The sequence below is a fragment of the Bombina bombina genome, chromosome 4 (genome assembly GCF_027579735.1).
Source record: "Bombina bombina isolate aBomBom1 chromosome 4, aBomBom1.pri, whole genome shotgun sequence".
NCBI classification, from domain to species: Eukaryota; Metazoa; Chordata; class Amphibia; order Anura; family Bombinatoridae; genus Bombina; species Bombina bombina.
Window position 1 is genome coordinate 525465861 of NC_069502.1, and position 72089 is coordinate 525537949.

Below are 72089 nucleotides of genomic sequence, written 5' to 3' on the forward strand. Positions count from 1 at the left end.
GATAAAATGGACAGGCAGTTGCAAATAAACACAAATAATATACTTATTATTTTTAAGTAAAGAAAACGCCCTATAAATGCTTATATTGTCATTTTATTATGGCATAGATGGTAACGTAGGGGCCAAACAGCTTACTACAACTGCTAATGAAAATTACACTGAATAGCAACAACCCTGTTACCATCACACATGGTTTGCATGAGACCATACTCCTCTCGCAATAAGGTCCTTACACCAGCCGTAAAGGGCCAGCAAACCTACGGCTAGATTTAGAGTTTTGTCGGTAACGACCCGCGTAGCTAACGCTGGCTTTTTTCTGGCCGCACCTTTTAAATAACTCTGGTATTGAGAGTCCACAGAATGGCTGCGTTAGGCTCCAAAAAAGGAGCGTAGAGCATATTTAATGCAACTTCAACTCTCGATACCAGAGTTGCTTACGGACGCGGCCAGCTTCAAAAACGTGCTCGTGCACGATTCCCCCATAGGAAACAATGGGGCTGTTTGAGCTGAAAAAAAACCTAACACCTGCAAAAAAGCCGCGTTCAGCTCCTAACGCAGCCCCATTGTTTGCTATGGGGAAACACTTCCTACGTCTGCACCTAACACTCTAACATGTACCCGAGTCTAAACACCCCTAACCTTACACTTAATAACCCCTATTCTGCTGCCCCCGCTATCGCTGACCCCTGCATATTATTTTTAACCCCTAATCTGCCGCTCCGTAAACCGCCGCTACTTACATTATCCCTATGTACCCCTAATCTGCTGTCCCTAACACCGGCGACCCCTATATTATATTTATTAACCCCTAATCTGCCCCCCACAACGTCGCCTCCACCTGCCTACACTTATTAACCCCTAATCTGCCGACCGGACAGCACCGCACCGCTATTATAATAAAGTTATTAACCCCTAATCCGCCTCACTAACCCTATAATAAATAGTATTAACCCCTAATCTGCCCTCCCTAACATCGCCGACACCTAACTTCAAACATTAACCCCTAATCTGCCGATTGGAGCTCACCGCTGTTCTAATAAATGTATTAACCCCTAAAGCTAAGTCTAACCCTAACACTAACACCCCCCTAACTTAAATATAATTTAAATCTAACGAAATTAATTAACTCTTATTAAATAAATTATTCCTATTTAAAGCTAAATACTTACCTGTAAAATAAATCCTAATATAGCTACAATATAAATTATAATTATATTATAGCTATTTTAGGATTAATATTTATTGTACAGGTAACTTTGTATTTATTTTAACCAGGTACAATAGCTATTAAATAGTTAAGAACTATTTAATAGCTAAAATAGTTAAAATAATTACAAAATTACCTGTAAAATAAATCCTAACCTAAGTTACAATTAAACCTAACACTACACTATCAATAAATTAATTAAATAAAATACCTACAATTACCTACAATTAAACCTAACACTACACTATCAATAAATTAATTAAATACAATATCTACAAATAAATACAATGAAATAAACTAACTAAAGTACAAAAAATAAAAAAGAACTAAGTTACAAAAAATAAAAAAATATTTACAAACATCAGAAAAATATTACAACAATTTTAAACTAATTACACCTACTCTAAGCCCCCTAATAAAATAACAAAGACCGCCAAAATAAAAAAATGCCCTACACTATTCTAAATTACTAAAGTTCAAAGCTCTTTTACCTTACCAGCCCTGAACAGGGCCCTTTGCGGGGCATGTCCCAAAGAATTCAGCTCTTTTGCCTGTGAAAAAAACATACAATACCCCCCCCCCCCAACATTACAACCCACATACCCCTAATCCCTAATCTAACCCAAACCCCCCTTAAATAAACCTAACACTAAGCCCCTGAAGATCTTCCTACCCTGTCTTCACCATGCCAGGTATCACCGATCGTTCCAGGCTCCGAAATCTTCATCTAAGCCCAAGCGGGGGATAGACATCCAACATCCGACGGCTGAAGAAGTCCAAAAGAGGCTCCAAAGTCTTCATCCTATCTGGGAAGAAGAGTAGATCCGGACCGGCAACCATCTTCTTCCAAGCGGCATCTTCTATCTTCATCCGATGAGGACCGGCTCCATCTTGAAGACCTCCACCGTGGACCCATCTTCTTCTTCTGACGACTTCCCGACGAATGACGGTTCCTTTAAGGGACGTCATCCAAGATGGCGTCCATCGAATTCCGATTGGCTGATAGGATTCTATCAGCCAATCGGAATTAAGGTAGGAAAATTCTGATTGGCTGATGGAATCAGCCAATCAGAATCAAGTTCAATCCGATTTGGTGATTCAATCAGCCAATCAGATTGAGCTCACATTCTATTGGCAGCAGATTAGGGGTACATAGCTATAATGTAGGTGGCGGCTCTTTGTGGTCGGCAGATTAGGGGCTAATTATTGTAGGTAGCTGGCGGCGACGTTGTGGGGGGCAGGTTAGGGGTTAATAAATATAATATAGGGGTCGGCTGTGTTAGGGGCAGCAGATTAGGGGTACATAAGTATAACGTAGGTGGCGGTCGGCAGATTAGGGGTTAAAAAAATGTAGTCGAGTGGCGGCGATGTGGGGGGACCTCGGTTTAGGGGTACATAGGTAGTTTATGGGTGTTAGTGTACTTTAGAGCACAGTAGTTAAGAGCTTTATAAACCGGCGTTAGCCCAGAAAGCTCTTAACTACTGACTTTTTTCTGCGGCTGGAGTTTTGTCGTTAGAATTCTAACGCTCACTTCAGCCACAACTCTAGATACCGGAGTTAGAAAGATCCCATTGAAAAGATAGGATACGAAATTGATGTAAGGGGATCTGCGGTATGGAAAAGTCGCGGCTGAAAAGTGAGCGTTAGACCCTTTCCTGACTGACTCCAAATACCGGCTGTAGCCTAAAACCAGCGTTAGGAGCCTCTAACGCTGGTTTTCACGGCTACCGCAAAGCTCTAAATCTAGGCCCTAGAAAATAATGTTATATACATAGTGCAGAATTATATAACATTATATTAGTGCTAGCTTTATGTAACATAATATTGCCGCTGAAATTTTTATTAAAAAAAGAGGGTTTTTCAGACCTGCCCTCTGTGCTCTACTGAGCGGGTCTGGTTTTCCCTCTGAGTGCATCTGGGCAGCTGTCTAGTCACAGCCCGGTCCGATCACACCATTACACTCAATGTAGCTTGCTCCCACTGTCAGAGAGAGCAGGAGCGAGCTACACTGAGTGTAATGGTGCAATCGGGCCGGGCTGTGACTAGAAGCGCTCACAGGGAAAACCAGTCCCGCTCAGTAGAGCACAGAGGGCAGGTCTGAAAAACCCTCTTTTTTAATAAAAATTCCAGCAGCAATATTATGTTACATAAAGCTAGCACTAATATAATGTTATATCATTCTGCACTATGTGCAGAATTATATAACATTATTTTCTAGGTTTACTGGCCCTTTAAAAAGGCATAATACTCATATGCTAAATCACTTGAAAGTGATGCAGCATAGCTGTAAAAAGCTGACATGAAAATATCACTTGACCCTCTCTATGTAAAAAGGGAAGATATTTTACCTTAAAATTACTTCAGTTTACAAGAGTAAGTTCTCTATGAACAGTTTTTCTTCAGCTGCTGTCTAGCTGCAAGTTGGAAAAATAAATAACCAATCAGCATCAGCAGTGCTGAGGTCATGTTTTGCTTTACTGTGATCCCATGATATTTCACTGAAATCTTGCAAGATTTCATAGTAAACTTATTTAAACTGAATAAGAAAATAGCATGCCTGTGCCTGCATGTGCCAGATGCACACTCATGCAAGTCATGGGACTAGCATCCTGATTAGCTGCTTAACCCCTTAACAACCAAGGACGTGCAAGGCATATCTTACAAAAAGTGTCAGTTAATGACCAAGGACGTGCCTGGCATGTCCCCTGGGGTTTCAAGCGCTGGAAGTGATCGTGATCGCTTCCAGACATGTTCAGGGTATTGCAGTGATGCCTTGATATTGAAGCATCCTGCAATACCCTTTTTTTAGCCTCCAATGCAGAGAGAGACACTCTGTGGCACATCGTTGGAGGGACTTCCGGATCCTGTCCCTGCAAATGCGCCAGTCAGCGGGAGTGCATGGGGGGCGGGAGGTTGTGCACGTGTGTGTGCGCGCACGCTACATTAAGTTGGTTGAGGGAGAGGGAAAGCGAGGGAAATAAATGTTTGTAAAGGGATCTGGGAGGTGGTAGGGTATTGAGAGGGGGAGCTACACTACAGAAAATTGGGTTTTGTTTTTTTTTATTACAAAAAAAGTTATTGTTTTTGAGCAAACTGGGTACTGGCAGACAGATGCCAGTAGCCAAGATGGTAGAAGGGGAGGGTTAGAGAGCTATATGTGGGGGATCAGCGAGGTTGGTGACTAAGGGTGTATCCATCACTGCAGAATAACTATATATGTAAAACAAAAAAGCCTTTTATTTTAGTACTGGCAGACTTTCTCCCAGTACTTAAGATAGCTGTGACAAATGTAAGGTGGGGGAGGGAAGAGAGCTGTTTAAGGGGGGTCAGGGAGGGACCAGGGCGGGAACGCCGGGGGCACGCACGGGGGACGGGGGTGGGCGCGTGCACGGGTAGGGAGCGGGTGGGAACCGCTACACTACAGAAAAATTATGGGAAAAAAGTGGCAGTGAGGGCCAAAAATATCTAAACTATATCGATCTAAGAGATCTGGAAGGGGGTGGGGGGTTGGTCTTTTGGGGGGGCAAGCTACACTACAGAAAAATATTTAAAAAAAATAATAAAAACAAATGTTTTACTATAAACTGGGTACTGGCAGACAGCTGCCAGTACCAAAGATGGCTACTAATAAGTTAGAGGGGGATGGTTAAAGAGCTGTTTGGGGGGGGGGGTATCAGGGAGGTTGGGGGCTAAGGGGGGATCCTCCAGAGCAGCATATGTAAATATGCCTTTTTTTAAACAAAAAATATCAAGGATAGCTTTTTTTTTTAGTACTGGCAGACTTTCTGCCAGTACTTAACATGGCGGGGACAATTGTGGGGTGGGGGAGGGAAGAGAGCTGTTTGGGAGGGATCAGGGGGTGTAATGTGTCAGGTGGGAGGCTGATCTCTACACTAAAGCTAAAATGAATCCTGCAAGCTCCCTACATGCTACCTAATTAACCCCTTCACTGCTAGCCATAATACACGTGTGATGCGCAGCGGCATTTAGCGGCCTTCTAATTACAAAAAAGCAATGCCAAAGCCATGTATGTCTGCTATTTCTCAACAAAGGGGATCCCAGAGAAGCATTTACAACCATTTGTGCCATAATTGCACAAGCTGTTTGTAAATTATTTCAGTGAGAAACCTAAAATTGTGAAAAATTTTACTTTTAAATGGTGAAATGGTGGCATGAAATATACCAAAATGGGCCTAGATCAATACTTAGGGTTGTCTACTACACTACAATAAAGCTAAAATTAACCCTACAAGCTCCCTACATGCTCCATAATTAACCCCTTCATTGCTGGGCATAATATACGTGTGGTGCGCAGTGGCATTTAGCGGCCTTCTAATTACCAAAAAGCAACACCAAAGCCATATATGTCGGCTATTTATGAAAAAAGGGGATCCCACAGAAGCATTTACAACCATTTGTGCCATAATTGCACAAGCTGTTTGTAAATAATTTCAATGAGAAACCTAAAGTTTGTGAAAAAGTTTGTGAAAAAGTTAACAATTTTTTTTTATTTTGTCAAATTTGGCGGCAAAATGGTGGCATAAAATATACCAAAATGGGCCTAGATTAAAACTTTGGGTTGTCTACTAAAAAATTATTTATATATATATATATATATATATATATATATATATATATATATATATATATATATATATATATAAAAAGAGTTATTCAGTGATTCCTGACAGATATCAGTGTTACAATGTAACTAGCACTAATTTTGAAAAAAAAAAATGGTTTAGAAATAGCAAAGTGCTACTTCTACTTATTGCCCTATAACGTGCAAAAAAAAAGCAAAGAACATGTAAACATTGGGTATTTCTAAACTCAGGACAAAATTTAGAAACTATTTAGCATGGTTGTCTTTTGGTGGTTGTAGATGTGTAACAGATTTTGGGGGTCAAAGTTAGAAAAAGTGTGTTTATTTCCATTTTTTCATCATATTTTATAATTTTTTTATAGTAAAAAATAATTGTATCTGTAGAAAGTCCATTTAATGGCGAGAAAAACAGTATATAATATGTGTGGGTACAGTAAATGAGTAAGAGGAAAATTACAGCTAAATACAAAAAAGCAGAAATTTAAAAATAGCCCTGGTCCCTAACGGTAAGAAAATAGAAAATTGGTCTGTTCACTAAGGGGTTAAAGTCTCTTTACAGTGGGGTGTGAATAATAAGGAAATGTTGAGGTAAATTATCCCTTTTTTTACAAACAGATTTTCAGGTGATATTTTCTAGTCAGCTTTTTACAGCTATGCTGAATAACTTTTAAGGGCTTTAACATTTGGGTATCATGTCTCTTTAAGGCATGATTAATTTGGTTTAACAAAAAATAAATGAAATGTTGCACAGAGTTAACATTATTATCTAAGTTACACCTAGCTCATCCAAAAGTAAAGTTTATTTTGGACTCCCCTCTGCAATTTAGCATAATTGACAGTGCAGACACCACAATCAATCTAATGTGTTCTAGTATTCCATCAATATTATCCTTATAATCCACCACATTAACCCCCAAAATCATAGAGAACCCCTTACACAAAGCCCATACTTCCCAAAACCTCCACCTAACCCCCATGAAACCAAAAAATCTTATGGGCACCTCTGACTGCTTACTGTAAATGAAAATCCAAAACATCAGACTAAGACCAGAGAATTAAGAGGCTTTGCAGGCTGGATAATGCTAAATCAGAAGACTGATGAAGAGTGGTTCTACATCTGAGTATTGAGACGTAGAATATAAATATAAATAAGCAATAGGGAGAGGCAATTTGAAAATCATGTTTCATTTTCTTTCATAAGAAGCTAACCATAGCAGATGTTAAACTCATTTCCAATCTAATAACCATACTTCCTATCCAGCTATGTGTATTATCATGGTATTTTAATTTAACACAAGAAAACAGAGAATTTTCAAGTTTTTTTTTATTTAAATTATTGTTGCTGACAGAACAAAAAAACACACATTTTTTTGGTAACCCACAGTTCACTTTTTTATGGCTCCCATTACAATTCATCAGAATTGTCAGAGCATGCACTAATATGCTAAGCTGTTTTCCTATTTTTAAGGAGTTCAAAGCCAATACAAGAGTTGCCATCATTAAACAGTGAACATCTCTATAGTTAGTCATCCACGTGTGTGAAAATAGGTCTAAAAAGACCAATTCCATAAAGCTATTTGAAGACAAAAAGGGGGATAGGATACGCTTTTGAATAGGAAGTGAATATGATTAGATAATTGATAGCAGAATTTCTTTACTCTTTTTTCTGAGGTTAATTGTAAGTGAAATGATTCATAAATGATTTGGAGTTGAATTTCTTTAAAGACCTGTAATAGGCCCAGAACAGTTAGCTTTCCAGTTTTTAACTATTAGATGCCTAACAGACAGTATAATGGTGTTCAGAGTATTTGCATGTAAGGATCTGTGGTTCTGGGGGTATTACCAAAAAATCTTTTCTGGCGACAGAGATAAGCATACATTATAATATATAATAAACCAATACTCAACTTTCCGCCATAATTGATTAATTTTGGGGCAATACCAGAACATATGGAGTATGTCAGCTTAAGGATTAGTACAATAAGGGCAAGCACCAACGTTTGCGGGATATATCTTTGAAAATTTAAGCAGAGATAAATAATAATTATTGATGAGTTTCAAGTGCAATTCCCTGCAGCTCATTGAGATTTCACATTTCTTCAATACGGCAAAGCTTTGTTTAATTTTGTCGGGTCTATTGATGGAAAAGCAGGTGCCCAGATATTACACAATTTATCAAGATACATTAAGCTTTGTTTAGTAAGCATAATGTCATACATAAGGGAAATAGAAGCATTACCAGCTATACATTTTTGGATGCATATCCGACCACAGGACCAACGAAGCAGAATCCCAATTTTGGGCGTTAATATAGTGCCGTACTTGTAGATAGGCAAAAAAGTTTGTTCTAGTTAGGCCGAAATGTTGGAAGAGTAACTCAAAAGATAGAATCTGTCCATTTTAAGCCATAATTTGATGGACATATTTAAGACCTCTTTCAGCCCACTCTTTAAAGACTAATTGATTATTACCTGGAGAAAACTGTGGGTTGCCAACTATAGGCAAAAAATCTGAGAAAGTATAATCCACCTCTAATATTGCACAAAACATATGCCATGCTAAAACAATATTTTTAATTGAGGTAAGATAAGTAACATTAGAAGGTAATTTTTGGTGTGGACAATGCAGTATGGCTTTTAGAGAACAGGGAGAAATAATATAAGTCTCCATATTCACAGAAGAAACTAACTCAGTTTCTGCGATCCAATCTGTGGCAATTTTAACCATGGCAGCCCAGTTGTATAACTTAAGATTTGTAAGGGCAAGACCAGTTGCTCCATGTTTTTGCATTAATCTATTTAAAGATATACATAATTTCTTATCTTTCCAAATACATTTTGAAAACCATGAAAGAAGTTTTAGTGAATCATCATTAAAGGGACAGTCTACACCAAATTTTTTCTTATCTAAAAAGATAGATAATCCCTTTATTACCCATTCCCCGGTTTTGCATAACCAACACTGTTATATTAATATGTTTTACCTCTGTGATTGCCTTCTATCTAAGCCTCTGCAGACAGCCTCCATATCTAAGTACTTTTGACAGCCATGCAGTGTAGTCAATCAGTGAAGACTTCTAAATAACTCCACGGGAGTGAGCACAATGTTATCTATATGACACACATGAACTAACACTGTCTAACTGTGAAAAACTTTCAAAATGCTCTGAGCTAAGAGGCGGTTTTTAACGGTTTAGAAATCAGTTTGAGCCTAGCTAGGTTTAGCTTTTCAAAAATACCACCAACTGATCAAAGCAAATTTGATGATAAAAGTAAATTGGAAAGTTGTTTAAAAATGCATGCCTTATTTGAATCATGAAAGTTTAGTTTTGACTTTACTGTCCCTTTAAAGATAAAAAAAGGAAGGTTCTGAAGTGGATATTGTAGACGTGGGAAAATAATTGTTTTAATTAAATTAATACAAGCGGAGATGGATAGCGGAAGAGAGGCTCACAATTCCAGATCAGCTTTAATCTTCTGAAAAAGAGGTGAACAATTTAGTCTATACCAATTTTTAGGGTTCATGTGTGGTACTATACCTAAGTATTTGATAGCGTCAACAACTCTGAACGGGTGTTCTTGAAAACTTTTCCCGGATTTATTAATCCACATAAATTCACTTTTATCAAGATTAATTTTATATCCTGAAAAGGAGCTAAACTCATCAAGACATTGAAGGGAAGAAGGTATTGATTGACAAGTATTATTTAAGAAAAGTAATAGGTTGTCCGCATAGAGGGGAATCTTCAAATTATGTGAACCCATAATAATAAGAGATATCTCTTAAACGAATAGATAATGGATCAGGAGCAATATTAAACAGAAGAGGTGGTAATGGGCAACCCTGTCTTGTGCCTCTCCTAAGTGGGATTTTTGGTGAAATAAGCCCATTAACCAGGAGATAATAAATTGTATTATAATAGATCTTATGGATAAACTGAAGAAATTGGTTCTTGAAGCCAAAATTTTCTAACATCTTAAAGAGATGACCCCATGAAATCGATTCAAATGCCTTTTCGGCATCTATGGTGAGAATTCCCAGATCTTGGAAGAGATTCTTCTTCTTCCATTGTTCAGTATTCCAGAAAAAGTCCAAAAAAGTGACCACTTTACGTATAATTTTTGTGGAATTTTTGGACTTCATAAATCCAGTCTGGTCAGGAGGATGGCTAAGTTTATCCAATGAGGAGGAAAGTCTAGAGGCAATAATAGCGGCTAAGAGTTTATAGTTTTTCTTAGGGACTTTTGTTTTCAGGTTTTTTTAATAAAAATGTTTTTTATTATAACACAAGTATAGTGGTTTCTACCTTACCTCTCATTGCCCAATATTGGGCTGTTTGTGCATTTTTCCTGTTTTTAGACCATATCGTTGGCAACACCTGGAGTGGGTGAGCTGATACGCCCAAAACTAAAATTATCAGTCTGCATCTACCAGCACATAGGTGTGCTATTGGACATTGTGAGTACCCATTTGGCATAATTATCTCCATTGTTCCATTTATTTGGTTGATCTGCACATGTGGTTTCCTTTGTTGTCTTGATTCTCCATTACAGACACACCTGGCGGGAATATCCTGGAGTGGGTGTACTGACACACCATATTATGTCAGTCTGCTTCTATTAGCACATTGGGGTGCTTATTTCAAATGTGAGTACCATTTGGCTCGAGTGCATAAGCTTTGGCTTTTTTGATTTGGTGATTCTACAAATGAGGCGCCCCTCTCTTTCTTCTATTTTACAGTTTATCCAGTATCTTCTGTGAAGAGGAGTGCAGCCATCATTCACACTGAGGACATACATAATGTTTTGCATTTTTGCACTATCACAGTGACTTTCAACATGGGACTTTGATATAATTGTATGTTAATAGGTACAAGTGCCATATATTGAATGAGCTGTGTATGTTGTTTTTTTGAAGTTGTACAGTGTATATATAGTGTATGCACCCTCTCTTATCTTTGATATTACTATAGACCTCTCCCAACAGTATCTTCTGTAAGAGTTTCTAACCTGATTGGCCAATTGGATTTCAAGAGTCCTATTCTTCTTATTTCTACTAATCATATAAGCCTTGATTTCCCCTCGTAATACTGCTTTAGAGGCTTCTCAAAATTATTTATTGTACATATGAAAACAGAAAGCTGTACATGGAGCAATACACTCATATAAGTAAACAAATTAACACATAAACAATATCCGCTCTTAGTGTGTTTATGTGTTAAAGGGAACATAGAATTAAAAAAATCTCCTTTCTTAAATAGTGCACAATCCTTCGAAAAATGATTTTCTGACAGCAGCCCAGGAGCAGTTCATGTGTCTTCTGATGTCTTTTCCACTCCAGAATCAATTACTAGTGTCTCTGCGAAACATACCTCAACAGTCAGTCTGATATTGGATATTGGGTACAGCTAACTGTAGTTCACAGCCACCAAACTATTGCCAAAATAGAGGGAATCCATCTAATGCAGGATTTGTATTGATTTAAGAATTCCCAAAGAAACTGCAGTTAATACTGAAGCAGGAGTAAATACAAGAAGAATTTTGAAAAAAGTAATGAAGACCTCATGATTTTAGGATGACAGGGGTTATTTTAATTTTATTTTTGTGTCCTGTATTTCTGTGCCTGCTATTTACAACTATTTGTACATTGAACACATTAACAGAATATTGCACTGAAACATGCAAACATTCAAGAACTGCAATTTGCACAGAATACAAAACAGTACTGGCAGCTCCAACAGCCTAAGCAGCAATCCAACGAATAGATTTAGAGTTTTGTCGGTAACGACCCGCGTAGCTAACGCTGGCTTTTTTCCCCCCGCACCTTTTAAATACCGCTGGTATTGAGAGTTCACAGAATGGCTGCGTTAGGCTCCAAAAAAGGAGCGTAGAGCATAATTTACCGCCACTGCAACTCTCAATACCAGCGGTGCTTACGGACGCGGCCAGCTTCAAAAACATGCTCGTGCACGATTTCCCCATAGGAAACAATGGGGCCGTTTGAGCTGAAAAAAAACCTAACACCTGCAAAAAAGCAGCGTTCAGCTCCTAACGCAGCCCCATTGTTTCCTATGGGGAAACACTTCCTATGTCTGCACCTAACACCCTAACATGAACCCCGAGTCTAAACACACCTAACCTTACACTTATTAAACCCTAATCTGCCGCCCCCGCTATCGCTGACCCCTGCATATTTTTTTAACCCCTAATCTGCCGCTCTGTACACCGCCGCAACCTACGTTATCCCTATGTACCCCCTAACACCGCAGAGCCCTATATTATATTTATTACCCCCTAATCTGCCGCCCCCAACGTCGCCTCCACCTACCTACAATTATTAACCCCTAATCTGCCGACCGGACCTCACCGCTACTATAATAAAGTTATTAACCCCTAATCCGCCTCACTCTCACCTCACAAACCCTATAATAAACAGTATTAACCCCTAATCTGCCCTCCCTAACATCACCGACACCTAACTTCAAGTATTAACTCCTAATCTGCCGACCGGACCTCGCCAACACTATAATAAATGTATTAAACCCTAAATCTAAGTCTAACCCTAACACTAACACCCCCCTAAATTAAATATAATTTAAATCTAACGAAATAAATTAACTCTTATTAAATAAATTATTCCTATTTAAAGCTAAATACTTACCTGTAAAATAAATCCTAATATAGCTAAAATATAAATTATAATTATATTGTAGCTATTTTAGGATTAATATTTATTTTACAGGTAACTTTGTATTTATTTTAACCGGGTACAATAGCTATTAAATAGTTAAGAACTATTTAATAGTTACCTAGTTAAAATAATTACAAAATTACCTGTAAAATAAATCCTAACCTAAGTTACGATTAAACCTAACACTACACTATCAATAAATTAATAAAATAAAATACCTACAATTATCTACAATTAAACCTAACACTACAGTATCAATAAATTAATTACATACAAATACCTACAAATAAATACAATTACATAAACTAACTAAAGTACAAAAAATAAAAAAAGAACTAAGCTACAATACATAAAAAAATATTTATAAACATTATAAAAATATTACAACAATTTTAAGCTAATTACACCTACTCTAAGCCCCCTAATAAAATAACAAAGCCCCCCAAAATAAAAAAATGCCCTACCCTATTCTAAAATAAAAATAAACATACAATACCCCCCCAACATTACAACCCACCACCCACATACCCCTAATCTAACCCAAACCCCCCTTAAATAAACCTAACACTAAGCCCCTGAAGATCTTCCTACCTTATCTTCACCACGCCGGGTATCACCGATAGGTCCAGAAGAGCCTCCGAAGTCTTCATCCAAGCCCAAGCGGGGGCTGAAGAGGTCCATCATCGGGCAGAAGTCTTCATTCTATCCAGGCAGAAGAGGAGATCCGGACCGGTAGACATCTTCATCCAAGCGGCATCTTCTATCTTCTTCCATCCGATGACGAGCCGCTCCATCTTCAAGACCTCCGGCGCGGATCCATCCTAACACAGAATGTCCTAACACAGAATGAAGGTTCCTTTAAGGGACGTCATCCAAGATGCCGTCCCTCGATTTCCAATTGGCTGATAGGATTCTATCAGCCAATCGGAATTAAGGTAGGAAAATTCTGATTAGCTGATGGAATCAGCCAATCAGATTCAAGTTCAATCCGATTGGCTTAAACAAATCAGCCAATCAGAATGAGCTCGCATTCTATTGGCTGTTCCGATCAGCCAATAGAATGCAAGCTCAATCTGATTGGCTGATTGGATCAGCCAATCGGATTGAACTTGAATCTGATTGGCTGATTCCATCAGCCAATCAGAATTTTCCTACCTTAATACCGATTGGCTGATAGAATCCTATCAGCCAATCGGAGTTCGAGGGACGCCATCTTGGATGACGTCCCTTAAAGGAACCTTCATTCTGTGTTAGGACGTCGGAAGAAGAGGATGGATCCGCGCCGGAGGTCTTGAAGATGGAGCCGCTCGTCGTCGGATGGAAGAAGATAGAAGATGCCGCTTGGATGAAGATGTCTACCGGTCCGGATCTCCTCTTCTGCCCGGATAGGATGAAGACTTCTGCCTGATGATGGACCTCTTCTGCCCCCGCTTGGGCTTGGATGAAGACTTCGGAGGCTCTTCTGGACCGATCGGTGATACCCGGCGTGGTGAAGATAAGGTAGGAAGATCTTAAGGGGCTTAGTGTTAGGTTTATTTAAGGGGGGGTTGGGTTAAATTAAGGGTATGTGGGTGGTGGGTTGTAATGTTGGGGGGGGTATTGTATGTTTTTTTTTAATGAGCACAGAGAGACAAGCCGCTGCAAATGCGGAAGTTCCGGCTGGGTCCGTGAGCTGAGGCAGAGGCGGAGTGTTACAGGTACTACACAGGTCACAAGGGGTGCATGCTGTTGGTTAACGGCCGGTGTAGCCGAAAAAGATTGAAAGTACAAAAAGGAAACACAGCAGCACTGGTGCAAGGAAAATCCAGGGCCAAAAAAGTAAAACAAAATTTACCTTTATTAGAACGATTTACATAAGTACACAAATGAGCTTCCCTGACTAGTTTCGTGCTCACCAGAGCACTTAATCATAGGGTAAGTTGCTAGGTGTGAACCCTCCCTTTTTAAAGGGAAAGAAACACCTGTTAGTGATTAGTTAAATTTACATGCATATTAAAATTCAATGTATGTATGGGAACCTATGAGTGCACATACACATTGAAAAATCAATCAATCACAAAACAAACAAAATCTGTTACAAATCACATGCACAATGTATAAGGAGAAAACGTTGTTAAAAATAACATATTGCAAAAAGGATCGATATGTACAAACACTGCAAAAGATAATAATGTCAGAGACCAAAAACAATATTTGTAATTGTAGGTGACAAATTACAATAAATATCCATGTATGTAAGTAAGTATCTATGTATACAGATATATTTTAAAAATAAATTCTAAAATTATTGAAAATGTCCCCCTAAAGAAAAGGAGGGGAACAAGTACATACAAATCATGGATATTAAATTGTTACAAAAAAGCCTTACATGTCTAACCATATGAAACATAATATGCGAACAGGCATATTTAAAGTGTAGTCCAAAAAAGAGCGAAAGAAAGAAAGAAAACACTCCATTAAATAACACAAAAAATATATACATGTATAATTTTATATATGAGATAAAGATATATGCATAATGTGAAAAACATTTAAAGCAATACATTTCTCAATGTTATTAAATGGAGCATTACAAGGACCACTTTACTTATTGATTCAAAAAGGAAGGACAAGTAAAGAACATCAGTCTAACAATATTAATCTAACAATGTCAATGTAACCAATATTAGGCTGACCTGTAACCAGTGATGTTTGTACCATATAGTACAGTGGGTGGCATATAAAGAGAATACTACTCAACAAAGTAGCTCATATCCCACTCCTTGTTCAAACCCAGGGGTGTGATAGTTCTGAGCTTATAGATCCAGTATAGTTCATGTTTCTGTAAAAGTTTACATCTATCACCACCCCTGGGTGGGAACATGACGCGGTCAATTACCTGTACCTTCATATTAAAGAGAGAAAATTATCAAAGCGCCAATAGGACAAAGGCCGGGTCTAGGTTTAAAAATATGTCGTTTAATATTACAATAAATGTTTAAAATACAATAAAATATACCTAGAGTACAATAAAATATAATCAAATATAATCAAGGATCCAAGATTTTACAATATGTGGCCACAATAAAAACAAATGTAACAAACCTTGACAAGATCAGTGCTTTGGACTGTCTAAAACATAATCTGTGTATTGGCAATATGTCTGCTAAAGGGTATACCCGTAGTAGGGGTGGCTGTCTGAGATGATTCACAGTGCTAAAAAGTGTCTCAAATTGACAGTGCTAATAGGTGTCTCCAAATAAATGTGAAAAAATAGTGCAAACAATGTCGCGAACAATGTTAATAAAAGAACATGTTGATAAAACGTAGTGGATAAAAAACAGTTGTGGATAAAAAACAGTATGATAATCAGTTGAAATTCAACAATATACAAATTGTGTGGTGTAATCAAACAATAGGTGATTCTTGTGTACTCCAAAAGAAAATTATAACATGATGGCAAACTCCAAAAATGATTAAAATAATGACAAATAAAAAAAGAAAGAAAAATTCCTGAAGACAGTGAACAGTTCAACAACAATAAGGAATGTCAGAATTGAAAAAATGTACTTGTGTGTCCCAAACAAATGCAGTAGTTTTCCCAGTGTTATTTCCTAGTGTAGTCTCTCCCAAGTGTGCGGTGCAGATAGGACTCCTAAGTGTAGACCCAATCGGTTAGTTCAGTGTTCTGCCATATTGATCCTGTCTGTAAAAACAAGAGCAATAATAGTGCAGACGTTTTCAAAAATATCTACCTATCAGAGTATTACTTACCAGTCGACGCGTTTCGGTCATGCATTGACCTTTATCAAGACTGGTTTTTGCTAATTCCTTGTGTCTTTTTATACCTTTGTCTAATTACTGATTTTCGTACTACCGGAAGTGCAGTTTCCCACTTCCGGTTTCGGGTGGCAATAGTTAGTTGGTATCGTTATAAGAAAGAGCTTATCTATTAATCTATTTGCCGTTAGTTTATTTAGAATGGGGATAAAGTTTTGTGTCCTAAATACATGCAATTAAGTGTATTTCTTACTTTCCTCTGATTCCCGATTTTCTAGTGCTCTGATTGGTCGGATTTATTGTGATTTCCGACTTTCTAGGTATCTGATTGGTCAGAATTGGGGCGTTTTCCCTATACTTCTTGCTATTGGTGGTTTGTGTAAAACTTGTGAATAGACTCTCACAGCCTATTATATGTGAAGGTGTGTATTATATCCGTCTTCCTATTGGTCCCTGTATATTAGTGTATTAATAGTATGGTAACGATTTCTATACTATTTTAAATAGATATTGGTTGAAAATGTCCCAATCAGATACCTAGAAAGTCGGAAATCACAATAAATCCGACCAATCAGAGCACTAGAAAATCGGGAATCAGAGGAAAGTAAGAAATACACTTAATTGCATGTATTTAGGACACAAAACTTTATCCCCATTCTAAATAAACTAACGGCAAATAGATTAATAGATAAGCTCTTTCTTATAACGATACCAACTAACTATTGCCACCCGAAACCGGAAGTGGGAAACTGCACTTCCGGTAGTACGAAAATCAATAATTAGACAAAGGTATAAAAAGACACAAGGAATTAGCAAAAACCAGTCTTGATAAAGGTCAATGCATGACCGAAACGCGTCGACTGGTAAGTAATACTCTGATAGGTAGATATTTTTGAAAACGTCTGCACTATTATTGCTCTTGTTTTTACAGACAGGATCAATATGGCAGAACACTGAACTAACAGATTGGGTCTACACTTAGGAGTCCTATCTGCACCGCACACTTGGGAGAGACTACACTAGGAAATAACACTGGGAAAACTACTGCATTTGTTTGGGACACACAAGTACATTTTTTCAATTCTGACATTCCTTATTATTGTTGAACTGTTCACTGTCTTCAGGAATTTTTCTTTCTTTTTTCATTTGTCATTATTTTAATCATTTTTGGAGTTTGCCATCATGTTATAATTTTCTTTTGGAGTACACAAGAATCACCTATTGTTTGATTACACCACACAATTTGTATATTGTTGAATTTCAACTGATTATCATACTGTTTTTTATCCACAACTGTTTTTTATCCACTACGTTTTATCAACATGTTCTTTTATTAACATTGTTCGCGACATTGTTTGCACTATTTTTTCACATTTATTTGGAGACACCTATTAGCACTGTCAATTTGAGACACTTTTTAGCACTGTGAATCATCTCAGACAGCCACCCCTACTACGGGTATACCCTTTAGCAGACATATTGCCAATACACAGATTATGTTTTAGACAGTCCAAAGCACTGATCTTGTCAAGGTTTGTTACATTTGTTTTTATTGTGGCCACATATTGTAAAATCTTGGATCCTTGATTATATTTGATTATATTTTATTGTACTCTAGGTATATTTTATTGTATTTTAAACATTTATTGTAATATTAAACGACATATTTTTAAACCTAGACCCGGCCTTTGTCCTATTGGCGCTTTGATAATTTTCTCTCTGATTATCCACCTTTCTGACCGCTAGGGGTCAATTTATTAAAGCTAGGGTCCCTCTAGCACTAGGCGCTCAGTGTCAACCCCAAATCACCTTCATATTAAAGACACTAGTCATGTGTACAAGATTGAAATGTCTTGCAACCGCTGATTCTTTGACATACTCTCTAGTGTCCCTCACATGTTCCCTAATTCGAGATCTTAATTCTCTGGTCGTTTGGCCAGTATATTGCAGAAAACATTGCTTACACTCAAGCAAGTACACAACATAGGTACTTCTGCAATTTGCATAAAATTTATGAGAGAATTCCTCACCAGTTTGGGTGCTTTTAAAGCCGTTACCTATACCAATAAAGCGGCAAGTGACACAAGGGCCATGTCCACATCTATAGGTCCCCTTCCTTCTAATCCAATCACTTTTGTCCTTACCTCCTGAATGTATTAAACTGGGAGATAGTTTAGAAGACAAGGTTGGGGGCTTTTTTGACACAAATTTACAGTTTCCAATAAGGGGTCTCAATACCTCATCCTCATTAAGTAGATGGAGATTTTTCTTCAGAATAGAGCAAATTTCATTGTATTGGCTCGAATACTCTGTTGAAAAAACTACTGTCTCTTGTGTTATATTACTGTGTCTCACAGATCCCTGAACCAACTCTCCCTGTGATTTTTCCCTTACCTCCACATAATTCTGGTGAAGTAAAGAATCATTGTAACCTCTTAACTTGAGTCGCTCAATTAAGGCCGTGGCTTGTTCATCGAACAAAGCATCTGAATTAGTATTTCTGCGCAACCGCAATAATTGGCCCCTTGGAATTGAGCGCACCAAATGAGGAGGATGACATGATTTAGCATGAAGTATAGTGTTTCCGGCTACACCGGCCGTTAACCAACAGCATGCACCCCTTGTGACCTGTGTAGTACCTGTAACACTCCGCCTCTGCCTCAGCTCACGGACCCAGCCGGAACTTCCGCATTTGCAGCGGCTTGTCTCTCTGTGCTCATTTGGATCCTCGGTGTTTCCTGCCTGCTCGATCCGGATTCGGGTGTGGATCCAGTGACTGCCTGACGAACGGACTTATCCAAGTAAGACTGTTTCATTTATTAAATCGCATTTCAAGTGGGATTGATGTGAAACTTATAATTGTTATCTATCATTGCTGTAAATCTACAGACTGAAAACGTTTATTGCCGACACTGAGATTGGTGAAGTGAATCATTCTGTTGTAACGGTTACTAGCTATGGATGATACAATGTTTTAATAAGCTTTACATGGATGGGAACTGTTCTGATATTTCTCCAAAATATTCTTGGGAAAACTTTTCACGTTCGTTTTGGAAATTAGGGGAGCTGTGTTTGTATATGTTTTACAGGTTCATTAAGGGAGCAAGGTGTCTTAATTAAATTTGGAGCGCTGTATTACTTGCGCTTAAAGGGCCAGTGACCAGTATACGATTTTGGTTTACAAGTACACAATTTGTTGTTTTTTACATGCACAATGGAGGAGGAGAATATAAGCTTCAATAAGTCCATTTTTAATGTGGAGCGCAGGAAGAGCTTTTTTGAAAAGGTATTCATGAAAGGTGAGATTTCAGGTGGGACTAGAAGTAGTTTAAAGAACACTGTTTTAAAGTTGGAGAAACTACTATTAAATGATCTAAGGTTAATGTGGGATACAGTATCTTTTGACCATTACATTGATGCTAAAAAAATCCCTCGAGGGTTACGTATAAAAAAGTACCCATCATTTGATCTAGAACCACCTGAACTCATGGAAGATTGGAATGAGGCTCTTACAGTGTGCTCTTTAACTTTGATGGACATTATTAATAGAAGCAAGAACTTTAAGAGAGATAAATTAAAGGAGGAGATTTCCGTTGCCAGGAGTGACCTTAAAGTTTGGAAGTCTGATGACAAATATAAAGAATTTAAAACTGCCTTAAAAAACAAAATAAAAAAATCTGATGAAGAATTGGCCAAGAGAAAGGGTACAAAATTTAGCCGCGATTTGGATGACTATGCAAATAATAAAGTATATAATTGGTCACTATTCCAACGCAGACCCAGAGCAAGGAATTTCAAGAAAGGCTCTGGCAAGAATAAGAAGAATAATTTTTCCCAACAAAGTAAAGCCAATGATAACCAGGAAGGAGCTTGCAATGTTGCACCTAAGTCTATTTTAAAGAAGAAGGGTGAAAGAAGGGTTGCCTTTTCATCTACTGAAAATTCAGAACAGGATTCGAATATGTCAGATGATAGTGGAGCATCTGCTCCACTCTCTGTTTCTTCCTCTTCTTCCTCTTCTTCTTCCTTGCTTTCCTCTTCTTCCCTTTCTTCTTCTTGTTCTTCAATCCCCTTACAGGTATCTGATGGTACGGGTCAGAGTAACTCTGAAGATGGTGAAGAAGCTGTCCGTCCGAAAGTGAAAGATAACACTATTGTCCCTTTAGGAAAAAGATCAGGAGAGCCGGGAGAAGAGCAAAGAAAATCGGGAAGAAAAGCAAAATCCAACAAGAAGGACTAACTGTACTTAATCTGTCTAGCACTACTCTAACTGTGGAACAAACAGCCTTGTTATCAAAAGGGCTTGGTTTTGCACCGACTAATACCTTTTCGGCATTTAAAACGCTGTTAGATGTAAATAAATTCGTCAGGAAGCTGACTTTAAAAAGGTTTTTTTCGGTGCATGAACATAGCACTAATCAGACGCATGATAGTGAACAGGCTGTGGGAATTAATGTTGGTCAATTTGTGAATTTTGAAGACAATATTTTATTACAGGATTTATGTGAATTGGAAACAGAGTATGGTCCACAAGATGTAGACATTCCGATTCCTGTTAAACATTCATCACATTTTTATCCTACACAATTCAGAGGACCAGCACTTAATATGTTTCAGAAAAGGGTTGAGAGAGAGATTTTAGCACTGGAGGATAGTGTTGGACAGATGAGGAAAACAAAATTCAATTTAACATTAAAAGAAAGGGCTGCATTAACAACCCTAGAAAATAACTAATCAATTGTAATTCGTAATTCAGATAAGGGTGGGAATGTTGTCATCCTGGACAAAAGTGATTATATTTTGGAAAGCAATAGACAGCTATGTGATACAACAACATATAGGAAGATTAGCTCAGACCCCACATCTTTATTCAAACTAAAAATGATTAACATTTTGGAGCAAACGGTGGCTATTGGACTCCTCACCAGGGAGCAGGTTGAGAATTTGGTTCCTGGGAATCCAAGGATTCTGATTTTTCACTATTTACCTAAGACACATAAAAGATTGACCCAACCCCCGGGATGCCCTATTGTCTCGGGGATTGGGTCTCTATTTGAACCAGTCTCAGAATGGATTGATTCAGTTTTGCAGCCCCTGGTGAGGAGTCTAAAAAGCTATCTGAGAGATTCCACACACCTCTTACAGCTATTAAAAATGCTTAAATGGGAGAAAGGATATAAATGGGTAGTGGTGGACGCCACTGCCCTTTATTCAAGTATCCCGCATGACATGGGCATACAAGCTATGAAGTATTTCTTTGATGGACACACCAGATTTTCTGAAGAGACCAAAATGGTCCTTTGTGACATAATTGACTTTTTACTTAAGCATAATTATTTTATGTTTAATAAGGAGTTCTACGTGCAGGTTTGTGGGATGGCTATGGGGGCGAAATTCGCCCCCTCGTTCGCAAACCTGTACGTGGGACTCTGGGAGGACAAGTACCTATATAGCCATGATAACCCGTTTAGGGATCAGATCATCTTTTTTATGCGTTTCATAGATGATCTGATATTTGTCATCAAGGAACCTTTCGATTATGATGGCTTTCTAGCCTATTTAAGCCAAAATGAGTTTAATCTTAATTTTGTTGGTGACACTTTTGGAGAAGTGGCTAATTTTCTTGACTTGACCTTAAAAGGAGATGAGGTACATGGAATGATCATCAGTGACACATATCGTAAAAAAACAGCAGGAAACACTATACTTCATGCTAAATCATGTCATCCTCCTCATTTGGTGCGCTCAATTCCAAGGGGCCAATTATTGCGGTTGCGCAGAAATACTAATTCAGATGCTTTGTTCGATGAACAAGCCACGGCCTTAATTGAGCGACTCAAGTTAAGAGGTTACAATGATTCTTTACTTCACCAGAATTATGTGGAGGTAAGGGAAAAATCACAGGGAGAGTTGGTTCAGGGATCTGTGAGACACAGTAATATAACACAAGAGACAGTAGTTTTTTTCAACAGAGTATTCGAGCCAATACAATGAAATTTGCTCTATTCTGAAGAAAAATCTCCATCTACTTAATGAGGATGAGGTATTGAGACCCCTTATTGGAAACTGTAAATTTGTGTCAAAAAAGCCCCCAACCTTGTCTTCTAAACTATCTCCCAGTTTAATACATTCAGGAGGTAAGGACAAAAGTGATTGGATTAGAAGGAAGGGGACCTATAGATGTGGACATGGCCCTTGTGTCACTTGCAGCTTTATTGGTATAGGTAACGGCTTTAAAAGCACCCAAACTGGTGAGGAATTCTCTCATAAATTTTATGCAAATTGCAGAAGTACCTATGTTGTGTACTTGCTTGAGTGTAAGCAATGTTTTCTGCAATATACTGGCCAAACGACCAGAGAATTAAGATCTCGAATTAGGGAACATGTGAGGGACACTAGAGAGTATGTCAAAGAATCAGCGGTTGCAAGACATTTCAATCTTGTACACATGACTAGTGTCTTTAATATGAAGGTACAGGTAATTGACCGCGTCATGTTCCCACCCAGGGGTGGTGATAGATGTAAACTTTTACAGAAACAAGAACTATACTGGATCTATAAGCTCAGAACTATCACACCCCTGGGTTTGAACAAGGAGTGGGATATGAGCTACTTTGTTGAGTAGTATTCTCTTTATATGCCACCCACTGTACTATATGGTACAAACATCACTGGTTACAGGTCAGCCTAATATTGGTTACATTGACATTGTTAGATTAATATTGTTAGACTGATGTTCTTTACTTGTCCTTCCTTTTTGAATAAGTAAAGTGGTCCTTGTAATGCTCCATTTAATAACATTGAGAAATGTATTGCTTTAAATGTTTTTCACATTATGCATATATCTTTATCTCATATATAAAATTATACATGTATATATTTTTTGTGTTATTTAATGGAGTGTTTTCTTTCTTTCTTTCGCTCTTTTTTGGACTACACTTTAAATATGCCTGTTCGCATATTATGTTTCATATGGTTAGACATGTAAGGCTTTTTTGTAACAATTTAATATCCATGATTTGTATGCACTTGTTCCCCTCCTTTTCTTTAGGGGGACATTTTCAATAATTTTAGAATTTATTTTTAAAATATATCTGTATACATAGATACTTACTTACATACATGGATATTTATTGTAATTTGTCACCTACAATTACAAATATTGTTTTTGGTCTCTGACATTATTATCTTTTGCAGCGTTTGTACATATCGATCCTTTTTGCAATATGTTATTTTTAACAACGTTTTCTCCTTATACATTGTGCATGTGATTTGTAACAGATTTTGTTTGTTTTGTGATTGATTTTTCAATGTGTATGTGCACTCATAGGTTCCCATACATACATTGAATTTTAATATGCATGTAAATTTAACTAATCACTAACAGGTGTTTCTTTCCCTTTAAAAAGGGAGGGTTCACACCTAGCAACTTACCCTATGATTAAGTGCTCTGGTGAGCACGAAACTAGTCAGGGAAGCTCATTTGTGTACTTATGTAAATCGTTCTAATAAAGGTAAATTTTGTTTTACTTTTTTGGCCCTGGATTTTCCTTGCACCAGTGCTGCTGTGTTTCCTTTTTGTACTTTCTATGTTTTTTTTTAGGCAAAAGAGCTGAATTCTTTGGGGCATGCCCCGCAAAAGGCCCTTTTAAGGGCTGGTAAGGTAAAAAAGCTTTTCTATTTTTATTTTAGAATAGGGTAGGGCATTTTTTTTATTTTGAGGGGCTTTGTTATTTTATTAGGGGGCTTAGAGTAGGTGTAATTAGCTTAAAATATTTGTAATTTTTTTATAATGTTTTAAATATTTTTTTATTTTTTGTAACAGTTCTTTTTTTTTTGTACTTTAGTTAGTTTATGTAATTGTATTTATTTGTAGGTATTTGTATGTAATTAATTTATTGATAGTGTAGTGTTAGGTTTAATTGTAGATAATTGTAGGTATTTTATTTTATTAATTTATTGATAGTGTAGTGTTAGGTTTAATTGTAACTTAGGTTAGGATTTATTTTACAGGTAATTTTGTAATTCTTTTAACTAGGTAACTATTAAATAGTTCTTAACTATTTAATAGCTATTGTACCTGGTTAAAATAAATACAAAGTTACCTGTAAAATAAATATTAATCCTAAAATAGCTACAATATAATTATAATTTATATTGTAGCTATATTAGGATTTATTTTACAGGTAAGTATTTAGCTTTAAATAGGAATAATTTATTTAATAAGAGTTAATTTATTTCGTTAGATTTAAATTATATTTAACTTAGGGGGGTGTTAGTGTTAGGGTTAGACTTAGCTTTAGGGGTTAATACATTTATTATAGTGTTGGCGAGGTCCGGTCAGCAGATTAGGGGTTAATACTTGAAGTTAGGTGTCGGTGATGTTAGGGAGGGCAGATTAGGGGTTAATACTATTTATTATAGGGTTAGTGAGGCGGATTAGGGGTTAATAACTTTATTATAGTAGCGGTGAGATCTGGTCGGCAGATTAGGGGTTAATAAGTGTAGGTAGGTGGCGGCGACATTTGGGGTGGCAGATTAGGGGTTAATAAATATAATATAGGAGTCGGCGGTGTTAGGGGCAGCAGATTAGGGGTACATAGGGATAACGTAGGTGGCGGCGGTATGTGGTCGGCAGAATAGGGGTTAAATTTTTTTATTAGAGTGGCAGCGATGTGGGGGGACCTTGGTTTAGGGGTACATAGGTAGTTTATGGGTGTTAGTGTACTTTAGAGCACAGTAGTTAAGAGCTTTATGAACCGGCGTTAGCCCAGAAAGCTCTTAACTCCTGGCTTTTTGCTGCGGCTGGAGTTTTGTCGTTAGATTTCTAACACTCACTTTAGCCAAGACTATAAATACCAGCGTTAGAAAGATCCCATTGAAAAGATAGGTTATGCAATTGGCGTTGGGGGATCTGCAGTATGGAAAAGTCGCGGCTGGAAAGTGAGCGTTAGACCCTTACCTACACGACTCTAAATACCAGCGGTAGCCCAAAACCAGCATTAGGAGCCTCTAACGCTGGTTTTGACGGCTAACGCCAAACTCTAAATCTAGGCGTAAGAAATCTAAAGATGATTGCACAATGCATGATATGTAGGGAGGGGAAGCAGTTAAAGCAAATCAGCCCATGACATCATAGATTTGGGTTGATGCACTGCTCATTTAAAAACTATGGGCAAGATTACAAGTCGCGCAGTATGGGTTTTCCGAGCGCAATATGGTCTATTCGCAATCAATTTCCATTGCACAGATAATACAAATCTTGAAAAATCGTGATTGGGTGCCTTTTATGCAACAAGCCTTTTCGTGCTCGAAGAGCTGCAATTAACAGTTTTACGCAACATAAAAGTTTCACAAAACACTTCAAAAATACATTACAAAGTACACTTATTGCACATAAAAGTTATAAAGGATCAAAGATATGAGATCTCCGGAATTAGAAGAAAAAAAAAAAAGCTGATGCAAGGATGTTACATTGACATACATACACATACAAAGAGAAACATGGATTTATATGTATAGAGATATGTTTAACTATGGAGAAAATGAAAATATTTCACATTAAAATCTTATGCACATTAAACAATATCTCAGAGGAATTTTCAAAGAGATAATCACATATAGATCTTGAGATATCTAGACATATATATAATCATATACATATCTTGCTTTAAATAGATATATTAGTCCAAAAATCATCACATATATAGTGAAATATTTATTTATAAATAAATAAAACATATTCCATTAAGAAAACATTCTCGCAATATGAAATATTCGCATTTTCATGTACACTTTTCAAGGAGAAAACATAATGGGCTTTGCGCAACAGATTAGGGTTTTAGTGGGGGTTTTTCTATTTGTCTTCTCCATTGACTTCTTTGGGGTAATACGTGAATGCGCATGCAATTTGTCTGTTTGGATTACGCAGCTTAACACGCGCACAACATAAGTTATTTTGCAACTTGTAATAGCTGCGCAACCCAAATGTGAAAAAGCCATAATATGAGCGGTGTTTCGGCAACTGAATTGCCACGTGACGTAATCTTGCCCTAAATGTTCTTGCACATGTGCAAACTGTCTAGCACATAGTAGAGGAAAATCATACGGCTAGATTTAGAGTTCTGCGTTAGCCGTCAAAAGCAGCGTTAAGAGGTCCTATTGCTGCTTTTGGCCGCCCGCTGGTATTTAGAGTCAGCCAGGAAAGGGTCTAACACTCACTTCCTCACCGCGACTCCAAGCTACCGCAGATCCCCTTACGCCAATTGCGTATCCTATCTTTTCAATGGGATCTGCCTAACGTCGGTATTTGGAGTCTTGGAAGAAGTGAGCGGTAGACCCTCTACCGACAAGACTCCTACCGCCAAAAAAAGTCAGTAGTTAAGAGCTTTATGGGCTAACTCATGAATATAAAGCTCTTAACTACTGTGCTACAAAGTACACTAACACCCATAAACTACCTATGTACCCCTAAACCAAGGCCCCCCCACATCGCTGCCACTCTAATAAAAAAGTTTAACCCCTAATCTGCCGATCGGACACCGCCGCCACCCACATTATAGCTATGAACCCCTAATCTGCTGCCCCTAACATCGCCCACCCCTATATTATATTTATTAACCCCTAATCTGCCCCCCCAACATCGCCGCTATCTAACTACAATTATTAACCCCTAATCTGCCGACCGGACCTCGCCGCCACTATAATAAATGTATTAACCCCCAAAACCGCCGCACTCCCGCCTCCCAAACACTAGAATAAATAGTATTAACCCCTAATCTGCCCTCCCTAACATCGCCGCCACCTACCTACAATTATTAACCCCTAATCTCCCACCCGTACCGTCGCCGCTACTATAATAAAATTATTAACCACTAAACCTAACTCTAACCCTAACCCTAACACCCCCCTAACATAAATATAATTTAAATTAAACAAAATAATATTCCTAAAATTAAATAAAATAAATACTTACCTAGAAAATAAACCCTAATATAGCTACAATTTAATTAATAATTACATTGTAGTTATTTTAGGATTTATATTTATTTTACAGACAACTTTGTATTTATTTTAACTAGGTACAATAGCTATTAAATAGTTAATAACTATTTAATAACTACCTAAGTACAAAATTACCTGTAAAATAAATCCTAACCTAAGTTACAAATACACCTAACACTACACTATCATTAAATTAATTAAATAAATTACCTACAATTAGCTAACTTAAAATACAATAAAATAAACTATTCTATAATACAAAAAAAACAAAACACTAAATTACAAAAAATAAAAAAGAATTACAAGAAGTTTAAACTAATTACACCTAATCTAAGCTACCTAATAAAATAAAAAATCCCCCCAAAATAAAAAAAATGCCCTACCCTATTCTAAACTACCAAACTAATCAGCTCTTTTACCAGCCCTTAAAAGGGCTTTTTGTGGGGCATTGCCCCAAATTAATCAGCTCTTTTACCTGAAAATAAAAATACAATACCCCCCCAACATTACAACCCACCACCCACATACCCCTACTCTAACCCACCCAAAGCCCCCTTAAAAAATCGCTAACCTCCTGAAGATCATCCTACCTTGAGTCGTCTATACCCAGCCGAGCCGAATTCTTCATCCAAGGTGCGCAGAGGAGGTCCTTCATCCGGTAGAAGTCTTCATCCAAGCCGGGCAAGAAGAGGTCCTCCATCCGGTAAAAGTGTTCATCCAGGCGGCGTCTTCAATCTTCATCCATCCAGAGTGGAGTGGGGCCATCTTCAAAGGAGCTGACACGGAGCCATCCTCTTCAACCGATGACTGAACGACGAATGAAGGTTCCTTTAAGGGACGTCATCCAAGATGGCGTCCCTTCAATTCCAATTGGCTGATAGGATTCTATCAGCCAATCGGAATTAAGGTAGAAAAAATCTGATTGGCTGATGCAATCAACCAATCAGATTGAAGTTCAATCCCGATTGGCTGATCCAATCAGCCAATCGTATTGAGCTCGCATTCTATTGGCTGTTCCGATCAGCCAATAGAATGCGAGCTCAATACGATTGGCAGATTATGGGTTAATAAGTGTAGGTAAGGTGGCAGAGACATTGGGGGGCAGATTAGGTGTTAATTAATATAATATAGGGGTCGGCGATGTTAGGGGCAGCAGATTAGGGGTTCATAGGGATAATGTAGGTGGCGGCGGTGTCCGGAGCGGCAGATTAGTGGTTAATAATATACAGCAGGTGTCAGCGATAGCGGGGGCGGCAGATTAGGGGTTAATAAGTGTAAGATTAAGGGTGTTTAGACTCGGGGTTCATGTTATGGTGTTAGGTGCAGACTTAGAGAGTGTTTCCCCATAGGAAACAATGGGGCTGCGTTAGGAGCTGAACGCTGCTTTTTCGCAGGTGTTAGGTTTTTTTTTAAGCCCAAACTGCCCCATTGTTTCAAATGGGGATATTGTGCATGAGCATGTTTTTCCAGCTTCCCGCTACCGAAAGCAACGCTGGTATTGAGGGCTGAAGTGGAGCTAAATTAGGCTCAACGCTCCCTTTTCTGAGCCTAACGCAGCCCCTCAGACAACTCTTAAGGGTGCGCTGGGAAAAAAGCAGTGTTAGCTACGTGGGTCTAACTCTAAATCTAGCCGATAGTTAGGTAGCTATATCAGACTGATATACTTCAGGAAATTCTCCTCCATGAGAAGCAAAATTGGGATAAAAGAAGTTACTTCCAGGTGGTAACTGGGTCATAGAACAAGCCACTTAGCTGTTGTGTATTCCTGGCAGATTGCTTCTCTTTCTTTTTGCATTTGTATAATCACCCTGGGGAAAGTCCCTCTAAGGATGATGGGGGAAACCAGATGTGCCCAATGTGCCTTTATGGATATGGCTGCACCTCACTAATGAGGCCCATAAAGGGTGTTGTCAGGCAGTCTCACTCAGGACCTGCCCTTAAGCCCGGAACCCTTCAATTCAGAGTTGGGTTCTTACTGCTATTGGGAGTGCAGCATTCCCTGTGTGTGATTCTGCTGTTTTGCAAGCAACCATGCCAGTGAGATCAGCACCGGATTTTCCTAGGACAGTGTGACTGTATCTGAGCAAGGAAAGAAGAGCTGTGGTTTGCAACATGTTCAGACCTTTGTAATGGAAAAAGTTTTCAATATAGCCAGATAAAGTGTTTTTTTGTGTCTAGAAGTTTGTGCAGCAAGGAGCATATGATTTGTCTTTTCTCACAGAAAAGTTGGTTATGATTTGCTTTAAGAGGGCTATTGAGATGGCTGATCAACCTGACATGAAATTAATTGATTTTGTTTGAAGTTGACACTTTTTGTCAACATGTATAATCCTTTTTGGAGGACTGTAAAATTATGGCATGGCTACAGCAATACTGTTCTTATGTTAAGCACCTTTAAGGGTAAAAGAAGGTTCTAGGTTGAGTATCACATGGATGAGATTGGAGAAGTGATGATCCTCCACAGACCTTTACCATTTTTGAAATTTTACTCTGAAATGCCCGACTTTTGTCAAAGATGCCAGTGGTTTGTTCTCAGTATTTTAAATGTAAGACTTGTGGTAAATTGGGGCATATGTCAGCAGATCATCCACAGGCCAGGAAGTGCAATTCATGTTGTTCCACTGAACATTTGGCTGTGTAGGGTGTTCTCCCTATGACAGCTGACTATGTTGCTGAAGATCCAACACAAAAATGAAATCAGGGGAGTTTGTTTGTATAAAATCAATTTCTTTTATTGATATGCATTTAAAATATGCTCAACAGCATTTCACAAACTCCAGACCCACTGATCCTCAAACATCTGGATGGTGCCGGCAGCGTCACAGGTCAGCTGACGCGTTTTGGCCAATGGCCGTAGTCATAGATTTATGTTGCTGAAGAGACTTTTGTTTCAGAAATTCAAGATCCTGGAGTACTTGATTTGGCTGTTGTTGAAGGGAGAGTTGGGATTATGACTGTTGATACTGAAGGGAAGAAGAGGAAACACTCTATGCTTGCTTCTCAGGAAAGTGACAATATAATTGAGAACAATACTAGTTCTGAGATCTCTTAGAGCCCTGTGAGTTCAGAGTTGATTGCTGACATTTAAGATACTCCAGCAGGGGAGTCTGCTTATGTTGAAGCTTCTAAAGTTAGACAATTTCAACAGACTCTTGCCTTTTCTGAGATAGAAAATAAACAGTCTCCAAAACCTAGGACAAGATAGAGGCAAAAAAGGCTCTTGTCTCTGATGTAAAGAAGTCTCTAAGAGGCTTGTTTTATGTGGAAGGGGGTTTACAGTTATGGAGGGTGATTTTTATGTGTGTTTTGTTTGAGAGAGATAGGAAATCCTTGTCATTCTATGACCCTATCATTGTAAAGACTTGACTCAATTGCTTGATATGTATGGTCTTAAAGATGAATTCAGAGTCAGTAAATCCTCTCATTAAAGGTTTTACTTACTTTAGCGAGGATAGGGCAGCAAAGTCTTGTATTGATTTTATTTTTTATTCCAGGAACATCCAAGCAAGGTTGTATAAGATGACAAGGATGCCTTTTACGGATCATATATGTACTGAATGTGAGCTGGATTTGGACGTGAAAGTGGAGAATGGTAAGGATGTATAGAAGTTAAATATCAGTTTGCTAGAAGATGAATGAGTTATTAATCAGTTTGTTAAGAAGTATGCATGGTTGAGTAAGAGGAAATGGGCTTTTGAGAATGTGCTTGATTGGTGGGAATGGGTTACGGGTGACATTAAGAAATTCTTTATCAGTATTGGTCATAAGAAATCTAGGAAATAAAGGTTGGAGTATGAAAGATGGCAGATGTGTCTGGATTATTTGAGAGAATGGAAAAATTTGGGTGAGGATGTATGTAATGAATTGGATGAAGCAAAATAAGTTATTTGAAGATCTTTGAATGAGAAAGGTAGGGTGATTGTGATGCAGGCAAGGATAGATGTATGTGAGAAAGATAAGGCATGTTCTACAGTTTTCATTAAAAACGTTTTTTTTTCTAGGAAATAAGGTATTATTAGGCTTTGGATGGGTCTGGTAAGGAAAATAGTGGTAAATTTGAGATTTTGAATATGGTTTGGCAATGTTATGCTAATCATTACAGAGAGAAATACTGTATGTGGATAAAGCTGTGATGCTTGATTTATTGAATGAGAGAGGAGTTTTGCTTTTTGAAAAGGGAAGTATGTTTGAAAGAATTAGGAGAGATTACTACTAAAATGAAAACATTTAAAACTTCAGGAAGAGATGGCTTGCCTTTACATTTGTATTGTAAATTTTAAGATGTGATTGGTGTAGATTTTTTTTATTTTTATTTATTCATTTTTATTATCATTATTTAGCAGCATGGTACAAAAGGATGTCATTGTTGATACAAAAGTTTAAACAGAAACAAAAGAGGAAGAAACCATCAGTCTCCAAAAGAAAGGAGAACGAACTCCCATATAGTAAAATGAAATAGTAGAGCTAGACTGTCCGTGATAAGTCCATTTGAAAACAGTAGCCCCACTCCATATAAATGCATGGTGATTGACAATGACGCAATGTACAAAACATAACTCAAACAACAACAAAACTATGCCGAAATTTCTTAATTTAAGATCACTTTGTATATATTCTACACATCTAGTGGTATCCCTCGACTTTGTATTTAACTATCAACCTTTGAGAGAAGTGCTAAGCTAAAGAGGTCATTATTAGAGTATCAGCCAGGGGTGGGACCACGTCAGCCATACCTCTCCAAGATAACACTAGGCCTGTCATTCCTCCTAGGTCACTCCTGTAACTTGTGTAAAGCTCCCCCCTTCTATCCTCAGATCATTTTGGATTTCATCCCAGATCAATTTTAAATCATGGAAGAATTCTAACCTATTCGATTTAAAGAAACCGTATTCTTCCATTCTCAAGGTATCTGTCATGTGAGAGTGCCAGTCCTTTAGGGTCGGGGAGATTTGAGATTTCCAGAGCCTAGCGACTAAGGACCTAGCAGAATTCAATGCCAACTGAATTAGTCGTGTTCTTAATTTACATTTACATTTAGGTAACAGATTCAGTAGGGCCGTTGTCGGGTCTAGCTGATAGGAATCCCCTCGCCCCATTATGACTTTTAGGATATTCTGTATGCCCTGCCAAAAAGGTGACAATTTAGGACATGCCCACCATATGTGTGTCATCGTCCCCCTTTCCCCACAACCCCTCCAACAAAGGTCTGACGAGGCAGGGAAAATGCATTTAAGTCTGGTAGGTGTCAAGTACCACCTAGTCAGGAGTTTGTAATTTGTCTCTAAAAATCTAGCTGAGGATGAAGATTTTCTTGTATTATTAAAAATTTTAACCCACTCTGCTTCTGTGATAGTCTTATTCAATTCCCTATGCCAGCTTTCTATATAATCAGGAAGTTTCGAGCTCTGTGCATTAACTAGGAGTCTCTTAGCCCATGATAAGGTGTGATGTGCTGAACTTGTCATAGCGCATGTCTGTTCAAAGGGTGTGAGATTTCTTGTAAGTGACTGTTTGAGAGGGTGGGTATGGAGAAAATGGTGAACTTGGTTATATTTTAGCCACCTAACAAAAACTCCACCTAGGATGTCTGTAAGGTCTAACCTGTTTTTGAGTTTGCCCTCACTGAGTAAATTAAATAGGGGAACCGTGTAACCCATCTCCCAATTATTCAGGTTATTCCTGTCAAACATTACCCCCCCTAATAGCTCAGCATTCGGGGAAATTGGGGACATGGGTGATCTGAGTGTTGATATTCCTGGGAATCTCTTTATCAAAGTGTCCCATAATTCGAACACATGGTGTAAAAGTGGGTATGCCTTCAACCATGGGGGTCGATTCTGCCCTGCTATCCAACATAAAGCTCCCGGAGAGGGGGAGTGAAGTATATGTGAATCTATTGGAATCCAAGCCTTAGAGTCCCTATTTCTGTGCCACTCTATGATTCTCTGTAAGCCCGTGGCATGATAATAGGTTTCTATCCTAGGCAGACCCAACCCTCCCTCTCTGGCTGACCTGTACATAGTTGCCTTCTTAACTCTGGGTTTTATGCTACCCCAAACGAAGGAATCTAAAACATGTTGTATCTGAGTAAGGAGGCCCTGTGGTAGGGTGATAGGGACAGCTTGAATCGCGTACAGCAATCTAGGGAGTACATTCATTTTCAAAATTTGGAGTCTACCCCACCATGAAAAGGGACGGTCCTTCCAAGTCTTTAAATCTGTCGATATAGTATTAAGTAGATTAGTGAAGTTAAGCTCCAGGAGGGCTTTCATGTTTGGAGCAAGATACATCCCCAAATATTTGATCGCTTGTGGTTGGTGTTTAAGAGTGCAGGACTGTAACAGGGTCTGAAATTCTTGAGGTGGGAGGGAGATATTTAAGATTTCTGACTTTTGTTCATTAATCCTGAAATTGGAAAAGTCACCAAATTGTTTGAGAACTTTCAGGACCTCAGGGACAGATGTCTGGGGTGATGATAACGTGAACAGGACATCGTCTGTGTATAGTGAGAGTTTACAATCTAAAGGGCCTACTTTAATGCCGGAAACCAGCGGATTATTTCTTATTTTCTGTGCTAAGACTTCCATGCTGATTATGAATAAGATAGGGGAAAGCGGACAACCCTGCCTTGTGCCATTGTGGATAATGAAGGGATCGGACATCATATTATTTACTCTAACCTTTGCTGATGGTGCATGATAAAGGCTCTGAATTCTACGAAGCATACCCTCCCCCAGACCCACCTCCCTAAGTGTAGCAAATAAAAAATCTCAGTTTAGGCGATCAAACGCTTTCTCAGCGTCTGTGGAAATAACCACCATATCCGTGTTTGTATGTTTAGCGTGATCTATTAATTGAAGTGATCTGATGGTGTTATCCCTGGCCTCTCGACCAGGCACAAAGCCAGCCTGATCAGAGTGGATAATCTGTGGGAGTATTCGGTTCAACCTATTAGCCAGTATTTTTGTAAAGATTTTTAAATCAGTGTTCAATAAAGAGATGGGCCTGTAATTACCGGGATGCGTGGGGGGTTTACCTGGTTTGGGAATAACTGAAATCTGGGCTTCTAAGTATTCCGGGGGGAGATGTCCTTCCTTATCTATATACCTATATACATCTAATAGATGTGGCGCTAAGATATCCTTATATGTTTTGTAATATTTGTTTGAAAACCCGTCTGGTCCAGGACTTTTATGTGATGGAAGGTCATTAATAACTTTCAGTATTTCATGTAGTTTGATCGGTTCGTCTAAGCTCTCTTTGTCCTCTCTTTGAATCTTACTCAAATCTGCACTTTGAATATAAGTGTCTAAAAATTCTGCTTGCGTTACCCGCTCATTACAGGGGAGATTGTAAAGATTCCCATAGTAGGTCATGAATGATTTAGCTATCAGATTTGAGTCCGACATTTCCGTGCCGTCGTCTGCTGTTATATTGAGAATGTAGTTGTGTAATGTTTTGCGCTTAAAGGCCCTATCAAGCAGGGTACCAGATTTGTTACCTCCATGGAAGTATATCTTCCTAAGATATAAAGCCTTTACGCATGCCTCCTTATGCAAGTAGTTTTTTAGCTGGGATCGTGATGTGGCTAGCGCCTGCAAAAGATCCTGTCTCTGGGGATTACTTTTATGTGAATTTTCGTCAGTTTGTACTTTCTGTAGTAGTGTTTTGTATTGTGCTAGCGAAGAACACTTTTTAATAGCTTTCTGTTTCAGCAACGACCCCCTGAGAACAGCCTTATGTGCGAACCAAGTCATTGGAGTGTACGTCGTGGAGTTGCAGTTTAGCTGAAAGTACTCTGTCAAAGCTTGCTGGGTTTGTTGTATGACTAGTGGGTCATGTAGCATAGCCTCATCCAGTCTCCAGTGAAACGGGTGTATTGGTACCGAGGGCCAGGTCAGAGTCAACGATATTGAGGAGTGGTCAGACCATGTTATTGGAGAAATATCAGCGTCTGTAACTAATGGCATATTACTATGGTTAATAAACCAATAGTCTATGCGTGAGTATGATTTGGCTGGATTAGAATAAAATTAATAGTTGCGTGCGGTGGGGTGAAGTGTGCGCCAGGTGTCCAAAAGGGTGAGGCCCCTTAATGTGTTAAGAATTAGATTTCTAGTTTTAGACGTAGTGATACTGCGGCCTTGTGAACAATCTAAAGTCGGGAACAATGCTACATTTAGATCTCCCCCTAACAGGAGTGTGCCTTTTTGGATCTCTAGGAGTTTGTTACTGACTGTCGTCAAAAAGTGAGCTTGTCCTGTGTTGGGTGCATATACGTTAGCCAGGGTAATTGGTCTATTAAACAACATACCCACTAGTATTATATAGCGACCTTCCCTATCCACCAATTTCTCCAACAGCTGGAAGTGTGTATTTTTATTGAATAATATTCCCACCCCATTCTTTTTCTCTGTGTTAGAGTGAAGGTACGAAGTGGGGAAGTCTCTAGATTTGAATGTAGGTTCTTTGTTGGTGACAAAATGGGTTTCTTGAACAAAAATAATGTTAGCTTTTTCTTTTCTCCCCCAATTAAGCGCTATGGATCTTTTAGTTGGGGAATTTAAGTCCTTACAGTTTTGAGAGATTAGTTTAATTTCCTTAATTTTTGTACCTACGTCGGTGTTGTGGGATAACGCTCATTACCTTACGTCGGAGGAGTTGCCCAGTCATGTAGTGTCTATACTCAGCCATCGCAGTGTCAAAGAAAATGGCACCATTGAAGTGTTGGTCCGGCCCACCCCTGCCTGTGGTTAGATAGTGGATGGAAGTAACTCTCTTATACGTGTATACAAAAACATCTCTTAGTCCTGGATCAGAAGTAAGCAATACAAAAGTATCATTATTTCGGCATTAACAACAAAACAATAAACAATACAACCAAACAAGAAACCTGAAAACAAAAAACATTTCATAACAAAAATTCCCTGTAAAACCTTCCCAAGTAATATTGGGGTTCATAGGGGAATTAGTTCAACCGAACGAGGTTGAAAGGCACCTGTGAAGGAGAGAAACAGTGTTAAAGGGGAGAAAAGGGGAGAGAGAAGACCATAGCATAAACAATCTATCTCAGGAGCAAATGAAACATAGCACCAAAGTAAGACCATGATAATAATCATGCTTAAGGCTAATCTCAGGAATGTCTCAAGTATCTTTATCGGCCGGCCAGGCCTTCACTGCCAAAGGAACTGTATAGATAGTCTAAAGATCCCTCAACTCGGGTCTAGATCTGCTGGCCCTTTCCGATGTTTTGATGCGTCATCTCTAGATCTTTTCTTTGCCGCTTTCGTCCATTGAGGTTTTGGCGCTGCTGAATTTCTTTGTGAGTCAGAAATATCCGAAGGTTCCAATGAAGGGAGGGTAGGTTTTGGTATGCCCAGTGTTTGGCAAAAGTGGTCCAGATCTTCTAGTGTCCTGTATGTTGCAAGTTTGTTGTTCTTCAGTACTCTCAAACTGAAGGGAAATCCCCATCTGTAGGGTAGACCGTGATCTCTCAGATGAAGCGTGAGGAATCTTATTTCTTTGCGGTTTTGTAAGGTGATAGGGCTGAGGTCTGCGTAAAATTGAAGCGTGTCACCATCCAAAGTGAAGGATTGTTGTTTTCTTGTAGCATTTAATATTGCTTCTTTATCGGTGTATCTGTCAAACCTCAGGATTATATCCCTTGGAGGCTCTCCATCCCGTGGCTTGGGTCTTAAAGCTCTGTGCGCCCTGTCAATCGCTACATCAGGTAGCTGCTGATTATTCAATAGTTGTTTGAAGATGTTTTGTAGATGTGAGGGGAGAGTGTCGCTCGTGATTTTTTCAGAGACACCCCGAATGCGTAGATTTTGTCTCCTACCCCTGTTGTCGAGGTCTTCTAGCTTGGATTGGAGATATTCAATTTGTGATTCCTGGGTCTCCATTTTCCTGTTGATTAGGTCCATGTTGGATGTAGTCTCTTCCTCTAATTCTTCCAAATAGGCCACTCTGCCTCCCAGATCCGCAACTTCTTTCTTTATTTCTGTTAAACCCTCTTTCAGCATCTTTCTGACCTTTTGAAAAAAAGAGGAGAGGTCTGCTTTGGTCGGGAGATCCTTAAGGTCAGCTTTAGTTATAGGTGATTCTCTGTCAGGAGGAATTGGATCCTGTTGCTCTTCTTGAGACATTTGTGAATTATCATCTTCCTCCACAGTTGGAAAGTGTATAGCTTTAAAGAATGTGTTCATCTTTGAACTAGAAGTAGCATGTGGCTTTGTACCCTTGTCCACCCTGGGGACTCTCCTAGATGCCATAGTGTGATGCAGATAAACAGTAGCTATACCAGGTTATAGAGAGAGGTGTGGAGTTCAGTCAGGGCATATATATAGTATGATGTTGCAGACTTTAAATTGCAATGAGATGAATGCAAAAAAAACCACAAAAAAAAAAAAAAAAAACGAATCCCCTATCAAATGACAGTCTCTGTGTTTATAAGCAGATTCTTCCTGTTGCTGAGATTATCTATGCTGTGCTTCAAATGGGGTTTCTGATACAGTCATGCAGGGGCCCAGTAAGTGTGCTTATTAAGTTGTTAAATGCAGCAAACATCAAGCCTTTTAACACATCAGTTAGGGTTTCTATACACCAATATTTGATCTTCTGTAGCTAACAGGATTGTAAGGGCCTGAGGCTGTAAATTTAGGCAGGGCCTTAATAGCTACAGGGTTTCCCTGGCAATTCAGCAGGGGCCCGTTTTTAAAGGCTTTTATTTCAGTTTTTTTTTTTTTTTTTTTTTAAATAATTTTTATTTTATTTTCAGTATAAAGTAAGCTTGACAATGACAAGTACAGAATAATCAACTCACTGCGTACATACAGATATAACAGAAGTCATGATAAAAGTATCTCCATGAACAATCGTAAGTAATATCAGGTATATAACATATTTCTCCAGGGTACTAAAGGATACAGGATGAGCTAACAGTTTTGGCCACACCTGACTGTTATGATTGGTGCACCATCATATTTCAAATGTGAACACAGTAGCATAGTATTGTCGACCAATCAACTTAATGAGAACCTTCACCATGTTTATCTTAACTACCCAGGGGGCCATTTGTGACTCTTATCTCCAAGTGAGGGAGAGAACCCCTAAGAGAAAGAAACTAGAAATGGAGGGGGGTGTTAGAAGGTAGGAAGGGGAGATATAAATAGGGGGAGGGGGGGAAATGAATGCAGAAGGGTAGGTTAAAGTATAGGGAGAAGAGAAGAGAACTCAAGTTATCTAGCACAGGCCAGGGGGAGCAAACGTAGGCCACTTACCGGGGGTCACAATAGGCATGTATAAGTTGGGCCTATTTGCAATAAATGATGCGGTACAATGATTTTAGATAAAGACTCAGCCGCAGAGGAGTTTCAATTAACAACCTTAGGTAGAAATTATTATCATGTGCGCCTCCACATCTCAGCTGGCCATCCGTGGTGTGCATCTCCAGGCGGGGCAGACAATCTCAAGGAAAAGAGGTTGGAGGGGGGGGGAGGGGGGGGATGAGGAGGGGTCAGGGGTCTCATGTTATGGGAGGGGGGGGGGGGAATGGAAGTAGGGAAGGGGCAGAAGAGGTAGGGTGGGGGAGAAGAAATGGTGGTCAACAGATAGAGACCATTGAAGGCAGAAGTGGGTCCTTACTCCAGGGCCAGGGGTCTATCATGGTTGGGGGCCCTATCTCTCAAAGCCATCTGTCTACAATCTTCCTGATAGTGGAACCAGGGTTCCCAGATTTGCCAGTAAAGTTCCTCTCTATCAGCATTAGAGTAATAACTCTGTTCCATTTTAGCATAGACTTGCATTATATGATATGATATGGAGTGATAGCTCCCATGTCTGGGGGTTGGGTCTGTTTCCAGGCTCTAGCTATTGCTAATTTAGTGGCCGCAAGTATGAAAACTATTAGTTTAGTCAAAGGGGTAGGGACATTCCGCGGGAATATGTGTAGTAGGGCCATTTCAGAGGTTAGTGGTACTTTCAATCCGAGATTGAGGCAAAGGGTAGATACCTGGAGCCATATAGGTTTCAAGTTGGGACACTCCCACCATATGTGTAATTCTGTGCCTCTCAGTTCGCAACCTCTCCAACATAGAGAAGAAGCTGTAGGGAACATCTGCGATAGTCTAGAGGGAGTGTAGTACCATCTCAAAAATAGCTTCATATATGACTCAAGAGTGTTCGCACAGTGTAGAGTCTTTTTAGTTAGGGTCATAGCAAGATGAAGGTGTTTGTCAGAGATTGGTCTGGAGAAGTCTCCTTCCCAAGCTCTAAGTTGCCAGGATCTTTCTTTGTTTGTGGATGACTGTAGTAGGTTGTAGTGGAATGATATGATTCTAGGGGTCTTAACCTGTAGCTGCCACAATTTCTCCCAGTTGGTCAGGGGTCTAAGGCGAACCCTAGGAAATCCCCAAGACATCAGAAAGGCATATAGCCTAGAGTATTCAAATAGGGCCCATGCTGGAAGGTCCTGTATGACTGATTTGATATTGTCTGGAGTGACCAAAGTACCTGAGGGGTACAACTGGGAGACCAGATTAAGGTCCCAATGTCTCCATTGTTGAACATGCGTATCTGGTAAGGCTGCAAGCAAAGCGGGTAGTGAGTGTATAGGGGATGGATGGGGAGAAACCTCAGGTAGGTTTTTAAGAGTACGCCACACTTTTAGGTTATCTCTGACAATAACATTTTTAATTCTCAGCATGTCTAGTTGGTAATCAGGGATCCAGGGCAAATCTGCCAAGTTCAACCCTCTGGGTAGATCAAAATTTTCTATGTTCTTCCATCCCTGAGGTTCCCCTTTGTCTGCCCACGCTGTAATGTGTGATAGTCTGGCTGCCTCATAATATCCGCGTATGCTAGGCATAGCTACTCCTCCCCGTTCATACTTTTTCTGGAGTATTTTCGCAGCAATTCGAGGTCTAGATTTTCCCCATATGTATTTTTGGCCAATAGATTGGAGTGTATCTATCAGGGCACTGGGTACATTAAGGGGGATACACCGGAAATAATAGAGAATTTTAGGCAAAATCATCATTTTAAAAGAGGCGATTCGTCCTAGCCATGACAATTCTTTGAGGCTACAGGAAGTGGTGAGTTCAGTGACCTCTTTAATCATAGCCGAATAGTTTATGGCAAGTACAGTTTTCGGGTCAGGGCCCAGTTGTACCCCAAGATGTCGGATGGTATTGCGTGACCATTGAAAAGAGTATGAGGCTTGTAGAACATCTAATTCAAATGCGGGGATGCCCAGCGGTAAGGCCTCCGTCTTAGAGACGTTAACCTTGTAATAGCTATACGTCCCAAATTTGGATAGGAGGTCTAGCAGCATCGGCAAGGAGCCCAATGGATTTGTGAGGAATAGAGTAACGTCATCTGCAAATAACGCTATCTTTGCAGTTACTCTCCCAAATTTTACCCCATGTATTGGAATTGAGTTCCTAATGGCTTGGGCCAAGGGTTCAATGGCTAATGTAAAGATTAGGGGTGACAGGGGACAACCCTGTCTGGTGCCATTGGTAATATGTATTTCTGGGGAGGCAAATCCCAGGCCCTTAACCACCGCAGTTGGGCAGGAATACAGGGCTTGAATTGCTGTTATAACTTCGTCTGGTATACCGAATTGGGCAAGCGTGCACCATAGGTAGTCCCATCTGACCCTGTCAAACGCTTTTTCTGCGTCTAAAGACAGGGCCAGCATGGGTAGCTTTAGTTATTTCAGCTTTTTATCCCAAAAAACAAAAAACAATTCAGGTAATAATCCCCTATCAACTGACAGTCTCTGTGTTTATAAGCAGATTCCTCCTGTTGCTGAGATTATCTATGCTGTGCTTCAAATGGGGTTTCTGATACAGTCATGCAGGGGCCCAGTAAGTGTGCTTATTAAGGTGTTAAATGCAGCAAACACCAAGCCTTTTAACACATCAGTTAGGGTTTCTATACACCAATCTTTGATCTTCTGTAGCTAAACAGGATTGTAAGGGCCTGAGGCTGTAAATTTAGGCAGGGCCTTAATAGCTACAGGGTTTCCCTGGCAATTCAGCAGGGGCCCGTTTTTAAAAGGCTTTTATTTCAGCTTTTTATCCCTTAAACATATGTTCATGCCCTCTGTCTCCTGTAAATGACCTCTGCTGGCTCTTCTGCCCCTCTGATGGCTGCTCTGATCATTAGATAGTCCAGTTAGTTGTGATGTTAAGAATAGCTGGTATGGGGTTTACAGGCAAAACAGCAGGGGTGCATCATGATAGAAGGCTCTAACTCAGTCAAAACATCTCCTTTCTGCATAAAAAATTATGAAATCTTGTTCCCCATTCTCTCCCCTTACTTCTCACTTGGTTCTGTCAGTCCAAACATGTCTGGACCAGCGATAATCTCCCTCAATGCCAGGTCAAATGTGGAGCTTCAGCAGGAAACATCCATGTCAGTTCATGGCTAGCTCCGCCTCTGGTGTAGATTTTTTAATGAGATTTGCAAATGGATTTTTTAGATAAAAAACTAAATATCTAAGTCAATGAGAGAGAGTGTCATTAGTTTGTTGTATAAGAAAGGTGAGACAAAGGATAGTTATTTTTTTTTCTTTCTCTCTTGGGAAAATAATTTTGCTTTAGGAATTAATGTTACAACTAAAGGAAAGTGATTATAGTTGCAGTTACATTTTTTTGTGTGTGTTTAATAGAAATCCTATTTTATGATTTCTTTTATTGTAAATATGATACTTTATTAAATAAAAGAATACCAAAATGATCATATGGGGTTGCCATTTCTCTTGTTCAGAGGAGAATTGACTGTTATTTTGGGACTGGACTGACCTTGTTAGACAGAATCAGACTAATATACTTTAGACACACTCTCCTCTAATAAAAAAAGCACAATTGGTCTAACAGAAGCTACTACCTGGTGGTAGCTGTGCCATAGAACAAGCCACTAATCTGATAGTTCCTGGCAGATTACTTCTCTTTGTTTATGCATTTGTTTCCCCCATCTCGAAGGTTGATGGGGGAAACCAGACGAGGACTCCTTGCCCAATGTGCCTAGAGGGATATGGTTGACCCTTTATTAATGAGGTCCAAAGAAGGCAGAAACAATCATCTGGGGTTACCCATTTCCCCTGTGCAGCAAGGAGCATATGATTTGTCTTTTCTCACAGAAAAGTTGGTTATGATTTGCTTTTAGAGGGCTATTGAGATGGCTGATCAACCTGACATGAAATTAATTGATTTTGTTTGAAGCGAGCCAAACTGAACTACACTTTTTGTCAACATGTATAATCCTTCTTGGAGGACTGTAAAATTATGGCATGGCTACAGCAATACTGTTCTTATGTTAAGCACCTTTAAGGGTAAAAGAAGGTTCTAGGTTGAGTATCACATGGATGAGATTGGAGAAGTGATGATCCTCCACAGACCTTTACCATTTTTGAAATTTTACTCTGAAATGCCCGACTTTTGTCAAAGATGCCAGTGGTTTGTTCTCAGTATTTTAAATGTAAGACTTGTGGTAAATTGGGGCATATGTCAGCAGATCATCCACAGGCCAGGAAGTACAATTCATGTTGTTCCACTGAACATTTGGCTGTGTAGGGTGTTCTCCCTATGGCAGCTGACTATGTTGCTGAAGATCCAACATAAAAATGAAATCAGGGGAGTTTGTTTGTATAAAATCAATTTCTTTTATTGATATGCATTTAAAATACGCTCAACAGCATTTCACAAATTCCAGACCCACTGATCCTCAAACATCTGGATGGTGCCGGCAGCGTCACAGGTCAGCTGACGCGTTTTGGCCAACGGCCGTAGTCATAGATGTATGTTGCTCAAGAGACTTTTGTTTCAGAAATTCAAGATCCTGGAGTACTTGATTTGGCTGTTGTTGAAGGGAGAGTTGGGATTATGACTGTTGATACTGAAGGGAAGAAGAGGAAACACTCTATGCTTGCTTCTCAGGAAAGTGACAATATAATTGAGAACAATACTAGTTCTGAGATCTCTTAGAGCCCTGTGAGTTCAGAGTTGATTGCTGACATTTAAGATACTCCAGCAGAGAGTCTGCTTATGTTGAAGCTTCTAAAGTTAGACAATTTCAACAGACTCTTGCCTTTTCTGAGATAGAAAATAAACAGTCTCCAAAACCTAGGACAAGATAGAGGCAAAAAAAGGCTCTTGTCTCTGATGTAAAGAAGTCTCTAAGAGGCTTGTTTTATGTGGAAGGGGGTTTACAGTTATGGAGGGTGATTTTTTTTGTGTGTTTTGTTTGAGAGAGATAGGAAATCCTTGTCATTCTATGACCCTATCATTGTAAAGACTTGACTCAATTGCTTGATATGTATGGTCTTAAAGATGAATTCAGAGTCAGTAAATCCTCTCATTAAAGGTTTTACTTACTTTAGCGAGGATAGGGCACCAAAGTCTGGTATTGATTTTATTTTTTATTCCAGGAACATCCAAGCAAGGTTGTATAAGATGACAAGGATGCCTTTTACTTATCATATCTACTGAATGTGAGCTGGATTTGGACGTGAAAGTGGAGAATGGTAAGGATGTATAGAAGTTAAATATCCGTTTGCTAGAAGATGAATGAGTTATTAATCAGTTTGTTAAGAAGTATGCATGGTTGAGTAAGAGGAAATGGGCTTTTTAGAATGTGCTTGATTGGTGGGAATGGGTTACAGGTGACATTAAGAAATTCTTTATCAGTATTGGTCATAAGAAATCTAGGAAATAAAGGTTGGAGTATGAAAGATGGCAGATGTGTCTGGATTATTTGAGACAATGGAAAAATTTGGGTGAGGATGTATGTAATGAATTGGATGAAGCAAAATAAGTTATTTGAAGATCTTTGAATGAGAAAGGTAGGGTGATTGTGATGCAGGCAAGGATAGATGTATGTGAGAAAGATAAGGCATGTTCTACAGTTTTCTTTAAAAACGTTTTTTTTTCTAGGAAATAAGGTATTATTAGGCTTTGGATGGGTCTGGTAAGGAAAATAGTGGTAAATTTGAGATTTTGAATATGGTTTGGCAATGTTATGCTAATCATTACAGAGAAATACTGTATGTGGATAAAGCTGTGATGCTTGATTTATTGAATGAGAGAGGAGTTTTGCTTTTTGAAAAGGGAAGTATGTTTGAAAGAATTAGGAGAGATTACTACTAAAATGAAAACATTTAAAACTTCAGGAAGAGATGGCTTGCCTTTACATTTGTATTGTAAATTTTAAGATGTGATTGGTGTAGATTTTTTTAGAGATTTGCAAATGGATTTTTGAGATAAAAAACTAAATAAGTCAATGAGAGAGAGTGTCATTAGTTTGTTGTATAAGAAAGGTGAGACAAAGGATAGTTATTTTTTCTTATTCTTTCTCTCTTGGGAAATTAATTTTGCTTTAGGAATTAATGTTACAACTAAAGGAAAGTTATTATAGTTGCAGTTACATTTTTTTGTGTGTGTTTAATAGAAATGCTATTTTATGATTTCTTTTATTGTAAATATGATACTTTATTAAATAAAAGAATACCAAAATGATCATATGGGGTTGTCATTTCTCTTGTTCAGAGGAGAATTGACTGTTATTTTGGGGCTGGACTGACCTTGTTAGACAGAATCAGACTAATATACTTTAGGCACACTCTCCTCTAATAAAAAAAGCACAATTGGTCTAACAGAAGCTACTACCTGGTGGTAGCTGTGCCATAGAACAAGCCACTAATCTGATAGTTCCTGGCAGATTACTTCTCTTTGTTTATGCATTTGTTTCCCACATCTCGAAGGTTGATGGGGGAAACCAGACGAGGACTCCTTGCCCAATGTGCCTAGAGGGATATGGTTGACCCTTTATTAATGAGGCCCAAAGAAGGCAGAAACAATCATCTGGGGTTACCCATTTCCCCTGTTTAGAGGAGAATTGCCTGGTATTTTGGGGCTGGATTCACCTTGTTATGCAGAATCAGACTGATATACTTCAAGAAAGTTCTCTACTTTAAACAGCATAATTATGGTAAAAGGAACTACTCCCAGGTGGTGAGCGGGCCATAAAACAAGCCACTGAGCTGTTTGCTCCTGGCAGATTGCTTATCTTTCTCTATGCCTTTGTATTATGAACCTGGGGAAAGTTTCCCTAAAGGTGATGTGGGACACCAGACATGGACTCCTTGCCCAATGTGTCTAGAGGGATATAGCTGGATCTCACTGTTGAGGCCCAAAATAGGTCAACTCGATTTTCTGTGGTTGCCATTTCCCTTGTTCAGACGATAATTGCTTGGTAGAAAAATAGGACAATTAGGCTAAAAGAAGCTACTCCTAAGTGGTAACCTGGGCCATAGAACAAGATACTGAATTGTTGTTCATTCCTGGCAGATTGCTTCTCTTTCTTTAGTAACATAGTAACATAGAAGATGAGGTTAAAAAAAGACGGAAGTCCATTAAGTTCAATCTATTCAATTCTTAATATACTTACAATAAAAGCTCCAGTTGAGCTTAATCTAAAAAGGTGACCCATTTAACACAAGCAATGATATCCCTGAATTATGTTTTTATCCCAAAATGTATCTAAACCATTTTTAAATGTATCTAAGGTATTGACATTTACTACCTCCTCAGGTATTGAGTTCCACAATATGCTTGCCTTAAATTGTGACCTCTTGTCACAAACAATTTTCTTGGAGAAAACAGTTTGCCATCTCTGTATATGGGCCTTAAATATATTTATTGAAAGTAATCATGTCACCTCTCAAGCGCCTTTTTTCTAGAGAAAACAGACCCAGTTTGGCTAACCTCTCCTCATAGCTTAAAGTCTATTAGTTTTTTTATCCCTTCTCTGAAATTTTTCTATGTCTGTTATGTATTTTTTAGATTGGTCCCCAGAACTGCACTCCATACTCATGGTGAGGTCTCACCAGGAATTTATATAGTGACAGAATTATGCTAGTATCTTATTAACATTAGTATATGTTGCCCTGCATTGTGTACCTATCTTTAACTTGTTATCTATAAATACTTCCAGCTCCATTTCCTCTAGTCCTATTTAAATAATAGGTTGCCTGCTCATTTTCTTTTGCAAAAGGAAGAACCTTGTATTTCACACTAATAAATCTAATTTTCCATTTACCTAACCATTCTTCAAGTTTTTGTAGATCCACTTTGTAAAGCATTTTCATCCTCCACTGACATAATGACCTTACACAACTTTGTATTAGATGACAAAATATGTTGCTATTTAATCAAGTTATTAATAAAAATATTAAAAAGAGCACTGCCCAGTACTTATCCCTGGGGGAATCCACTAATTACCTTTGTCCAATCTGAGTATGATCCCTTTACTACTAATGATTGCTCCCTGTCCATGAGCTAACAGTTTAGCTATTCCCAGTCCAGTAATTTTGTACATTAATCTCTCATGTGGTACTGTATCATATGCCATTGCAAAATCCAAGTATATCACATCAACTGATTCCCCAGGATGCCTGAGGTGTAAAGACTATCCTATCATCACCTGTACTGCAGCCCCTATGCACAAATAAATGAGACTCAAGAACAACAGTAGGTTAGACATTGTGCCAGAGTTATAGAGACTTGAGCTGTAGCATTTAGAGTAGAATATACACAGGAACAAATGGAGATCCCAATTCATAACATATACATAATCAACACTGTCACATTAAAGGGACGATGAACACTAAATACATTTTATAAGCATAGCATTGAGGTAATGTCTCATCTCTTTTTGTAGAAAAAAGGAAATTGTAGGCACTAAAGGAAACGTGAACCCAGCTTAACTAGTGAATTCCCCTCCAAGAAAACAAATGTAGCAACAGCAATGTCAAAAATGAGTTAAGCGCTAAAAGCAAGGGTTTAGATATATGAAAATATATAAGTAATGTATTTACACTAAGGAAATGAGTATCGTGAATGTATTCTCCAATAAAAGAGTAATTCTCCAGTTATGTTAATGGAAAGATATGTGAAATATGTCAGGAAAAAACTGAGGCATATAAATAGTATCAATAGATAATTCCAATCAGCAATTTATTTAAAATACTGTTTATAAAAACTGTTACAAACTAGACGATATCTAAAATCTAAACCGATACAAAAATAAAGGGACGTATCCCTTAATCATGAGTAGTTATACATATAACCATAAAATAAACATATAAAAGAACGATTCGTTCAGTACTTGCGCTTATAGCAAGTGTATCGATATCCAAACAATATGGAGAGTTGTTTGTTAGCAAAATGGCAAGTACAAAAATTAACTGTTTGGTGGCAGGCCTTAATCACCCAGTGTGTATGGTTTTGCGTTACTGGTTGGTGATAGAAGCGCCTTTTTGTGCGGAGCTTACATGACCCCTCTGACGTCACGTTCTATGACGGCATGTGATGTTACCGTTGCAACCCCTATTCCTTAGTATGGAAGGAAGTCCTGGGGGGTATTGAAAGAATCTTTGCGGTCACGAAAATTGACTGATGAGAATTCTTTGTGCTTGTTAATAAGCGGTGTAGACCAGCAGGGTCTATGCAGACTTTATAAGCCTTACTTATGGACTTTGAGGTCGCTGTATAGCGACTAATGGTGCCGAATAATGTTAGTTCTCCAGGTTCTGTTTACCAGAGGTAACAGGTGGATCCTTCAAGTTGATGACTTAGCGGTTGTTAGTAACGACTGGAGGATCTTAAAATGTTTTAGTGGATCTTTGCGGTCGCTAGTAGCGACTAGGTTATCCTTTGTTGAAAGACTTGGCAGTCGCAAACAGCGACTAGGAAATTCTTAGTAGTGATCAGTTGTGTGGTCGCTAGTAGCGACTTGGAGATTCTGTGTTGATAAGTTGGTGCCAGCAGGCACAGCAATTGGTAAAGGTTGGTGATGTTATTTGATAACATTGTTGTGTTTTAAAGGACTTCCTATTTGAACTTTTAATATCATTATTTGTTGTGCTTGCTGGCACCAACTTGCACCAACCTTTACCAATTGCTGTGCCTGCTGGCACCAACTTATCAACACAGAATCTCCAAGTCGCTACTAGCGACCACACAACTGATCACTACTAAGAATTTCCTAGTCGCTGTTTGCGAACGCCAAGTTTTTCAACAAAGGATAACCTAGTCGCTACTAGTGACCGCAAAGATCACTAAAACATTTTAAGATCCTCCAGTCGTTACTAACGACCGCTAAGTCATCAACTTGAAGGATCCACCTGTTACCTCTGGTAAACAGAACCTGGAGAACTAACATTATTCGGCACCATTAGTCGCTATACAGCGACCGCAAAGTCCATAAGTAAGGCTTATAAAGTCTGCATAGACCCTGCTGGTCTACACCGCTTATTAACAAGCACAAAGAATTCTCATCAGTCAATTTTCGTGACCGCAAAGATTCTTTCAATATCCCCCAGGACTTCCTTCCATACTAAGGAATAGGGGTTGCTACAGTAACATCACATGCCATCATAGAACGTGACGTCAGAGGGGTCACGTAAGCTCTGCACAAAAAGGCGCTTCTATCACCAACCGGTAACGCAAAACCATACACACTGGGTTATTAAGGCCTGCCACCAAACAGTTCATTTTTGTACTTGCCATTTGGCTAACAAACAACTCTCCATATTGTTTGGATATTGATACACTTTCTATAAGCGCAAGTACTGAACGAATCATTCTTTTATATGTTTATTTTACGGTTATATGTATAACTACTCATGTTTAAGGGGGACGTCCCTTTATTTCTCATCTCTTTTTGGTCATGGGTGCCGCCATGTTGAAAGCTAGTTTTCACTGCATTACAGAAATCAAGTATTTGCACATGTTCAGCAACTCTCATTCAGATAACTGCAGTGAAACCTAGCTTACAAAATGGCAGCACCTATCATTAGAGGGAAGTGCATGAAATGCATTTAAGTTTGACTGTCCCTTTAACAGTCTAAATAATATTTATATAAATATATGTACAAAGAAACAGAGATACTATTTTTAACAAATTAAAAGTGATATAACGTTTCTGTGAGTGAAAGGCCATTAGTATACAAATTGAGAAATGACAGAACTTACAACAGTAAGATCACATAGTAAATATAAATATTTGTTTTGCATATAGTTAATGCTGTTCCAATAAAGTAGATTAAGAAATTTATATTTTGGTGTTTAACACTGCTTTGTTTCAAACACATAAATATATTTATTTCACTTATTACTATGTGATTACAGCTTTTAAGCAGGCTTTCCTTTATCCATTATGGAATCAAAATAATGCTTTGTTTTTGCAGGTGATAGCCAATTGGGCAATGTTAAACAATGTGAGTGAGTAACAATAAATGCAATATGGAAGATTAATTAAAAAAAAAACAGACAAGGTTGCAAGATAAGGTTAAAGGTACATGAAACTCACATTTTTTATTTCATGATTTAGAAAGAGAATGCAATTTTAAACATCTTTCTAATTTACTTCTACTATCTCATTTGTTTTATTCTCTTTATATTCTTCTGAAAAGCATATCTAGATATGCTCAGTAGCTGCTTATTGGTGGCTGCACATAGAAGCCTTGTGTGATTGGCTCACCCATGTGCATTGCTTTTTCTTCAACTAATGATATCTAAAAAATGAAGCAAAATAAATAATAGAAGTAAATTGAAATGTTGTTTAAATTTGTATTTTCTATCTGAATCATGAAAGAATTTTTTTTGGGTTCAGAGTCCCTTTAAGTAAGATCTGAAGTGCATTTTGTAACTTCTTGCTATTCTAAATATTTGTAAATAATTATTTGATTAAAATACTTAGGGATTATGCATTTCATATAAATACAGTCATATTGTTACACAATCAGAGCTATTAAAGTTAATTTTGTTCAATGGATCATGCCAAAATGCTTAAGGAGACATTTTAAACACAGTGAGTTTTCTTTGTTTATAATAAGAATTTCATGTCTAAAATGACCTACTTATATATATTTTAAATACAAAGATGTACTGTTTGAATAAGAGGACAATCAATCAACAATAGTTACAAAGCATTTGAAAAACGTTTATAATGTTCGAACATTTTGTTACTGCGATGTTTGACAAAAAGCCATCAAAAAGGATAAACCAAATGAGTTAAATGCTCTGAATTCATTTTGTTCCACTCAACAATTAATTTCAATTTGAAGAGTTAATGAAAATAACTGTGAAACAGAAGACTTTTTATATGGTAATTTAGTAAATGAGTGAAATTATAATTATATATCCAAAAAGTTTTATTGCTGTACTCAATGTTAATGTGTTCATTCTTATAATACAATCTTACATCTACAGAATAATTTATGGATAATTCCAGACAGTGGTAATTTGTTATTATCCATGTTTTTTAATCACATTGGTGTTTTTGAACTGGTAAATATGTATTTTGTTATGTCTAAGCTCTTTGTATTTGATGTAAAGTTCCTGGCATGAAAAAACACAGAATGCAAATGGAATGAATATTTTTCAAAGGCCTCAAATCAACTATTGTTGAAATATTACCAAAAACAAAATGGTTCCAGGATTGTCAGTCAGAGGAAATATTTTAATCCAGTAATCATAATTATTTTTATCCGGGTTAAAGTGACAATATATTCTAAGCAATTGTAGTTTCCTCCTGGATAAGCATAATAGTTCAGTTAACCACAGATGAATTTACATTTTATGAAATAGATTAATTTTAGGCATATGAAACCCAATTTTTTTTTCTTTTAGGATTCAGAAAGAGCATGCAACTTTAAACAACTTTCCAATTCACTTCTTTTATTTAACTTGCTTCCTTCTGTTGTTATCCTTTGCTGAAAGGTTTATCTAGGTAAGCTCAGGAGCAGCAAATAACCTAGGTTCCAGCTGCTGATTGGTGGATGCATATTTCTACCGATTGTCATTGGCTCGCCCATGTGTTCAGTTAGAAATCAGTAGTGCATTATTGCTCCTTTAACAAATGATTCCAAGAGCATAAAGCACGTTTGATAATTGAAGTAAACTGGAAAGTTTTTAAAATTGTGTGCTCTAGCTAAATCAAGAAAGAACATTTTTGGGTTTCATGTCCATTTAGGCAAAAAATAGCTTGACCCCCTAATTAGGTATTACATTCCCTGTTAAAATAATACACATACAACGTCTCTGGGGTATAAAAGGCTGCAGTTTATTTATTAACAACTTTTTAACACAACAAATAAATATCAAACATTATAAATAACACTGTAGAATAACTACCCACGGGGCTTGCCCAGCTGTCTGTCTCCACCTAATTTACCTCTCCACAATTCACCCTCTCCTGCACCACAGGAGGTACCAAGCCCCAATTTACCACTCAAACCAGGCAAGCCACCCGGAACAAGCTGCGACAACAGTCACCAAAAAAGGGGAGGGAGCTTCTTCCCGCCAAGATAACGTCTCTCCTAGCCCCACCCCCTACAACCACCTCCAGGTCATTCCCTGCTATGGGGTCAAAAGCCCCTCCCCCTATACGGTCCCGGGGCTGCCTTTTTCAGATTTCATGATATCCAAACTAGAGCACAGGTGAAAAAAATCAGATGATCAGTGACCATAGTTACTAACTTGCTCTCATTAGCTGATTATTTCACCTGTGCTCCAGTAAAGTAGGGGTACGTGAGGACTGCAGTTTAGAAATCCTGCCGAAAAGGACACTGTACTTTATATTTTCTGCAGAACATGTTATCAATCAATTATTACAGCAGCTGCAAAATATTAAGGGTCAGATTACAAGTTCAATTTTAACCAACAACTTGTAATACTCAGGCATGCATTTTTGATTGCATAGAACAGATCGCAAAATAACACCTACACTTTTAAGAATCAATTTCCAACACATTTAATACTATACAGCTGATGTAACAATTCATTCAAAATGCATTAACCCTTTAAAGGAACATTCCAGTCAAAATTTAAATGCACATAGATGAATTACATCTTTGAATACAAACATATTTGCAATATACAGTAAATGTATTGGCAAAAAATGTTTCTACTAAAAGTTAGCACAGTTATGTTGTTAACCTTTTCCTTTGCACGTGCATGTGAGGCTACATATTCTCAATCTCAGTGTACCAGCATTTAAAATATTGCAGCTGCTCAGAGCATCAGTGGGGCTTGTATTATGTCAGCATCTAACAAATTAAGTCAATGCCAGATGGTGCAAGCACCTTAGGCTCTCTGAGCAAGTGCTGTATTTAAAATGCTGGTGCACAGTGCATACTTAAATACACATTTGAAACAGCTATAGCTTTAATTAGAAGCAGTTTTGCTAATGCATGTATATTACAAAAATGCTTCTATTCAAAGCTGAAATGCATCCATGTCGATTCCAGCTTTGGCTGGAATGTCCCTTAACGTGCATATGACAATACGTGGTCGTCATCTACACAATGTATTAAGTGTGGATAACACTTGTTTGCAGGCAGGAGGTCTCTAGTCAAAAAAGGCCTAGAGATCCATGTTTTAAAGCCCAGAAGCCCTCTTAAAAAAATGCCCCTATATAGGTGTTTATAGCCTGGTGATAACTGTGGTAATAATGGTAACCTGGCCTGTATAAATGTGCATTTATTTGAATAGAGACGGATGGGTGACCAGTTATATACATATACCCAAAGATCCTTATTTATATGAGGATAACCCCCTTCTTTATTTGCCTGTAGAGTTAGAAAAACACACATGCTATTTTTACAAACTTTTACATGGAAATTTAAAAAAATGTACATATTTTAAAACATTTTGGCCAGATTATGAGTGGAGTGCAATTTAGCGCTCCTGCTCACGCTTTAACTTCGCTAGATGGAGGCTTTTTGCATGCATCGGGTTGCGCTCATATTTTGAGTTGAAAGTAAAAAGTTATAGTTAGAGCATAAACCTGGTGCGCACAAAAAATGAAGCTTAAAATACTGCGACCACGTTAATGTATTTCCCCATAGAGTTCAAAGGTGCGTGAAAACTGAAAAAAATTGACACCCTCACTAGTGCGCTAACCCGACCTCATTTGTTCAAGCACGCTCAACCCAACATTATTATGAGTTGAAAGTAAAAAGTTAGAGTTAGAGTAAAAAACCTGTTGCGCATAAAAAATGGAGCTTAGACTATTGCGACCACATTAATGTATTTCCCCATAGACTTCAAAGGTGCGTGAAAACGGAAAAAAATTGACACCCATACTAGCGCGCTAACCTGACCTCATTTATTCAAGCATGCTCAACAAATTCTAAATATTTTTATTATAAATAATTATAAATAAATTAGGTCGATTTTATATATATATATATATATAAAGCAAAGTCCTGTGTAGGAATGCACACCATATATTTAGTAGCAGCTGCCAGGGTGCAATGTCAAAACAGTATGTACTATGCAAAAAAGGCAGCACTCACTGGTCATTTTTAAGTAAAATTTAGCTTTTAATAATACAAAAAGTTAAAATCTTGGGAAAAACATGACGTTTCGATGCCTAACTGGCATTTTTTTCAAATGTCCCAAAAGGTAAATCCAAAGTGGTCACACCAGCTATGTGGTGTTCCCCATGAGAGCATGCTTAACAGTTAACCAGATAGCTAAAGTCACAGTAACCCAACGCATATTAAATTAGATTGCGCTCAAGTGAACATGTTTACTTTCAACTCCGCACAAAGAGCAGTGAAATACCCCTTATTGCTTGAAAGCTACAGTTAGCGCACATCTTGTAATCTAGCTCTTTGTTGTAGAGCTTCCATGCGTCATGATATACACATAGAATGGTATAGTTTGAATCTGCTGGGTCTGCTGAATTAAACAATATATATTATGTTGGGGTTTTTCACTGAAAAATGACCTACAGTAGGGCTTAAATGTTAACAACATATAAAACATCAAAACAGCTCAGCACAATGCTCACTGTGCGGTTGTCTTTATTTTCTTCTTTTGAATGATGTGCCATTGACACAACACACAAGAGGATACAATATTGTGAGTTACCTATCTCTATAAGAAGAGCATTCTCTATCATAAAAACCTGTATATATTGCTGTCATGGACGCCTCATTTTCTAAAAAAAAAAAAAAAAATATTGCCAGAGTCTCCCTGCTGCAATTGATTATTTTCAGAAACCAAGAAGGCAACACCAAGGGCAGAACTGACTGCTCCACCCTCTAGCTACCACCAGCAATCCCAATGTGTGATAGTTGCTTTCTGTTTAACTCTTACTTTCATATTTAATAGTATGTTTTTATGCATTACAAATAATCTTCTCTGTATCCCATTCAAGCAGTTATTTAGCAAACAACATAATACTATCTCTACAAACTTTTTTGACAACAGCTAAATCATTTCCACAAAGGGTTAGATTACTATTATTAGTGGCACGCTATTTAGTGATCCCACTCGAGCGTAATTATCGGATTTGTGCGCATAAACCTAAAAAAGAGTAAATTTTATGGTGCACTATGTATTTATTAAATATAAAATGTTGAAAAATATTAATAAATAATGTAAATAGTTATCATAGATGTATTAAAAAAATCTAAATAATCCAGAGAATATATATATATATATATATATATATATATAGTACGCATATTTTAAAATTACGCATATTTTAAATTCAAATGTTTTTCACATAGACAAAAATGTAATTTTTATTATTAAATGTATATTTCTATATACATCTAATAATGTCAATGTAAAATATATATCTATAGGAATAAATACAGGTAAAGGAACATACACACACACATATACTGTATATATATATATATATATATATATATATATATACAAATATATTTTTAACACAAAAAATAACATTTTACTGTATGTGAAGAACATTGGAATGTTAAATTTATACAGTCAATACACAGTAAAACATTAAATATTATTATAGATTTTTTATTTAGACACATATAGCACTTTGCAGTAAAATACATGACCATATACCATATACCTTTTAACCCTTATAAAAAAAGTTTGACTATTATGAGTAATTTTTATTAGATGGTGTTTATACGAGTGTAGCAGTATATTTTAATATATTTATGTTGTATTTGGTGCAACTTTTATTTTAACCCTAACCTTTCATGCAAGGTCTTCAGTCGCGCTAACCTGACACGTGTTAAATTTGAACATGCTTTCTTTCTACTTGTAATATCAGAACAAGTTAGCGAGGCTCAATATTTCTATATCGCTCTTGCGCAACAGTTAGCGCATCACTTGTAATATAGCCTATTGTGTTTCAGTGTCAGCTGCATTTATTTTATCTGTATGCACAGAACCAGAGACTATGAAGACACCATTTGTCCGATTAATTATGGAGGAAAAAAAATTGTGATCTAAATAGCAATCCCCCAACTGCACATGTCGGCAGAAACAACAACATTATATTTTTACCAATTCCTATGTGAATAAAAACTGTTTTGAAAAAGAAAAAAAAATCTGTTCACACATAAAGCTACCACTATGTTTTCTTTACTAAGGAAAAGCCTAAAGAAGACACTTGGCATTTCAACAAAAGCACAGCATGATCTAGGACCAAAAGATCTATCTTGGAATTGACTGACTCACTTCATTTGTAATTTCTTTAATGTTCAGACAAGCACAAACGAGAACCAAAACAAAATATATAGTGAATGCTTGAAACTAATAAAATACATCTGCACCCCATATTCACATTACTTTTTATAAAACGATAAAAGAAGAATACATTGTTAAAATATTTGATAAAAATATGCTCACTACAGGGTAAATAAACCAAACCAGCAAAAAGCTGAATGAATTCCCAAAAAGGGTGAGAGCTCACTTGCCCTCTCCTTTCCTAGATGCTGTAAATAATATTACATATTTAATACTCAACACAGAACCAACAAGTGAGGAGTCCTTTACTGCCACTATCTCTAATTCAGTAGATACTGATGCACCAGTTTTTGAATCTCCCATTCCAGCACCTAAAACTTCTCTATCATCACCCCTTAGAAAATACCAGACAAGAGAGTGGCAAGAAGAAACAGTGGATGATGGACGCCACCATACAACTTTTAAGGGCTGGTAAGGTAAAAGAGCTTTGAAATGTATTTAATGTAGAATAGGGTAGGGCATTTTTTTATTTTGGGGGGGTTTGTTATTTTATTAGGGGGCTTAGATTAGGTGTAAGTAGCTTAAAATTGTTGTAATATTTTTAACATGTTTGTAACTTATTTTTTTATTTTTTGTAACTTAGCTTTTTTTTATTTTTTGTACTTTAGTTAGTTTATGTAATTGTATTTAATTGTAGTTATTTGTAGGTAGTTTAATTAATTTAATGATAGTGTAGTATTAGGTTTAATTGTAACTTAAGTTAGGATTTATTTTACAGGTAATTTTGTATTTCTTTTAGCTAGGTAGTTATTAAATAGTTAATAACTATTTAATAACTATTATAACTAGCTAAAATAAATACAAAGTTACCTGTAAAATAAATATAAATCCTAAGATAGCTATAATATAATTATTAATTATATTGTAGCTATCTTAGGGTTTATTTTACAGGTAAGTATTTATTTTTAAATAGGAATAATTTATTAAAGTATAGTGTAGTGTTAGGTGTAATTGTAACTTAGGTTAGGATTTATTTAACAGGTAGATTTCTCTTTATTTTAGCTAGGTAAGCTATTAAATAGTTAATAACTATTTAATAGCTATTGTACCTGGTTAAAATAAATTGAAAGTTGCCTGTAAAATACAAATAAATCCTAAAATAGCTAGAATATAATTATTATTTATATTGTAGCTATATTAGGGTTTATTTTAAAGGTAAGTATTTAGTTTTAAATAGGATTCATTTAGTTAATAAGAGTTAATTTATTTAGATTTATTTAATTAATATTTAAGTTAGGGGGGCGTTAGGGTTAGGGTTAGACTTAGGTTTAGGGGTTAATAATTTTATTACAGTGGCGGCGGCATAGTGGGGGGCAGGATAGGGGTTAATAAATTTATTATAGGTGGCGACGGTGTAGGGGGGGCAGATTAGGGGTTAATAAATTTATTATAGGTGGCGACGGTGTAGGGGGGGCAGGATAGGGGTTAATACATTTAATATAGGTTGCGGCGGGTTCAGGGAGCGGCAGTTTAGGGGTTAATACATTTATTATAGTTGCGGTGGGCTCCGGGAGCGGCGGTTTAGGGGTTCATATGTATAGAGTAGCTTGCGGTGGGCTCCGGGAGCGGCGGTTTAGGGGTTAATACATTTATTATAGTTGCGGTGGGCTCCGGGAGCGGCGGTTTAGGGGGTAATACATTTATTTAGTTGCGGCGGTGTAGGGGGGACAGATTAGTGGTGTTTAGACTCGGGGTATATGTTAGGGTGTTAGGTGTAGACAGCTCCCATAGAAATCAATGGGATGTCTGTCAGCAGCGAACTTGTACTTTCGCTATGGTCAGACTCCCATTGATTCCTATGGGATCCGCCGCCTCCAGGGGTGGCGGATTGAAAACCAGGTACGCTGGGCCGTAAAAGTGCCGAGCGTACCTGCTAGTTTTTTGATAACTAGCAAAAGTAGTGAGAATGTGCCGCACTTGTGTGCGGAACATCTGGAGTGACGTAAAAATTGATCTGTGTCGGACTGAGTCCGGCGGATCGATGCTTACGTCACAAAATTCTACTTTTGCCGGTCTCGAGCCTTTGATAACTAAGGCGTATCAGCCTCGCCACAAATACGCTGCGGAATTCCAGCGTATTAGAGGTTGACGGCTTGATAACTAGGCCCCATAATAAACTATTTACAAAAATCTGAGGGATGTACTCACTTTTGTGAGATACTGTATATGTATATATATATATATATATATATATATATATATATATACTAGCTGTTGCCTGTGGCTTCGCTTGTGTGGATTTTGTGATTTGTAAAAAATAGCGAAAACCACAACCACTCACAATGACGTATGCCCTCACAAGTGTACCCGTTCGGGTAGCACACTCGCTGACATGAACTTTGTGAGTTGTTATTAATTCTCTCTGTGTTTCTTGTACATGGGCACCAATCAGCTAAGTTGTGGGTGGGGTATATGACTGGCACATCAAAAATATTTTATTATTATTCTGTTTACAATTGCATTAATATTAAACTGTAATTATATATTATTGGGCATATTTAACAAAGGTCTGTCAGACCTGATCCGACATTGTGGATCATGTCCGACAGACCTCGCTGAATGCGGAGAGCAATACGCTCTCTGTATTCAGCATTGCACCAGCAGGTGGATTTCAATCAACCTGATCGTACTCGATAGGGTTGAATTGCGGCGATGTCTGTCCACCTGCTCAGAGCGCTGCTTTATAACTGGTGTTTCTGGTGAGCCTGCAGCCATTTGGAGCTTGATAAATGGGCCCCTATGACTCAACTGTCATATGTGAAAAAAGACTACTAATTTTTTTATTGATACCAATATCTTGAGAACTTCTTGACTTTAGGAACAAGAAATTTGGCATGTAAACTTACTTTATAATGAAGATTTTAAATTATAATTTTTACTTTTCTAACATCTTCGGTTTTTGAGCTATAGGTATCCTCATAAATCACCCCCCTTTTCACCCCCTTTAAGTGGATTTTTGGGAAATGGTAAAACATGAGTTTCTTTATTTTTAAAGGAGAATCTAAATACCAATATTAACGTCTGTAACATCTTTGGTTTTTGAGATATAGGTATCCTCATAACCCCTAAACAACCAGCACCGTACCCTGTACGACACTGCAGTCCTCGGCTTCTCTCTGCCGTGATGTCGCTCAAAATAGCGAGATTGCGCTATTTCTGCATGCCCCACAAGTGGGGCAGTGCAGAAATAGGTTTGCAGAGTGGTGCTGATCATTGGTGGGTGGGAGCGTAAGGAAGGAGGCAGGTGGACGGCCCATCGCTGGAGGAGGCGGGAGGAGGGCAGGAGAGGGTGGGACCACTCGGCTACGCTACAGGGAATACATTAAAAAAAACTGCGTCATTAAGGGGAAAGGAGGGAGTAGGGGCAATGAGGGGGATCCCATGTGGGATCCGTTAACAGAAAGGGATCTGGGAGGGGAGGTAGTGTATTAAGGGGGGGCAGTTACACTACAGAAAAAAATGGGACTTTTATTTATTTATTTTTTAAAATGCCAATTTTTCAGCAAACTGGGTACTGGCATACAGCTGTCAGTACCTAAGATGGTGGCAAATAGGTAGAGGGGGAGGGTTAGAAAACTTTTTTGGGGGGATCAGAGAGGTTGGGGGTTAGGGGGGAACCTACACTGCAGGTGTAACTATTTAATAACGACCTAGCTAAAATAAATACAAAAGTACTTGTAAAATAAAACCTAACCTAAGTTACACTAACACCTAACACTACACTACAATTAAATAACTTACCTAAATTAAATACAATTAAATAAATTACATACATTTAACTAAAGTACAACCCCCCCCCCCCACTAAATTACAGAAAATAATAAACAAATTACAAGATATTTAAACTAATTACACCTAATCTAACAGCCCTATCAAAATAACCCCCCAAAATAAAAAAACCCTAGCCTAAACTAAACTATCAATAGCCCTTAAAAGGGCCTTTTGCAGGGCATTGCCCCAAAGTAATCAGCTCTTTTACCTGTAAAAAAAAATACAAACAACCCCCCCAACAGAAAAACCCACCACCCACACAACCAACCCCCCAAATAAAATGCTAACTAAAAAAACCTAAACTCCCCATTGCCCTGAAAAGGCCAGATATCCATCCTCAAGGAAGCGGCAGAAGTCTTCATACAACCGGGTCAAAGTCCTCAACGAAGCCGGGAGGAGTCTTCATCCAAGCCAGGCGAAGTGGTCCTCCAGACGGGCAGAAGTCTTCATCCAGACAGCATCTTCTATCTTCATCCATCCGACGCGAAGCGGGTCCATCGTCAAGACATCTGACGCGGAGCATCCTCTTCATCCGGAGTCTTCTTACTGAATAAAGGTACCTTTAAGTGACGTCATCCAAGATGGCGTCCCTTTTTAACTATTCTACCTAGTTAAAATAAATACAAATTTTATCAGCCAATCGGAATTAAGGTAGAAAAAATCCTCTTGGCTGATCCAATCAGCCAATAGGATTAAGCTTGCATTCTATTGGCTGTTTTTTTAAGGGTGTATTGGGGTGGGTTTTATTTTTAGGTTAGGGTTTGGGCCTGCAATAGAGCTAACTGCCCTTTTAAGGGCAATGCCCATCCAAATGCCCTTTTTGTGGGTGGTGGGTTTTACTTTTGGGGGGGTTTTTTGTATTTTACAGGTAAAAGAACTGATTACTTTGGGGCAATGCCCCGCAAAAGGCCCTTTTGAGGGCTATTGATAGTTTAGTTTAGGCTAGGGATTTTTTTTCATTTTTTTGGGGGGGTTTATTTTGTTAGGGCTATTAGATTAGGTGTAAATAGTTTAAATATCTTGTAATTTGTTTATTATTTTCTGTAATTTAGTGGGGGGTTTTTTGTACTTTAATTAATTGTATGTAATTAATTAAATTGTATTTAATTTAGGTAAGTTATTTAATTGTAGTGTAGTGTTAGGTGTTAGTGTAACTTAGGTTAGGTTTTATTTTACAGGTACTTTTTTATTTATTTTAGCTAGGTAGTTATTAAATAGTTAATAACTATTTAGTAACTATTCTACCTAGTTAAAATAAATACAAACTTGCTTGTAAAATAAAAATAAACCCTAAGCTAGCTACAATGTAACTATTAGTTATATAGTAGCTAGCTTAGGGTTTATTTCATAGGTAAGTATTTAGTTTTGAATAGGAATAATTTAGTTAATTATAGTAATTTTATTTAGATTTATTTAAATTATATTTAAGCTAGGGGGTGTTAGGGTTAGGGTTAGACTTAGATTTAGGGGTTAATACATTTAATATAGTGGCAGTGACGTTGGGGACGGCAGATTAGGGGTTAATATATGTAGGTAGGTGGCGGCGATGTTAGGGATAGCAGATTAGGGGTTAATATTATTTAAAGGGACACTCAGGATAAATTACATTTTCATGATTCGGATACAGCATGTAATTTTAAACAAGTTTCCAATTTACTTCCTTTAAAAAAAAATGTGCACAGTCTTTTATATTTACACTTTTTGAGTCACCAGATCCTACTGAGCATGTGCAAGAATTCACAGACTATACGTATATGCATTTGTGATTGGCTGATTGCTATCACATGGTACAAGGGGAGTGGAAATATACATAACTTTGAAATTTGTTATAAAAAAATCTACTACTCATTTGAAGTTCAGACTAAGTGCTATTGCATTGTCTTGTTATCTTGCATTTGTTGATTATGCAAATTTAATGTGTTGACTGGTCCTTTAACTAGTGTTTGCGAGGCGGGAGTGCGGAGGTTTAGGGGTTAATATGTTTATTATAGTGGCGGCGATGTCCGGAGCGGCAGATTAGGGGTTAAAAAATTTATTTTAGTATTTGCGATGTGGGAGGGCCTCGGTTTAGAGGTTAATAAGTAGTTTATGGGTGTAAGTGTACTTTTTAGCACTTTAGTTATGAGTTTTATGCTACGGCGTTGTACCATAAAACTCTACTACTACAGACTTTAGAATGCGTTACAGATCTTGGAGGTAGAGGGTGTACCGCTCACTTTTTGGCCTCCCAGGACAGACTCGTAATACTGGCGCTATGGAAGTCCCATATAAAAAAGACTTTACAAAGTTTACGTAAGCCGTTTTGCGGTAAGGCCAAAGAAGTGTACAGTGCCCCTAAACCTGCAAGACTCGTAATAGCAGCGGGCGTAAAAAAGCAGCGTTAGGACCTGTTAACGCTGCTTTTTTACCTTAACGCACAACTCGTAATCTAGTCGTTAGTGTTTCTTTATTTTTCAAAGAGAATCTAAATACCATTTTTCACGTCTGCAACATCTATTGTTTTTGAGCTATAGGTATTCTCATAAATAAGCCCCCCCCCTTTTCACCCCCCTTAAGTGGATTTTTTGGGATATGATAAAACACGTGTTTCTTTATTTTTCAAGGAGAATCTAAATACCAATTTTCAAGTCTGTAACATCTTTTGTTTTTGAGATATAGGTATCCTCATAAATAAGCCCAGACTTTTGACTCCCCTTAAGTGAATTTTTTGGGAAATGGTAAAAACTGATTTTCTTTATTGTTTATGGAGAGGATAAATACAAATTTTCACATCTGTAACATCTTTTGTTTTTAAGATATAGGTATCTTCATAAATATGCCCCCATTTTGACCCCCCTACCTTCAGTGGATTTTTGGGAAATGGTAAAATACGTGTTTATTTATTTTTCAAGGAGAATCTAAATTCCAATTTTCACATGTGTTACATCTTTTGTTTTTGAGTTATAGGTATCCTTATAAATAAGCCCCCCCTTTTGACCCTCCCTTAAAGTGAAGGTAAACATTGGTGAATGAAAGCCCGTTTTTTAAAAATACCATTAAAAACAGGGGCACTTTCATTCATCAAAGTTTATAAAGCAGCCGTTTTGATTAAACACTTACCTTTGTTTTTTTCACAGCCAGAGCAACTTCCCCCTCCTGGAAATCCTCTCTTCACACGTCAGCAATGACTAATCCGGCTTCCTCCAATCACAGTTTTCCCCCCAGGGTAGTCATTGTCTGAGGCCATGCTGTGATTGGAGGAAGCCGGATTATTCATTGCTGACGTGTGAAGAGAGGATTTCCAGGAGGGGAAAGCTGCTCTGGCTGTGAAAAGAAAAAAAAAGGTAAGTTTTTAATCAAAACGGCTGCTTTGTAAACTTTGATGAATGAAAGTGCCCCTGTTTTTAAGTTTTTTTTTTTTTAAAAACGGGCTTTCATTCATCAAAGTTTACCTTCACTTTAAGTGGATTTTTTGGGATATGGAAAAACTTTTGTTTCTTTATTTTTCAAGGAAGTTCTAAATGCCAATGTTAATGTCTGTAACATCTTTTGATTTTGAGATATAGGTATCCTCATAAATAACTCTCTTTTGGAATGTGAATAGAGTCCCTGTTCATCTGTAAACTATTCACTGAATTCTGGTGCTTTCTCCTCTCCTGTAACTCTCTTTTGGTATGCGTATATGTACTGTATATTGAGCATATGATTTTAGGTTGTTAAGTCCTGCATTTATTGTAATGATATTCCCAATGTCTTACTTCTAATGTTTTGTTAATTGCCATGTAATGTTCAATCCTTGTCAATACTTGCTATTATTCTTAAATGTATAGCTGTCGTATGCCATAGCTTCAACCTCCTCCAAATGTTACTGTCTTGTTTATCTTAACTTATCTCACCCTGACCTGACCAGAATCTAACTTTTCAATTGTCTTTAACTTAGCAATCAACTAATTTAGTGGATACAGCTGACTGCCCTGCCTGTAAATTTAACACTAGCTTGGGCTGTGCATTGCATTGGGGGTGCATTGCCGGGGGAGTGAGCATTGTAACGATAGCATATGTTTACATTTGTGAAGTGAACATTTTATAAGTGAGGCACTAAGATAAGAATTATACAAGAATTAGACAAGGATTGGACAAGGGACAAGACACAAGGCAAGTACTTTTGTAATATTGTGTTTTATGTATCTCACTGTTTCCTTATGCTAGTGCTGCTGTAATACTGTGTTTAATGTGTTTAATTGGTTCTCACTTTTGTAAAAATGCTAAACATCTTCATATTACTTTTTGCTACCTTTTGTCTCTATAACAAACTAATTTATTAAATTACTTATTCCCCCTCACAATCTCCACTGTTCATTAGGGAATCTCTCTTAAACTCACCTTACTTTTGTTCTCATGAACTTCACACATTCCTAAACACTCTCTCTCCCCTTGCACCTCATCCCAAAAACAGTCTCATTACTGCAAATCTGCATTTCATCTCATGTCACTCTCCCTTTTGCTCATACTAGCTGCTGGTGACATTTCCCCTAATCCTGGTCCCCAACAACTTCCCAGCTGTGCAGATCCATGTGTGCCTTTCCATAGACTCAAAAAACGAAGCTCTGGTAACCTTACTCACATTCCTCTTGTATCTAAAGCCACTACTTGTGCACTCTGGAGCTCTCACTCTGTTTGCAACAAGCTCACTTCTATCCATGACGTCTTTATCTCCCACTCCCTCAACCTTCTGGCTCTCACAGAAACTTGGCTCTCTCCTTTAGGAACATCATTCACTGCTGCATTGTCACATGGGGGTCTCCACTTCAGCCACACTCCTAGGTCTAGTAACAAACAAGGAGGTGGTGCAGGTATTTCCTCTCATTGCACCTTTCAACAAATATAACCCATCTCTTCCATCACATTTTCCTAATTTGAAACCTACATGATTCGCTTATTCTCTCCCCTCTCTATACGTGTTGCAGTCATATACTACCCCCCCCCCCGGCTCCTCAACTCAATTTCGGGATCACTTTGCTGCCTGGCTACCTTATTTCCTTTCCTCAGACACCCCTGCCCTCATTCTTGGTGACTTCAACATCCCTCTTGACAATCCCACTGCCTCCTCTGCAAAACAACTTCTGCAACTCACTTCCATCGATATTACGAGTTTTGCATTACGGTTTTAATGCTGAAAAATGGCCATTTAAGCGTAAAAAATGTAACACAGCCATTTTGAGTCTTGTCAGTATAGCTGTACCGCAAGCATTTTCGCCTGTAATGCAACGTCAATCTCGCACTAAACAAAAAGAAATTTTTGCGTGGGATTTCCATAGCGCTGGTATTACAGGTTGTGCAATGAGGCTAAAATGCTTGCGTTCCAGCCTATACCGACACGATCTGCTCCGCTATCTGAGAGCAGTAGTTATGAGTATTGCGCAACAAAACTGTTACATAAAACTCATAACTTAACTGTTACAAAGTACACTAACACCTATAAACTACCTATTAACCCTCTAATCTGCTGCTCCCGACATCGCCGCCACTAATAAAAGTTATTAACTCCTATTCCGCCACTCCCCGACATCGTCATCACTATATTAAAGTTATTAACCCCTATTCCCCCACACCCCAACATCGCCCACACTATAATAAAGCTATTAACCCCTATTCTTCCACTCCTCAACATCGCTGCCACTAAATAAAGTTATTAACCCCTAAACCTCTGGCCTCCCACATCACCGCTACTAAATAAACCTATTAACCGCTAAACCGCCAGCCCCCCACATTGCAAAAAACGAAATTAAACGATTAACCCCGAAACCTAACAACCCCAAACTTTAAATTAAAATCACAATATCCCTATCTTAAAATAAATAAAAACTTATCTGTGAAATTAAAAAAAAACGGAGTTTAAACTAACAATTAACCTAACATAACTATTATACTAAACTATTAAACTAAAATTAAAATAACTATCAATTAAATAAAATAAATTATACATTAAAAAAACTAACACTACTAAAAAAAAAAAATAATCTAAAATTACAAAAAAATAAAAAATACTAAATTACAAAAAATAACAAACACTAAATGACGAAAAATAACAAACGGAATCATCCAAAATAAATTACACCTAATTGCCCTATAAAATTAAAAAAGCCCCCCCCCCAAATAAAAAACCCTAGCCTACAATAAACTACCAATAGCCCTTAAAAGGGCCTTTTGTAGGGCATTGCCCTAAAGAAATCAGCTCTTTTTCTATTTTGGGGGGGGCTTTTTTCTTCAGGTGTTAGTTTTTTTTCTAACACTCTCTCCCCATTGATGTCTATGGGGAAAGCGTGCACGAACACGTCAAAGCAGCCCTTGGATTTTGTGCGGTATGGAGCTCATCGCCACCATATCGCATGCACAAGGAGGCTTTTTAGAAACTTGTAATGGCAGCGCTATGGAGGGTGAAATAACGCAACTTTTGTTGCATTCGTTTCGCACCCTCTATAACACAAAACTTGTAATCTAGGTGTTCCTCTTTCGGTTTGTCACAATGGGTTGACTCACCCATTAGCAAAGATGGTGACTCCCTTAATCTGATCTTTAGCTACCGATGCACTATTTCAAACTTCAAAAACTCCCCTTTTCTTCTTCCTAACCATCATCTCCTCACTTGCAACATGTCATCCCCTTCCTCATCCACTCCCTACAACTCTCCCTCCTTCTACCCCTCACACTAAACTTCACAGAAGCATTATGTCATTAGATCAACAACAGCTTGCTAGTTCTCTCAAACCTCTCCTCTCATCCATCTCCTCCTTTTCCTGCCCTGACTAATCTATCTGCCAGTTTAATTCCACCCTTACATCAGTCTTTGATAATCTGGCCCCTCCTACCATAGCACGGAAATTACACACTAAACCTCTGCCCTGGCATACTCCTCTGACATGATACCTACGCAGATGTCCCCGTACTACTGGCACTGGAGAAAATCAGCTGGCTTTCTTCACTACAAGTTCATCTTAAACTCCTACTACTCTGCCCTTAATCTTTATAAGCAACAATACTTCTCTACTCTTATCTTCACTCTTTCTTCAAACCCAAAATGTCTGTTCTCCACTTTCAACACACTTCTCCACCCACCCCCAGCAACTTTTTGCCAGCAACTTCAATAAGAAAATCGATTCCATCAGAAATGAAATTAGTTCTCAACCTGCTTCCAGTCTCTCATGCCCTCAAAAACTTGCAATCAACCAAAACTCACATAGCCATATATTTAGCTCTTTTGTCCCTGTTACTGAGGAAGAAGTTTCTGCACTTATACTGCACTTTCACCTCACTACCTGTCCCCTCGTCCTCATCTGCCTCACAGCTACTCCCCTCCCTCTCTTCTACCCTTACCACAATATTCAGACAGATTTTCAACCTCTCCATCAGCACTGGTATATTTTCCTCATCTCTAAAACATGCACTGATTACACCTATCCTCAAAAAACCTCTCAATCCAATCTCCCCATCCAACTACCGCCCTATTTCCTAACTCTCTCTTGCCTCAAAGCATCTTGAAAAGATAGTACATGCACACTTTTCCCATTTCCTTACATCACACTCCCTCCTTGACCAACTGAATTTCGCTCCATCACTCCACAGAGTCAGCAATCGTTAAAGTTACCAATGACCTACTTATAGCAAAATCCAAAGGCCACTTCTCCATGCTTATCCTCCTGAATCTGTCTGCAGCCTTTAATACTGTTGACCACCCTCTTTTGCTTCAAACCCTCCAATCCTTCGGAATTTGTGACACAGCCCTCTTGTGGTTCTCTTCCTATCTGTCTAACTGTACCTTTAGTGCAGCCTTCTCTGGGGCTTCCTCTGCCCCATTACCACTTTCTGTTGGGGTACTGCAAAGGCTCTGTCCTCAGTCCCCTTCTCTTCTCAATCTACACGTCATCATTAGGTTCCCTAATAAAGTTCCACGGGTTTCAGTATCATTTGTATGCAAACGACACCCAAATCTACATCTCTGCTCCAGACCTATCTCCTTCCTTGCTAAACATCTTCATATTACTTTTTGCTACCTTTTGTCTCTATAACAAACTAATTTATTAAATTACTTATTCCCCCTCACAATCTCCACTGTTCATTAGGGAATCTCTCTTAAACTCACCTTACTTTTGTTCTCATGAACTTCACACATTCCTAAACACTCTCTCTCCCCTTGCACCTCATCCCAAAAACAGTCTCATTACTGCAAATCTGCATTTCATCTCATGTCACTCTCCCTTTTGCTCATACTAGCTGCTGGTGACATTTCCCCTAATCCTGGTCCCCAACAACTTCCCAGCTGTGCAGATCCATGTGTGCCTTTCCATAGACTCAAAAAACGAAGCTCTGGTAACCTTACTCACATTCCTCTTGTATCTAAAGCCACTACTTGTGCACTCTGGAGCTCTCACTCTGTTTGCAACAAGCTCACTTCTATCCATGACGTCTTTATCTCCCACTCCCTCAACCTTCTGGCTCTCACAGAAACTTGGCTCTCTCCTTTAGGAACATCATTCACTGCTGCATTGTCACATGGGGGTCTCCACTTCAGCCACACTCCTAGGTCTAGTAACAAACAAGGAGGTGGTGCAGGTATTTCCTCTCATTGCACCTTTCAACAAATATAACCCATCTCTTCCATCACATTTTCCTAATTTGAAACCTACATGATTCGCTTATTCTCTCCCCTCTCTATACGTGTTGCAGTCATATACTGCCCCCCCCCCCCCCCCCGGCTCCTCAACTCAATTTCGGGATCACTTTGCTGCCTGGCTACCTTATTTCCTTTCCTCAGACACCCCTGCCCTCATTCTTGGTGACTTCAACATCCCTCTTGGCAATCCCACTGCCTCCTCTGCAAAACAACTTCTGCAACTCACTTCCATCGATATTACGAGTTTTGCATTACGGTTTTAATGCTGAAAAATGGCCATTTAAGCGTAAAAAATGTAACACAGCCATTTTGAGTCTTGTCAGTATAGCTGTACCGCAAGCATTTTCGCCTGTAATGCAACGTCAATCTCGCACTAAACAAAAAGAAATTTTTGCGTGGGATTTCCATAGCGCTGGTATTACAGGTTGTGCAATGAGGCTAAAATGCTTGCGTTCCAGCCTATACCGACACGATCTGCTCCGCTATCTGAGAGCAGTAGTTATGAGTATTGCGCAACAAAACTGTTACATAAAACTCATAACTTAACTGTTACAAAGTACACTAACACCCATAAACTACCTATTAACCCTCTAATCTGCTGCTCCCGACATCGCCGCCACTAATAAAAGTTATTAACTCCTATTCCGCCACTCCCCGACATCGTCATCACTATATTAGAGTTATTAACCCCTATTCCCCCACACCCCAACATCGCCCACACTATAATAAAGCTATTAACCCCTATTCTTCCACTCCTCAACATCGCTGCCACTAAATAAAGTTATTAACCCCTAAACCTCTGGCCTCCCACATCACCGCTACTAAATAAACCTATTAACCGCTAAACCGCCAGCCCCCCACATTGCAAAAAACGAAATTAAACGATTAACCCCGAAACCTAACAACCCCAAACTTTAAATTAAAATCACAATATCCCTATCTTAAAATAAATAAAAACTTATCTGTGAAATTAAAAAAAAACGGAGTTTAAACTAACAATTAACCTAACATAACTATTATACTAAACTATTAAACTAAAATTAAAATAACTATCAATTAAATAAAATAAATTATACATTAAAAAAACTAACACTACTAAAAAAAAAAAATAATCTAAAATTACAAAAAAATAAAAAATACTAAATTACAAAAAATAACAAACACTAAATGACGAAAAATAACAAACGGAATCATCCAAAATAAATTATACCTAATTGCCCTATAAAATTAAAAAAGCCCCCCCCCAAATAAAAAACCCTAGCCTACAATAAACTACCAATAGCCCTTAAAAGGGCCTTTTGTAGGGCATTGCCCTAAAGAAATCAGCTCTTTTTCTATTTTGGGGGGGGCTTTTTTCTTCAGGTGTTAGTTTTTTTTCTAACACTCTCTCCCCATTGATGTCTATGGGGAAAGCGTGCACGAACACGTCAAAGCAGCCCTTGGATTTTGTGCGGTATGGAGCTCATCGCCACCATATCGCATGCACAAGGAGGCTTTTTAGAAACTTGTAATGGCAGTGCTATGGAGGGTGAAATAACGCAACTTTTGTTGCATTCGTTTCGCACCCTCTATAACACAAAACTTGTAATCTAGGTGTTCCTCTTTCGGTTTGTCACAATGGGTTGACTCACCCATTAGCAAAGATGGTGACTCCCTTAATCTGATCTTTAGCTACCGATGCACTATTTCAAACTTCAAAAACTCCCCTTTTCTTCTTCCTAACCATCATCTCCTCACTTGCAACATGTCATCCCCTTCCTCATCCACTCCCTACAACTCTCCCTCCTTCTACCCCTCACACTAAACTTCACAGAAGCATTATGTCATTAGATCAACAACAGCTTGCTAGTTCTCTCAAACCTCTCCTCTCATCCATCTCCTCCTTTTCCTGCCCTGACTAATCTATCTGCCAGTTTAATTCCACCCTTACATCAGTCTTTGATAATCTGGCCCCTCCTACCATAGCACGGAAATTACACACTAAACCTCTGCCCTGGCATACTCCTCTGACATGATACCTACGCAGATGTCCCCGTACTACTGGCACTGGAGAAAATCAGCTGGCTTTCTTCACTACAAGTTCATCTTAAACTCCTACTACTCTGCCCTTAATCTTTATAAGCAACAATACTTCTCTACTCTTATCTTCACTCTTTCTTCAAACCCAAAATGTCTGTTCTCCACTTTCAACACACTTCTCCACCCACCCCCAGCAACTTTTTGCCAGCAACTTCAATAAGAAAATCGATTCCATCAGAAATGAAATTAGTTCTCAACCTGCTTCCAGTCTCTCATGCCCTCAAAAACTTGCAATCAACCAAAACTCACATAGCCATATATTTAGCTCTTTTGTCCCTGTTACTGAGGAAGAAGTTTCTGCACTTATACTGCACTTTCACCTCACTACCTGTCCCCTCGTCCTCATCTGCCTCACAGCTACTCCCCTCCCTCTCTTCTACCCTTACCCCAATATTCAGACAGATTTTCAACCTCTCCATCAGCACTGGTATATTTTCCTCATCTCTAAAACATGCACTGATTACACCTATCCTCAAAAAACCTCTCAATCCAATCTCCCCATCCAACTACCGCCCTATTTCCTAACTCTCTCTTGCCTCAAAGCATCTTGAAAAGATAGTACATGCACACTTTTCCCATTTCCTTACATCACACTCCCTCCTTGACCAACTGAATTTCGCTCCATCACTCCACAGAGTCAGCAATCGTTAAAGTTACCAATGACCTACTTATAGCAAAATCCAAAGGCCACTTCTCCATGCTTATCCTCCTGAATCTGTCTGCAGCCTTTAATACTGTTGACCACCCTCTTTTGCTTCAAACCCTCCAATCCTTCGGAATTTGTGACACAGCCCTCTTGTGGTTCTCTTCCTATCTGTCTAACTGTACCTTTAGTGCAGCCTTCTCTGGGGCTTCCTCTGCCCCATTACCACTTTCTGTTGGGGTACTGCAAAGACTCTGTCCTCAGTCCCCTTCTCTTCTCAATCTACACGTCATCATTAGGTTCCCTAATAAAGTTCCACGGGTTTCAGTATCATTTGTATGCAAACGACACCCAAATCTACATCTCTGCTCCAGACCTATCTCCTTCCTTGCTAAACATCTTCATATTACTTTTTGCTACCTTTTGTCTCTATAACAAACTAATTTATTAAATTACTTATTCCCCCTCACAATCTCCACTGTTCATTAGGGAATCTCTCTTAAACTCACCTTACTTTTGTTCTCATGAACTTCACACATTCCTAAACACTCTCTCTCCCCTTGCACCTCATCCCAAAAACAGTCTCATTACTGCAAATCTGCATTTCATCTCATGTCACTCTCCCTTTTGCTCATACTAGCTGCTGGTGACATTTCCCCTAATCCTGGTCCCCAACAACTTCCCAGCTGTGCAGATCCATGTGTGCCTTTCCATAGACTCAAAAAACGAAGCTCTGGTAACCTTACTCACATTCCTCTTGTATCTAAAGCCACTACTTGTGCACTCTGGAGCTCTCACTCTGTTTGCAACAAGCTCACTTCTATCCATGACGTCTTTATCTCCCACTCCCTCAACCTTCTGGCTCTCACAGAAACTTGGCTCTCTCCTTTAGGAACATCATTCACTGCTGCATTGTCACATGGGGGTCTCCACTTCAGCCACACTCCTAGGTCTAGTAACAAACAAGGAGGTGGTGCAGGTATTTCCTCTCATTGCACCTTTCAACAAATATAACCCATCTCTTCCATCACATTTTCCTAATTTGAAACCTACATGATTCGCTTATTCTCTCCCCTCTCTATAC